The sequence below is a fragment of the Mustelus asterias genome, chromosome 3 (assembly GCF_964213995.1).
Source record: "Mustelus asterias chromosome 3, sMusAst1.hap1.1, whole genome shotgun sequence".
Taxonomy (NCBI): Eukaryota; Metazoa; Chordata; class Chondrichthyes; order Carcharhiniformes; family Triakidae; genus Mustelus; species Mustelus asterias.
The window spans coordinates 57,361,582-57,433,670 of record NC_135803.1 but is presented as its reverse complement, the minus strand read 5'-3'; the positions used below and the strand labels follow the sequence as shown (position 1 = coordinate 57,433,670).

Genomic DNA, 72,089 nt, shown 5'->3' with positions numbered 1-72,089 from the left:
CATTTAAATAGCACCAGAACATAAGACATCTTGCTGCCTCACGCTTGTGGTTTGAGGGGTGAATTCTGAACACATTGCCTGCACATTTGTTGGCCAATTTTGCTATCCTGGATTTGCCTCAGCCCATGACATTACCAATGCCATGATCACAGGGATTCAGTGACTTGAGGCATACGTGAGGGATACACCTGCCTGTGCCACTCTCAGTTGAGTGACCAAAGAACATAGAACAAAGAAAATTACAGCACAGGTACAGGCCCTTTGGCCCTCCAAGCCTGCACCAACCATGCTGCCCGACTGAACTAAAACCCCCTACCCTTCTGGGGACCATATTGCCTGCTATCCCATCCTATTCATGTATTTGTCCAGATGCTCCTTAAAAGTCACTATCGTATCTGCTTCCACTACCTCCCCCGGCAGCGAGTTCCAGGCACCCACCACCCACAGTGTAAAAAGCCTGCCTCGTACATCTCCTTTAAACCTTGAACCTCGCACTTTAAACCTATGCCCCCTAGTAATTGATATTGCCACCCTGGGAAAAAGCTTCTGACTATCCACTCTGGCCATGTCCCTCATAATCTTGTAGACTTCGATCAGGTCGCCCCTCAACCTCTGTTGTTCCAGTGAGAACAAACCACGTTCTCTCCTCAAATCTAATGCCCTCCATACCAGGCAACAATCCTGGTAAATCTTTTCTGTGCCCTCTCCAAAGCCTCCATATCCTCTGGTAGTGTGGCGACCAGAATTAAACACTGTATTCCAAGTGCAGCCTAACTAAGGTTCTATAAAGCTGCAACATGACTTGCCAATTTTTAAACTCAGTGCCACAGCCGATGAAGGCAAGCATGCTGTATGCCTTCTTGACTACCTTCTCCACCTGCGCTGCCACGTTCAGTGACCTGTGTACCTGTACATGAGACATGACCTCCCCTTCACAAAACCATGTTGTCTCTCGCTAATGTGTCCACTTATTTCCAAGTGGAAATAAGTAAATCCTGTCTCGAAGAATCCTCTCCAATAATTTCCCTACCACTGACATAAGTCTCACCGGCCTGTAATTATCTGGATTATTCTTAAACAAAGGAACAACATTGGCTATTTTCCAATCCTCTGGGACCTCCCCTGTGTGTTGTGGTGTTGTGAGACTTCTTACTGTGTATACCCCAGTCCAACGCCGGCATCTCCACATCATGACCTCCCCTGTAACCAGTGAGGATACAAAGATTTCTCTCAAGGCCCCAGCAATTTCCTCCCTTGCCTCTCTCAGTATTCTGCGGTATATCCCATCAGGCCCTGGGGATTTGTCTATCTTAATGTTTCTCAAGAATCCCAATACTCCCCCTTTTTGATCTCAACATGACTCAAACTATCTACACACCCTTTCCCAGATTCATCATCCACCAAATCCTCTTTGGTGAATACTGACGCAAAGAACTCATTTAATACCTCACCCATTTCCTCTGGCTCCACGCATAAATTCCCTCCCCTATCCTTGAGTGGGCCAATCCTCTCCCTGGCTATCCTCTTGCTTTTTATATATGGATAAAAAGCCTTGGGATTTTCCTTAATCCTGCTAGCCAATGATTTTTCATGACCCCTTTTAACCCTTCTTACTCCTTGCTTAAATTTCTTTCTACTTTCCTTGTATTCCACACTTGCTTCGTATGTTCTTGACAAATACTTCCTTTTTCTCTTTGACTAGGCTCACAATATCTCTCGTTATCCAAGGTTCCCAAAACTTGCCATACTTATCCTTCATCCTTACAGGAATGTGCCGGTCCTGAATCCCTATCAACTTACACTTGAAAGCCTCCCACAAGCCAGATGTTGCAATAGGCGGCTATTCTTGACCACCTAAGTTGAGTGTTGATTAGCCCTCGAACATCTGTTCCCAATTTACATTCTTCAGTTCCTGCCTAATATTGTTATAATTAGCCTTCCCCCAATTTAGCACCTTAACTTGAGGACTACACTTATCTTTATCCATCAGTACCTTAAAGCTTACTGAATTGTAGTCACTTTTCCCGAACTGCTCCCCTACTGAAACATCGACCACCTGGCCGGGCTCATTCCCCAATACCAGGTCCAGTATGGCCCCTTCCCTAGTTGACTAACTACATACTGTTTCAAGAAGCTGTCCTGGATTCTCCTTACAAACTCTGCCCCATTCATGCCCCTAGCACTAAATGAGTCCCAGTCAATGCAGGGGAAGTTAAAAGCTCCCACCACAACAACCCTGTTACTTTTATACCTTGCCAAAATCTGCCTACATATCTGTTCCTCTATCGTCCACTGGCTGTTGGGTGGCCTTTAGTAAACCCCCAACATTGTGACTACACCCTTCCTATTCCTGAACTCTACCCATATTACCTCGCTGTATGATCCCTCTGGAGTGTCCTCCCACAGTACAGCTGTGATATTCTCCTTAACCAGTAGTGTAACTCCCTCACGCCTTTTACATCCCCCTCGATTCCACCTGAAACATCTGTATCCTGGAACATTAAGCCGCCAATCCTGTCCTTCCCTTAACCAAGTCTCTGTAACAGTAACAACATCATGGTGCTCGGAAAGAGGTTGGTGGCTCTTGTTTCCTTCTCTATGAAAGGTATGCTTTGTCTGTATAATGCGCAAGAAACAATACTTTCCACTGTATGCTAATACATGTGACAATAATAAATCAGATCAAATCAAAAACATTCTGTGGCAAGTATCTTCCCAGCAATATAACGGTTACAGCAAATGATACAGCACTGTCCAATCAATCAAATGTGCTATTAACTAAATTTTCAATAACTGAGGAAGCCACTATAAAAATATTGATCTTCTGTGGAGTTTCCAGAGGGTGCTGGTTCTGCTTTAGAAATGTGACAATTCATTGTTGCAACCTTTCAAGATGATTGTTCCCTGTTTGCTCATTGTGTTCGGTTCTGGCGGATGAACTGTGAAGATCGTCAACGTTAATTCTTCCTTGTCAGCTTAGTCAGTAGGAAGATTATTAGCCGATTAATTTTCTGTCAGCCTATTTAAAATTCTTTGGAATATAGAAGAAATTTAAACTAATTTAACCTCAATATTTTGTTGCCACTCATCAATCCTGTGTTTATTGTGAAGGATGCCTCCATAACCTCATAAATTATTGCCTTGCAATTCCTTCAATGGTTTCCATTCCCCTGGACATAACAGCAATTTAAACCGCAGAGAAGCAGTGCAGCTCGTAAAGCACAGAAACATTTCACAGAAGAGTAAAACACTCGCACTGTGGTATATTGGCAGTGCACCAGATAGTGAAATAAATTTATGTGCTCTTATAATCGATATGAATTAACCTGAATCCTAATAGTGAAGTAGAGAAGATACCCGTAGAATTAATGAAAGGGTTGGCTACACATCGTGGCTTTAGTATTGCATCCAACTATTGCTTTAAAGCCAGCCACTAAACGTAGTCAAAGCAAGGGTGGGGCCAATTAGCTGACACAAATATCTTCTTGTGGAATCAGAAGGCATGGCTGAGGTACCAGATGAGAACTTTTCATCTGTCTTCATGAGAGAAGATGAAAAGAGAAAATGCTGGAAAATCTCAGCAGGTCTGCGTGGATTTCCTCCGGGTGCTCCAGTTTCCTCCTACAATCCAAAGATGTGCAGGTTACGTTAATTGGCCATGCTAAATTACCTCTTAGTGTCCCAGGATGCGTAGGTTAGAGGGATTAGTGGGATAAATACGTGGGGTTACGGAGATGGGGCCTAGGTGGGATTGTTGTCGGTGCAGACTCGATGGGCTGAATGACCTCCTTCTGCACTGTCGGGTATCTATGTTTCTAGGTTTCTATGTCTGGCAGCATCTGTAAGGTGAGAAAAGAGCTAACGTTTCAAGTTCAGATGACCCTTTGTCAAAGCCAAAGAGAGAAGACTTTGCTGCCAATGTAGCAGTAGAAAAGGAGACAGTAATGATAAAGAATAGGATGAAAATCTTGGCGGGACTGGAAGTCAATGGACCTTTGTCTGCTCCCCAAATTTTCCATTCCTGCCTGCAATGATTCCTGCCGCTGGCAGAATTGGAAACTCCTGGCCTGAAGAGGTTGGTAGGATTCAAAATAGAGTCACCCGGTCATGTGAGGTCATGAAACATGTTGTGGCACTGAATCCAGTTCCTTCGGGCCAAATGGCTGACTTTGAGCAAACATCAACTTTAACAGCTCCCACTGCTTTCTGTAAGTATCTGTCAGGAGGGACTGAAGGAAAGAGGTTCAGTCTCTTCCTCTGCAACTCCACTAATCCAGCACTGTATCAGAGAAACTCAGGGTCATGTTCTCGGGCATGATGTTGTATTTTTCAAGGCTCCTCCTGCTTTCACACTCTGATTTTACCACTTCCAACTCCCACTGAAGCCAGAATGTCCCTCACCTTTAAAAACAAAAAAATTATATTGTTTAAAATTTGAGTCAACTAAGTACAATTATGATGAAGCGGGAAGAAAACAACATATTGTTAAGTGGCCTCATTCCCAGCTGCAATCCCAAGCACACACAACGGGGGCAATTTTACAATTTTATTCCAAGTGCTGTGCAGACTTGAACCTGGGAGAGTATCACATCCAGCTTATAGGCCCATTTTTAGTCCCCCCCCCCCCCCCCACCCCCCCTCCATACACACACTGCCTGAAAGATTTTGAGCACGTTGGATTCGTGCTGCCGAAGCTGGTGGGTGAGGCTTAACGCGCCCGAAAGCCTGCAGAGGGAGGTAGTGCGCATGTGTAGGCTCTGATGCTGCACATGTGCATTAACAGTAACAGGGGTCTGACAGACAAGAGATAGCTGCCATGCCCCTGCTACTCCAGGCTGGCTGAAGCAGCTCAATCTTTCCACAATCACGGGGGTCCGTAGTCCGAGATGCAGCCCCCGCTGACCCCCCACTCCTGCCACTCAGACCGATCATGGACCACCTCTCCCCCAGCGATTGCGGAGCCGCTGCCCTCCCATCACCAATCGTGGACCCACCATGCTCCCCCCCACTGATCGCAGCAGAGTGGCAGTGGGCCCCCTCTCCCTCCCTCCCCCCCCACCAATCGCTGAAGAGTGGCAGCGGACCCCTTCCCCCCAGTAGCCCCTTCCCTGTTAGCCCCTCCCCATTAGCCCCGTCCCCCATTGGCCCCACCCCACTATCCCTTCCCCCATTAGCCCTGCCCCCGGCACTGTCCGGTGAGCATTGCCCAGGTGCCAGACTGGCATTGCTCAGGTGCAATGGTGGCACTGCCAGTCTGGCACTGCCCAAGGGACATTCCCCCCTTGCCTTTGGCCTCCCCAGAGGGCCTCAATGGCCTCCAGTTTCACTGTTCATGGGGAGCATGTCTATTCCTCGCCGGCTCGAACCTTGCCCGGAGAGGTCATAAAGAGCGGCAGAGCCCAGATGATTGAGTACTGGACTCGGAAGCAGATGCAAATGTTCATTTTCATAGATTTAAATATATTAACCTGCCTTGTGCCCATTTCTAACAAGAAGCTCACTGCGCCGGATATCCGGCGCTCGTAAAATGGCACCGGCCGCGAAAACCAGTGCCAATCATGCTCAGTGCATTATGGCCCACTCTACCACCGCTTCGTGCCTGAAAACGGGTACAACACGATGGTGAAATCGCCCCCAAAGTTAGCAATTTAAAACAGTTTGTAAAACCTATTCACATATGGATGGAAAGATGCTCATTCGAGATTGATGAGGAAGTAAGTTTAAAACAAAAACACAACTGAACAACACCTCAGGGATACCTACACCTTACGGACTGCAGCGATCCAAAAAGGCGGCTCACCATCACCTTCCCAAGGGCAATTAAGGATGGGCAACAAGTGCTGGCCTAGTCAACGAAGGCCACATCCTTTGAATGAATAAAAAAAATTGCTCATTGTACAATGAAGAAACAAACTTGGTGTCAGGCTTTAAAATTTCAGTAACAATGATGCAACAGCATGAATCTGAAACTCTCAATTCCTTCCATTCTTTTTTGAATTTTAGTAGAATATTTTTTAAGTTAATCAGGGATTATTTTCAGCATTCTCAGGCTGCTGGAAACATGGGCCAATAACTCCCCTCCTCCACCTTCCCCAACCTCAGAAGTATCCACGTAAGGATTGTTTTTTTAAAGTTTTAATTATTCGTGTCAAAAGTAGGCTTACATTCACACTGCAATGAAGTTACTGTGAAAATCCCCTAGTCACCACACTCCGGCGCCTGTTCAGGTAAACTCAGAGAGAATTTAGCATGGCCAATGCACCCAACCAGCACTTCTTTCGGACTGTGGGAGAAAATCGAAGCACCCGGAGGAAACCCACACAGACACGAGGAGAGTGTGCAGACCGCACAGAGTGTGACCCAAGCCGGGAATTGAACTCGGGTCCCTGGTGCTGTGAGGCAGCAGTGCAATCCTTTGATGTTTTTAAATATGGAGAAATAATGCAAGGAACACGGAGAATAAAAGACTCTGTCAGGGAGAATCAGTGCAGGCTCGATGGGTCAAATGGCCTCTTTCTGCATCATATGGATATTATGATTCCCTGATCCTATAAACTTCAAACTTACATTCAGAAATTACCATGTACTGGGAACACATCCCATGCTCCAACTTAAATTGCAGTCTTCGGATGATTCCAACTGAGTTACAGGAATAGTTACCGAGGAAAGGTTAGAACAGTTAAAACCAATTATTGGACAACCATATTACTGACACCCCCTTCCGCTACATCATCTATACCTGAGGAGATCTGTGGACAAATTGCAGTGATCTATCTAGTCAGCACATTCATGGTAGTTTAGGTTCCGTCAGGGTCACTCAACTCCTGACCTCATTGCAGGCTTAGTTCAAACATGGACAAAAGAGCTGAATGCCAGAGCTGAGATGAGACTGACTGTCCTTGACATCAAATCAGTATCTGACCGATTGAGGCACTGAGAAGCCCTTGCAAAACTGGAGTCAATGGGAATCAGGGGGAAGTGGCATAAAGGAAGATGGTAGTGGTGATTGGAGGTCAATCATCTCAGCTCCCGGATATCACTGCAGGAGTTCCTCAGGGTAGTGTCCTAGGCCCAACCATCTTCAGCTGCTTCATCAACAACCTTCCTTCCTTCATAAGGTCAGAAGTGGGGATGTTCACAGATGGCTGCATAATGTTCGTCATGATGTGGAGATGCCGGCGTTGGACTGGGGTAAACACAGTAAGAAGTTTAACAACACCAGGTTAAAGTCCAACAGGTTTATTTGGTAGCAAAAGCCACACAAGCTTTCGAAGCTCTAAGCCCCTTCGTAGAGCTTCGAAAGCTTGTGTGGCTTTTGCTACCAAATAAACCTGTTGGACTTTAACCTGGTGTTGTTAAACTTCTTACTGCATAATGTTCAGCATCATTTGCAATCCTCAGATACTGAAGCAATCCATGTCCAAATGCAGCAAGGCCTGGACAATATCCAGGCTTGGGCTGTCAAGTGGCAAGTAATATTCATGCCACACAAATGCCAGATGCACTGCAGGAACTCACCAAGGTTCCTTAGGCTGCAATTTCCAAACCCATGACTACTACTATCTAGCAGGACAAGGCCAGCAGATACCTGGGAACATCACCACTTGGAGGTTTCCCTCCAAGTCACTCACCATCCTGACTTCGAAATATATCAGTATTCCCTCACAGTCACTGGGTCAAATTTTCAGAACTCCCTCCCTAACCTCCGGGACTGTAGCGGTTCAAGAAGGCAGCTCATTGCCAACTTCTCAAGGACAACTAGGGATGGGCAATAAATGCTGGTCTAGCCGGCAGCGCCCACATTCCGTAAAATGAATTTTTAAAAACTCCAGTGAGCAGGGATTATAAAGAGATGCAAATCTATGGAAATTTCATTATCAATATTCAATAGCAGTACTTGCCAGAAACAGAAGGTGCTGATGATCGCAAACTGGTTTTACGATGACATGAAACAGATTTTTGCGATCTTGGAAAGTTGTTCTCTCTCACCCGTTATGATATCCATCACAAACAGGAGTGAAAAACCCCAGAACTTCCTAACAGCACTGTAGATGTACACCACATGGTCTGCTGTGATTCAAGAAGGTGGCTCTCTTTCTCAAGGGCAATAAATGTTGGCTCTGTCAAAAGCAACAACATTCCTTGTATGAATAAACAAAAATTTGGAGCTCAAACTCTTGAAAGCAATAATAACACATTTGTGATAAATGCCAATTTGTTACATGTACTTCATGACTAATGTATTCTCCATGTGGACAGTGAGTATTCAGCAGCAAGGAAATGACAATATTTAACTAGGAAAATGGAGATCAGTCTCGGAAACAATCACATGCCAAATTCCCAGTCATCCCATTCAAATGGCAATAGTAGAGTTGCCAATTGGATATACCTAGGTAGCACCTTCATCAATTGATGTGGCACCCTCGCATTAAGAGGCATCATATGACCGATCAGGAGGAAAAACTGAGCTACCTCATCCCTGGAGGCAAGTGCTGACCCAACATCCATGCAGCACCCTTCCTTCCACTGTGGGGAATATGTTGAATGAGCGTAAAGAACACAAGATATATATTGAGTGAGAAAAAACACCAGTCAAAACATTTGGAATGAAACAACATTATGCACTGTAAGGGTTAATAAAGTTGCACAAGAGAGAATTAAATTTTATTCACGAATGCTAACATGCGACTAGGTCTAATGGAGGGAAAGCTGTATTTGCAGGAGATTGATCGTACCTGAGGAAGAACACTGTTGATGGGGTGAAAGCTAATAATAAAAGGTTTGGGTAATTAGCTCCTGTCTGATGGCTGTATCCATCTGAATATCGTGTTCAGCCTCATCAGTTTCTTGATGCCTTGATTCTCCTGGCTCCTTCATCATTAAGCCCCTTTAAGGCAGGTACATGATCAGAGAACAAAGCAAGGAACAATATAGCATTGTACATGCTACAGTGTAGAACTCCCGTGACAGGTCGAAACAGCAAAATTACTGTTCAGAGTGTCAAAGATTTGTTCCACAGTGACCCTGGTGGATGAGTAATCTGCATTGTACCCCTACTCAGTTTATCCTTGGAGACCACACTGATGTCATGAGGTCATCTTTACTGCATAACCTTTCTCCCTCTGAAGCAAGGATTGGAGTTTTCGTCCTTCGAATAAAGCTGCAAGCACTGACCGTAACACAATGAACAATGTGACAGACAAGGAACAAACAGGAATACGGTGTAAATTATTCTGCTGGATGAAAGTGTGCACAAGCAATGATCCAATTGACACTCAGGTGATTATGTGAGATGCCAGGTGCAAAAAAAGATGGCTTGCACTGCCCCAGGTCAAGGCTGCACCTCTGTGGCTGGCCTCATATTTCATATTTTTTGTTACAGCCATTACAAATTATGAAATATTATGGCAAAGAAAATTTTGACTGTCATCACCGTATAGAAAATTAGTGTTGCTAAATGGAATTTGTAAAATACGAAATTTGCACCAAATGTGTGAATGCTGGAAAATTTGTCTGATGGGAACAATATCCTGATTCACTTTGGCTGCTGCACAAGAAATGAATGAAGAAACATGAGTTTCTATTCTCCGCTATTGGCAATTATTACATTGGCTACGTGCCAATGAGTAATAAACTTAGGATCAAAATTACTGCTTTCAGATGGAAAATGTGTAAATTGAGTGATAACAGTTTCCGCATTGATCTTTCATTGCTTGATTGGAACTATGTAATTTTCCTCCTCATGTTTTAGTGGATGGCATGCCAATATCATGGGATAATGTGCTCACCACCATTTTTGGAAATGAAGGCTGCAGTTTACAATCTGCCCATCCCTGTTGAGGCAGCCAGCAAACAAACTGTGTGCTGCCTCCTCATTTGAATGATTTCAGCACACAGCCCAGCATGACCCATACTGCTGCCTGGTTTCCAATACAATAAATGGGGGGGTTTAACAGTGTACAAGGTTGGCATATGTTCCAGCCAGCCTCCAGCTCTTAAAGGCAGTCTGTCTCTCTTAAAGGGAAGCTGCACTGAATGAAAGGAGGCTGCTGCTGACTGTCACCAATACAACTAGAGATGAGGCTAATGGAGCACTGGGATACAGAAATGGCTCTATGGTTCACAAATTTCAGTAACGCAGTTTCTAGCAATGGGTAGGAATCGGAAAGCTTTCAGATCAAATCTGGTGTCAGGCAGGCTGTCCTCTCTCCCCTGTCCTGTTTGTGCGTTGTATAGAACCTTTTGCCATGTCCATTAGGAAGGATTCGGGCATAAGAGGAGTGATGATCCCAAGCACAGACACACTCATGTCAAAGCCTCACTGTACATGGATGACACCGCTGCCTTCTGCACAGATCCGATGTCGGTGCGACGGCTAATGAGCGTCTGCGACCTGTTTGAACTGGCCTCGGGAGCCAAGGTAATCCGTGACAAAAGCAAGGCCATGTTCTTTGGGAATTGGGCTGATTGATTCTTTGTCCCTTCACCATCTGATCAGATTACCTGAAGGTGCTGGGGATATGGTTCGGAGCAGCTGGGACATGTGCCAAAAACTGGGAGGAGCATATTGCAAAGATAAAGCAGAAACAGGGCATGTGGGACCAACGCTCCCTCTCCATTGCGGACAAAAACTTGGTCATCAGGTGTGAGTTGCTCTCAGTGTTGCTGTACATGGTGCAGGCCTGGCCCATTCTCCTGCGCCATAGCAATTACCCGAACCATCTTCTGCTTAATGTGGAGATCAAAGATGGGTCATGTCTGAAAGGACACCATGCACAAATCTCCAGATAAGGGAGGGAGAAACGTGCCCAACGCTGCCCTCATCCTAATGGCCACCTCTGTGTGCGGCTGCATCAATCTGTGCGTAGATCCTTAGCACATAATCATCAAATGTCACCACGTGCTGAGGTTCCACTTGTCCTGAGTGTTGTGAAGGATAGGTCTGGACACATTACTGCAGAATGCTCCAAGTAGCTGATCCATGCTGTACCGCCTGTCTCTCATGGAAAAGTTTGTTGGAATAAACATCTTTGACCACAAGGTGATCAAGCAGTGGTCTGCATGTAACGTCCTCGAGGCCCTGAAGGAAAAAGAGATGGCGGACCCTGTCGGATGGTTCCCTGAGCAGACTGTCAGAGTTATTTGGCAGAATGCATTGTCGCCAGAATTTTCAAATGCCAAGACCTAGCTTGGCTGGTAGTGGGGGGGGGGGGGGGGGGGGGGGAGGGGTTTGGTGGGTGGGGGTTGGGGGGGGGGAGTGGGGGTGCGGGGGGGGGCGGCGCACAAGGAGTGATGGTCGCATATCTTCTTGCAGAATGTGCCTTTGCAAAGAAGGTCTGGACAGAGATAAAGAACAAAGAACAAAGAACAGTACAGCACAGGAAACAGGCCCTTCGGCCCTCCAAGCCTGTGCCGCTCCTTGGTCCAACTAGACCAATCGTTTGTATCCCTCCATTCCCAGGCTGCTCATGTGACTATCCAGGTAAGTCTTAAACTATGTCAGCGTGCCTGCCTCCACCACCCTCTGTGTAAAAAACGTCCCTCTGATGTCTGAGTTATACTTCGCCCCTCTCAGCTTGAGCCCGTGACCCCTCGTGATCGTCACCTCCGACCTGGGAAAAAGCTTGCGGTGGTATTTGGCAAGGTTAATCCCGAGCACCTCTGTGACTCATGACTCTGTACTCTACGGGCTGTTCGTAGGGACACACACCGAGACAAACATCAACTGCTGCTGGAGGGTCATCAGCTTGGTGAAATATGCTCTTTGGTCTGCCCGAAACTTATTGATCTTCCAGTGCAAAGAATTGCCATGCTATAGACGTGCTGGTTAGATGCATTGACCCAAACAGGCGCCAGAGTGTGGCGACTAGGGAAATTTCACATTAACTTAATTGTAGTGTTAATGTAGGCCTTACTTGTGACTAATAAATAATAAATTAACTTTTGTCTTCGACCGAGTGTTGCAGGCTGGCACATTCCAAGGTCCAGCACTATGTTCTGAAGGATGCACTCAAGCTTGGTGGAGCAGCCACTGAGGTGCAATGTGGAAAGACCACTTTGTAAGGCAAGGCCTCTGAGCCAACGTATACCGAGGGGCCGGTAACCGGGTAAAACCCCTCAGACTGTATGTTTAATTTTAACTGTATGTAACTTTAATAATACACCACAGAGTGTGACATGGCTGATGTATATAGTTTGAACAGAACTGTACTCTCTGTAACAAAAATGTTGAAATATTTGTAGCACTCTCATTACTGAATTGATGCACCTCAGAGCACATCTTGATCTCTGGACGGTATGCTTTGTCTATATAGTGCACAAGAAACAATACTTTTCACTGTATGCCAATACATGCAACAATAATAAATCAAATCAAAAAACATTCTGAGAAAATCCACCCCCTCCCCCACCCCCCATCACCAACATTTCTTTTGAAGAATAGCAGGTATTTTTGAGTAACTTACCACTCCAGATAATGAGTGTAAAAACATATGCGTCATTCAGAATATGATCAGTTTCCATGTTAAGAAAGTTATGACTAGAGAGATAAGCTTCACTTAACCAAATTATCTTTCTCATTCCTGGATGCTACTGATCTCCTTCAGCCTACCAAAACATTTTCTAAAAGGCACCAGAAGCGAAACTTACTATTAACCACAAAACATAAATGTATTCATTCTCCAAGAAATAAGACAACTTAGGGGAAGTTCATTATTACCTTTTCTTAAAGTGGCTCAGCATGATACACCAAAACAGGTGTCAATGGGTGCAAGCAAGTTAATTCTATCTTCATCAATCAGATTTCTTGTCCACATTTTATTCCTTAAATAGTCATTAAAAGAATTTTTCCCCTGAATGTATAATGTGCTCAAAACAACAGAATACATCATATTATGAGTGGCACGGTGGCCCAGTGGTTAGATTGTAAGACCATAAGATATAGGAGCAGAATTAGGCCATTTGACCCATTGAGTCTGGCCCGCCATTCAATCATGGCTCATATGACTCTCATCCCCATTCTCCTGTCTTCTCCCTGTAACCCTTGATCGCCTTATTGATCAAGGACCTATCTATCTCTGTCTTAAAGACACTCAATGACCTGGCATCCACAGCCCTCTGTGGCAATGAGTTCCACAGATTCACCACCCTCTGGCTCAAGAAATTCCTCCTCATCTCTGTTTTAAAGTAGTTTCCTTTCACTCTGTGGTTGGGCCCTTGGGTTCTAGTCTCTCCCACGAGTGGAAACATCCTCTCCACCTCCACTCTATCTAGGCCTCTCAGTATTCTGTAAGTTTCAATTAGATGCTCCCTCATCCTTCCAAACTCTTTTGAGTACGACCCAGACTCCTCAACCGCTCCTCGTGTGACAAACCCTTCATTTCCGGGATCATTCTTGTGAACCTCCTCTGGATCCCCTCCAAGGCCAGTACATCCTTCCTTAGCAATGGGGCCCAAAACTGCTCACAATATTCCAAATGAGGTCTGACCAGAGCCTTATACAGCCTCAGCAGTACATCCATGCCCTTGTATTCTATCCCTCTAGAAATGAATGCGAACATTGCATTCGCCTTCCTAACTGCCAATTGAACCTGCATGTTAACCTTAAAAGAGTCCTGAACCAGGACTCCAAAGTCCCTTTGTGTTTCAGATTTCCGAAGCCTTTCCCCATTTAGAAAATAGTCTACGCCTCTATTCTTCCTATCAAAGTGGATAACCTTACACTTTCCCACATTGTATTCCATCTGCCACCTCTTTGCTCACTCTCCTAACCTGTCCAAGTCATTCTGCAGCCTCCCCACTTCCTCATCACTACCTGTCCCTCTACATATCTTTGTATCTGTGGTGAACCATCGTTGGTTCCCACCAGGTAGTACTGAGCCAGGGTCTGGCCAGTACTATGAGTCTGTATATATGTTACTGTTGGGGTTAGGGTTGGGCTGTTCTACATGTTACTGTTGAGGTTAGGGTTGGGCTGTTCTACCTGTAATATAGTTCTTATGGTACATCCCAGTCGGGCTCCGCCTCCTGGGAGAGGTATAAAGGTCACTGCTCTGTCTGGGACCCTTCAGTCTGGGATCGTGTATTATATATGGTAGCTCTATTGTAGTAGTCAATAAAAGCCTTTATTTCTTCGAGCATCTCTGGCCTCGTGAGTTATATCGCGCATCAATTTTATTGACTACTAATTGAACTCTCGTCGTTGAAAAAAAAAGAAAACGATACAGAGAGCATGGAGCAAATGCTTAAACCCGAACGGCTTACGCTGGACCCACGTGCGGCGGGCGCCTCCAACACCTTCGACCACTGGTTGAAATGTTTTCAGGATTACCTCGAAGCCTCCGCAGCGGTCACCACAGACGACAACAGACTCCGGGTCCTCCACGCGAGGGTAAGCAACGCTGTATATTTAGCGATCCGTGCGGCCACCGACTACAAAGGGGCCCTCGAGCTTCTTAAGAAGCGCTACATTAAACCGTCAAACGAGATGCATGCTCGATATCTCTTAGCCACTCGACGACGGCAGCCCGGCGAAACGACGGAACAGTATGCGTGCGAGCTCCTACAGCTAGCCAGGGGCTGTAACTGCAAAGCAGTGTCGGCAGACCAGAACATGAACGACCTCGCTCGAGATGCGTTTGTGGCGGGAATCGGATCGTCTTATATACGACTTCGGCTGTTGGAGCAAGGTAATCTCGATCTCACTAAGTCTATAGAGCTAGCGGATACATTAGAAACGGCCTCCAAAAGCCTGGCGATGTATCCCGACGACCACGTGGAGACAGCGTGGCAGGAGCAGTCACAGACCTCACTTTGTCCAGCGAGTCCGAAAATCGGCGTGATTGCGTTTCCACCCTCGGGCCTGACGACGGCAGCAGCTCCAGGCGGCCCGCGGTGTTACTTCTGTGGGGGAGTGAAACACACTCAGCAGCAATGTCCCGCTAAAGCGGTGTTGTGCTCCGCCTGCGGCAAGAAGGGGCATTATTCGAAGGTATGTCGATCCAAACTTACATCCAGGAACAGCAGTGCGGCCTGTGATTCCCCGGAGCCGGTTTCCTTGTCGTCGGCATCGTCAAGGGTTTCTTCCACGTGCGAGGCCAGGACGTCGCCATTCCAGACAACGGAGTCGCAAGAGATGCGCGACCACCAGGGGTCGCTGATTTTGGCACCATCGCCCACGTGCGACCTATGGGAGCAGCCATTTTGGTCGGCACCAACCGCGAATGACCAGCAGGGGTCACCATCATCCATCTCAGCTGCCTGCAGTGGCGCTCACGAACCAACGGTGGCGTCGATCATCCTGGACCAGGCAAAGCCTCACAGACTCGACAAGTCCATGATGGACATACAGGTAAACAAACGCACGATTTATTGTCTGTTTGACAGCGGGAGCACGGAGAGATTTATTCACCCAGATGGCGTGAAGCGGTGTGGCCTCCAGATCCAGCCTGTCAAGCAGACAATTTCGATGGCGTCAAGGTTCCGGTCTGTCACCGTGCTAGGGAGCTGCGTGGTCAATCTAACGGTGCAGGGCACGATTTACGAGAGCTTCAAGCTCCTGGTGTTACCGCACCTTTGCGCGCCAATACTCCTCGGACTAAATTTCATGGTCCACTTGAAGAGTGTAACCCTACAGTATGGTGGGCCACTCCCTCCGCTTTCAGTGGGAGAACAGCAGCCTCCAAATTGCCCAACGCGCTCCACCTGTAGCCTCTCGACGCTTAAGATTACCACACCCTCCTTATTCCAGAATCTCATGCCAGGCTGCAAGCCCATCGTGACTAAGAGTAGGCGTTACAGCGCTGAGGATTGGATCTTCATTCGATCTGAGGTTCAGCGGCTCCTCAAGGAAGGGATCATACAACCTAGCGCTAGTCCTTGGAGAGCGCAGGTCGTGGTGGTCAAGAGTGGGAACAAACCCCGGATGGTCATAGACTATAGTCAGACCATTAACAGATACACGCAGCTGGATGCGTATCCCCTCCCGCGCATTTCTGACATGGTCAACCAGATTGCGCAGTACCGGGTGTTCTCCACCATCGACCTCAAGTCTGCCTACCACCAACTCCCCATTCGCCCAGAGGACCGACAATACACGGCTTTTGAGGCGGATGGTCGCTTGTACCATTTTCTAAGGGTTCCTTTTGGTGTCACCAATGGGGTCTCGGTCTTCCAGCGTGCTATGGACCGAATGGTGGACCATAACGGACTGCGGGCTACCTTCCCGTACCTGGATAACGTCACCATCTGCAGCCATGACCAGCAGGACCACGATACCAACCTTCTTAGATTCCTACGCACTGCATCTCGCCTGAATCTGACCTACAACAGGGAGAAGTGTGTATTTCGCACGCGCCGCCTAGCTATCTCTTACTACGCACCGTGGGTTCCCAATTACGCGGACAAAGCCCGTCCGCTCATCAAGTCCACCTCTTTTCCCCTAACACCAGAGGCTCGTTTGGCCTTTGAAAAACTAAAAGCCGACATCACGAAAGCCACGATGCACGCTATCGATGAGTCCATCCCCTTCCAGGTGGAGAGCGATGCATCTGATTTCGCCCTGGCCGCCACACTTAACCAGGCGGCAGGCCTGTCGCCTTTTTGTCTCGCACCCTCCAAGGCCCCGAAATTCGACATTCAGCGGTGGAAAAGGAGGCCCAGGCCATCGTGGAGGCCGTCCGGCATTGGCGCCATTACTTGGCGGGAAAACGGTTCACTCTGCTCACGGACCAGGGGTCCATGGCGTTCATGTTCAATAACACATTACGGGGCAAGATCAAGAACGATAAGATCTTGAGGTGGAGAATTGAACATAATTACGACATCATGTATCGTCCAGGGAAACTCAACGAGCCCTTGGATGCCCTGTCACGTGGAACATGCGCCAGTATGCAGGAGAATCGATTGCAGGCTCTCCACAATGACCTCTGCCATCCAGGGGTCACTCGGCTCTACCACTTCATAAAAGCCCGGAATCTACCCTACTCGGTGGAGGATGTCAGATCCATAACCAGAAGCTGCCGGGTATGCGCGGAATGCAAACCGCACTTTTACCGACCTGACAGGGCACAACTCGTTAAAGCCACTCGTCCCTTCGAAAGACTGAGTGTGGATTTTAAGGGCCCCCTTCCCTCGACAGATCGGAATGTGTACTTCCTCAATGTGGTTGATGAGTGAGTACTCACGATTCCCTTTTGTCATTCCCTGTTCTGATATGACCGCTGCCACGGTTATCAAGGCATTTCGTGATCTTTTCACCCTGTTCGGTTACCCCTGTTACATCCACAGCGATAGAGGCTCGTCATTCATGAGCGATGACTTGAGGCAATACCTGTTCTCATACGGGATTGCCTCTGGTAGAACCACGAGCTACAACCCTAGGGGTAACGGACAGGTGGAACGTGAGAATGCTACAGTCTGGAAGGCTGTCTTACTGGCGTTGAAGTCAAAAGGCCTTCCAGTCTCCCGTTGGCAAGAGGTGCTCCCTGATGCGCTCCACTCCATACGCTCACTCCTGTGTACGGCAACCAACGCTACTCCCCATGAGAGACTGTTTTCATTCCCTCTGAAGTCTTCCTCTGGGACCTCATTACCGTCTTGGTTGACGTACTCAGGACCTGTCCTCCTGCGGCGACATGTTAGGACCCGCAAGTCCGACCCTTTGGTTGAACAGGTCCATCTCCTCCACGCCAACCCTCAGTATGCCTATGTGGCATACCCTGACGGGCGAGAGGACACGGTCTCGACTCGAGACCTGGCACCAGCAGGGGGCTTGGAAACCCCTGTCGCTCCCATACCTCCTGTTAGAGACCCCCCAACTATTGTTTCCCCTCCTGACACGGCGCGGGCAGCATCGGGACCATCACTTAACCCTTTTACTCCCATGTACAGCTTGCCTGAGTCCAGGAGATGGTCGCCACTTCAAGGCGTGTCCGAGTTCAGCGGATTGTCACCACCTCGGGGTCAACCGGCCCGTGAGACATTGGAGGAGCCGTTGGACACCGCCTTGGGGAGAACGCCACCACGAGTGCCTACACCGGTGTCATCGCCGGTGTTAAGGAGGTCACAACGACAGTGCGGTCCCCCTGACCGTCTGAACTTATAGACTGATGACCAATTGTTCTGTGGTTTTTTTGTACCCTACCGGCCTTTGTCTTCAAAGGAGGGATGAATGTGGTGAACCATCGTTGGTTCCCACTAGGTAGTACTGAGCCAGGGTCTGGCCAGTACTATGAGTCTGTATATATCTTACTGTTGGGGTTAGGGTTGGGCTGTTCTACATGTTACTGTTGGGGTTAGGGTTGGGCTGTTCTACCTGTAATATAGTTCTTATGGTACATCCCAGTCGGGCTCCGCCTCCTGGGAGAGGTATAAAGGTCACTGCTCTGTCTGGGACCCTTCAGTCTGGGATCGTGTATTATATATGGTAGCTCTATTGTAGTAGTCAATAAAAGCCTTTATTTCCTCGAGCATCTCTAGCCTCGTGAGTTATATCGCGCATCAGTATCATCCGCAAATTTAGCAACCATGCCCTCAGTTCCATCTTGCAGATCATTAATGTATATGATGAAAAGTTGTGATCCCAACACTGTGGAACACCATTAGTCACCAGTTGCCATCCTGAAAGGATCCCCTCATCCCCACTCTCTGTCTTCTGTCTGTCAGCCAATCTTCTATCCATGCCAGTACCTTGCCTCTAACACCATTAGCTCTTAACTTATTTAGCAGCCTCCTGTAAGGCACCTTGTCAAAAGTTTTCTGGAAATCCAAATAAATCACATCCACTGCTTTTCATTTGTCTAATTTCTTCGTTACCTCCTCAAAGAATTCTAACAGATATGTCAAACATGATCTCCCTTTGACGAAGCCGTGCTGACTAAGCCCTATTTTACCATGCATTTCCAAGTACTGCGCAATTTCATCCTTATTAATGGACTCCAAGATCTTACCCACGACCGAGGTCAGGTTGTGGGTAACTAGCTTATAATTTCCCATCTTCTGCCTCCCTCCCTTCTTAAACAGGGGTGTTACATTAGCCTTTTTCCAGTCCTCTGGGACCTTCCCTTACTCCAATGATTCCTGAAAGATCACCACCAATGCCTCCACAATCTCCTCAGCTATCTCCTTCAGAACCCTAGGATGTAATCCATCAAGTCCAGGTGATTTATCCACCTTCAGACCTTTCAGCTTCCCTAGCACCTTCTCCTTAGTGATGGCCACTACATTTACCTCTGCCCCCTGACTCTCTTGAAGTTCTGATATATTACTGGTGTCTTCCACCATGAAGACTGATACACTGTGCCCATTCAGATCCTCTGCCAATTCTTTCTCCCCCATTACTACTTCTCCAGCTCATTTTTAGCACTGTTGCTTCACAGCACCAGGGACCTGGTTTGATTCCGGCCTTTGATAACTGTGTGGAGTTTGTACATTCTCCCTGTATCTGCATGGGTTTCCTCTGGGTGCTCCAGTTTCTTCCCACAGTCCAAAGATGTGCAGGCTAGGTGAATTGGCCATGTTAAATTACCCCTTAATGTCCAAAGATGTGCAGGTTATCATAGAAACCCGACAGTGCAGAAGGAGGCCATTCGGCCCATCGAGTCTGCACCGACCACAATCCCACCCAGGCCCTACCCCCACATATTTACCCGCTAATCCCTCTAACCTACGCATCTTAGGATTCTAAGGGGCAATTTTTTTTTTTACCTGGCCAATCAACCTAACCTGTACATCTTTGGACTGTGGGAGGAAACCGGAGCACCCGGAGGAAACCCACGCAGACACGAGGAGAATGTGCAAACTCCACACAGACAGTGACCCGAGCCGAGAATCGAACCCAGGACCCTGGAGCTGTGAAGCAACAGTGCTAACCACTGTGCTACCGTGCCGCCCATTAGGTGGATTAGCCATGGTAAATGCTATGGCTAATTCACTATGGGGCAATGGGGAAAAGAATGGGGTGGGCCTGGGTAAGAAGCTCTTTGGAGAGTCAGTGCAAACTCAATGGGCCGAATAGCCTCCTTCTGATTTGTAGGGATTATATGGTAATAGTGCAGTAAAGAACGAGATGGTAATGAATATATAAAAAAGGACCCTGTCTTTTTGGGTATTTCTTATTCTGTCTCTAATGTTGCACTAACATATGAGTCTCTGGGATACATTCTGAAGGATGTGATGCCAGTTTCTCAATGCATGTATCAACCTGGGGTTGTGAATGGTGTGGGAGACCTATAAATTGCTGTCAGAGTTATCTAGCCATTTTGCTGTGACCATGTTAATCTCTACCATAACATCTAGTTGTGATTTGTTATAAACCCATTCAGTGCAATCCTGGGGAATGAGGGAGGTGCCTATTTCTCCAAGGAGACGCAAGAAACGCATTACTGCTGGTTATCAGTAACTCGTGTTTTTATTAGTCAATCACCTCAATTGTTCATAATAGTAAATGGGAGCAGGTGTGGCAAAGACAACTGCTTAGCAGTTACAGGACTTGTTTCAATTGAGATAAGCCAACTTCACACAGTTGTGCCTCTCCCACACAGAAGCAGCGACAGTTTTGTTAAATATACCACATTTTGGAAAGGTGAGACTCTATTTTTGTTGCTTAAATTCTGACTGAAAGCTGTGTTAAAACTAGGTTGTTGGTTATTGCAAGGTATTTCTGACACAAATATGTGGCAGGACCTGTCTTCCTAGTTTTCTGTACCAAATCTAGTATGAAGTTTCCTCTCTTTCAACAAAACCTACTGTGTGTGTGTGTGTAAGGTCAAATTTTTTTTCCAATCACAGTTCAAATTTGCTGTAACTTTAATCAGTACATAAATATAAACCAATCCTGATTTGATCGTTTCAATTTGTCCAAAGGCCGACGAGCCAAGTTGGATGAGACTGTCAGTGCGTTGAAGGTAATTATGTATGATTAGGCAAGGAGCAGTTTGTTTAGGTGCATGCACAACTTGGCAATAATGTGAAGTTGATTTTGAAACTGTAGTGAAAAGGTAACAAGAGGATGAATAATGTCTGAAACTGTGACATAGTCCTTAACGAATGATTAGACACTACAATTATCACTGGTTTTGTTTACAATTTCTTATGATTGGTTTTGCTTATGGGTCACTTTAAAAACAGGTTACTTATCCATCTCAAGTAATCAGAAATAAAAAATCTCGAAGAAGGGAGAAATGTGTGCTTCTGTAATGTGACGAGTTGCAAGCAAGTTATTTATTCACCTCAAGTAATCAGAAGTGGAGAATATACAAGAGATTCTTTTGAGAAGGAAGAAATGTGTGATTCTATGGTGTAACAAGTTGCAAACAAGAATGCTATGATAGACAAACTAGCTGTGAGAATACACCTGCAATAGTGATCCTTCAGTGTGAATGAATTGATGTAAAAATAATGTTTGAATATCGAGTAGGGTTGTTGTCTTTTGTGAAATGGCGCAAAGCCATTTGAAAGAATCCTAGTTTATCAATCCAGCCTGGCACATGCTGGGAACCTTTTGTTACAGCAAAATAGTAGATTTCTAGTGGGGGAGGGCAATTGTCAGCTGCACAAGGCAGACTCCAAGTGGTGTCATACATTTCTGAAAGTGTCAATCTGGCTGCAAAATGCAATCTGTTTCAAACATAATAGTGAGCCATGAATGCTTTGTAAAACATGTATGTGAAGAATAATATGCAGAATATAAAGCTCTTAGGCTGGGTGGATTTTTCTTAATCCTCCTTTGCACTTCTTCTATGGCATTGATATCTTTCACCATGTGCAGACATAATGGCCAGAATTTTCCGGATGCTACAAGCGAAGATGGAGAATTTGGCGCTGAGCCAAATCTCCGTTTACTACAGTGAGACCAGAGAATCCCACTGGCGTGAACGGAAAATTCTGACCAATACTCCCTACTGCAAAACCCTACGGTGCTTCAGAGGGGCATTATCAAACAATATTTTGCATAGAGATATTTGGACAGCTGACCAAAAATTTGTTCAGAGATAGATTTTTAAATGAGGGTTGTATTAAGAAAGAGAAAGGTTTAGGGAGAGAATTCCACAACTTCCAGAGCGGCACGGTGGTTAGCATTGCTGCCTTGCAGCACCAGGGACTCGGGTTAGATTCCCGGATTGAGTCACTGTCTGAGCGTAGTCTGTAAGTTCTTCCCATGTCTGTGTGTGTTTCCTCCAGGTGCTCCAATTTCCTCCCACAGTCCAAAGGATGTGCTGGTTAGGTGCATTGGCCATGCTAAATTCCCACTCAGTGTACCCGAACAGGTGCCAAAGTGTGGTGACTAGGGGATTTTCACAGTAACTTCATTGCAGTGTTAATGTAAGCCTACTTGTGGCACTAATAAATAAACTTGAGACCTAACCAGCTGAAGGCATAACTATCAAAGATGGGCAGTAGAAATCAGGAATATGCAAGGGGCCAGCATTGAAGGAGAACTGAGATCTTGGAGGGTTCGGTAACTTTTCCCCTAGGCCACACAAAAAAATTAAATAATAGCATGCCAAAAATATTGACCACACACAACAAATATAGTTTATATATAGAACTGGGTTAGTTCACAGAGATATGAAGATGAAGACCAAGAGGGATATGAATGGAATGCCCAATACAATGTTTTCTGAAGCCTCAGTATTGATTTTGATTTGATTTATTATTGTCAAATGTATTAGCATACAGTGAAAAGTATTGTTTCTTGCGCACTATACAGACAAAGCATACCATTCATAGAAAAGGAAAGGAGAGGGTGCAGAAAGTAGTGTTACAGTCATAGCTAGGATGTAGAGAAAGATCAACTTAATGCGAGGTAGGTCCATTTGAAAGTCTGATGGCAGCAGGGAAGAAGCTGCTCTTGAGTCGGTTGGTATGTCACCGCAGACTTTTGTATCTTTTTCTCGATGGAAGAAGGTGGAAGAGAGAATGTCCGGGGTGCGTGGGGTCCTTAATTATGCTGGCTGCTTTGCCGAGGCAGCAGGAAGTGTAAACATGTGTGTAATTCAATAGGACTCACAGAGGTTTTGTGTCTGGCATAGTTTAACAATGAGTGTTTATTAACTATAAACAACTATATGTACATATGCATTAACTGCTAGTAACTATATACGCTATATACAGAATACGATTTAAGCTAGGAACTGACTCCATGCTTGCTTCTACACACATCTCTGTCACGTACAAGACTGCCCTCTAGACTTGGGTCATCCAGACTCAGCGTTAGTTCTGCTCTCTCCCCACAGGTGCTGTCAGACCTGCCAAGATTTTCCAGCATTTTCCGTTTTTGTTTCTGAAGCATTATTATGTATGTAAGGAACATCTTTCTCCAATATCCTCCATTTTGTGACTCGGTCTGGGCCTTAGATGAGTCCAAACTGTTCAGGGAAAACTAGATTTGTGATCCATGATCATTTGAAATTAAAAGTGTGTATAGATTTAAATGCTGTAAGGAAATCCAAAATGGCTCTGCCATTCACTTCTTCTCGATGGGGTTTCCTGTTCTTGTCAGTTTTGGTGCACTCCAGGAGTAATGGTGGTCGCAATTTATCTTTTAAATTTTCAGCAGTCTCTCTCTGGATTGACCTTTCTGAGTCTTCCCAGCAGTACCTAAGCATCATATGGTTATGAAACCATCAATTCCCAGCTTTTGCTGGGGCTTAAAATGACAAATTTCAAAAAATATATATACTGTAATTCCTGTTCATTTGGAGTGTGCTTGGTCACCACGTGGCCAGATGCCAATTCGGAACTCAGGCTGTTCACTGTGCTTCTGATTGCTGCTGACTTAAAAACATTTTAAAATTCATTCTGACCAAGAACTTTTAGTTTTGTTTAGTTCAGTGCTGCTAGGTAGCTCTGACTCTGCATTCTCTGGGTATTGAAGCTGGACTGCCATGAGATTCAGTGGGGTTTTTTGTTGCAGTGTGGAGGTTTATTTCTGGTTTCTGCTTCCAATCCTGCTGTGGAGTTTTTCTCTGGTGAGCTCCCTCAGAGCCTTCACTTCTGGTGCTTTCGGTCAGGTCAGAATGCTGCTCTTTACTTATTCATGACATCAGGGTCCTTCCTTCACTGTCACCATGTTGTAAGATGTGTATAGTTCAGTAGGTGTTATGAAGTGGCACAGGGCTGCCTGAAATCACCATGCCAGGGGTGATCTTCAGGTCTGCCAGGATTAAAAGGTGCAGCCCAGCCACTCTAATAGCTTTTGACACAGCTGGGGTGACAATGAATGCTTGGCTGAATTTCAAAAACTCTGTATTATTTACATCGTTGTGCAGGGATACCAAGAAATTTGTGTGACAGTTTTATTAGGTTATAATAGAATATCTATTTTCCATGGAGGTTTGAGGGTGGAATGAAAGGTAAGAGCTAAGTGGCCAGACAGAGAACCAAGGTGGAACTTGTAGCCAGCCCAGCTCAGTACCTGCTCACATCTGTCACTGCCCAGGCATGCTTAGGGATGAAGTAGACCCAAAATTTCCCCACCAACATCACATAGGGATGAAAATTCTGTGGCAGTGGGAGGAAGTGATGGATTTAGCCCAACATTTCAGGTCAATTAACTTTCATCATGTTTTGATGAGTGATCACAGACCTGGAATATTAGCTTGGTTTCTCTCTCCAAAGATCCTACCTGACCTGTTAAGTATTTCCAGCATTTTCTATTTTACTTACAGATTTCCAACATCTGCTGCATTTTACTTTTACATTTCTGGTTCTGTTGCAGATTTAAAAAGAAAATCTTACCTTTTGAAGTACTACTGGTATGGGATTTTTAAACCTATTCCTGTTCTGTAGGATATAAAGTTAAATAATAGATCATGATCTGCACACGCAAATACTAGAAAAATCAATGCTGTTTAGATGACATTCTTCATGAATTCATTTTTGTCCTTTTGTCATCAGAACATAATCTCCACCAAAAATTAAAATGAATCACTCCAGGGACTTCTGACTTCACAAAGGATAGCTATGAAATGATCAACCTCATCCTGAAACTCTTCCTTGTGCAATGCTCTAAAGCTGTTGTCCATATTCTAATACCATTCTTTTATTCGCATTGTTACAGTCATGGGAGAAAGGAGTGTCCGGAGGGTGGCAGAGATTTGTGACTGGCATCATGGCAATTAGGCAAATTAGGAAACTCAGATCTCAGAAGTCAGAAAATTCAGACCTCACCGTTCCAGTCAGGTACATCAATAGTTCATGTGAGGATGTACAACATGGCAGTCCTTCTGCAAACATAACTCCAGAGATGTCCAATAATTCTAACGTTGCTGGATGAAATTGTTTTAGTCATTTTAAACACTAAATTATAACTCTAGTTTTCTGTTGAATTGTGAAAAAACCCACCTACCTCGAGTACTTGGGCAGCACGGTGGCACAGTGTTTAGCACTGCTGCCTCACAGCGCCAGGAACCCGGGTTCGATTCCCGGCTGGGGTCACTGTCTGTGCGGAGTCTGCACGTTCTCCCGTGTCTGCGTGGGTTTCCTCAGGTGCTCCGGTTTTCTCCCACAGTCCAAAAGACATGCTGGTTAGGTGCATTGGTCATGCTAAATTCTCCCTCAGTGTACCCAAACAGGTGCCAGAGTGTGGGATTTTCACAGTAACTGCATTGCAGTGTTAATGTAAGCCTACTTGTGACTAATAAATAAATAAATAAACATTACTGCTTTGATGGTAAGGAATTAACTTCCTTCGGTGGCAGTTTTAGTTTTGTGGTTCCAGAATGTGTGTATTTGCAAAGCCACACTCGAACGTGACTACATGCCAGGATATTCCAGTTCCCCCCCACCTGCCCACACAGTGGGTTTTCCCACGGCAGAAGTGGCAAGCCATTGGCTGATAGCAAGATCTTCCAGTCCCACCAAAGTCTATGCATTTTTGTGCATCTTGCCCATTCCGCTGCCAGGGAACCTGCTGTCAGGGAGGGGGAGTCAACTACAGCGGGACAGGAGAATCTCGCTGGAGACAAAATCCTACCCAATGAGAAAACTAAACTTAACTCAGAATGAAGACAGTGTTCATTTTTCTTGTTCAAACTATTATTTCCTAGGATATGAACATCACTGGCAAGGCCAGCATTTGATGCCCATCCCTAACTGTCCTTGCCAAAATGATGGTGTGGCCAGTTGACCCATGACCTCCAGAATTGTTATAGAAAAATGAATAAAAACTCGAAATGAGGAAGCCAAGTTTAAACCTAGCCAGAGTCTGTCATTTGCAAAGTGCAGAACTGGAACAGAAGGAGGCCATTCAGCCCATCGAGTCTATACCGACCACAATCCCACCCAGGCCTTGTTCCCATAACCCCACACATTTACCCTGCTAATCCCCTGACACTAGGGTCAATTTAGCATGGCTGATCAACCTAACATACCCATCTTTGGAGTGTGGGAGGAAACCGGAGCCCCTGGAGGAAACTCATGCAGACATGAGGAGAACGTGCAAACTCCACATAGATGGTGACCCGAGGTCAGAATTGAACGGGGTCCCTGGCGCTGTGAAGCAGCAGTTCTAACCACTGTGCCACCCTCATGCAACAGGGCTTGGATAAGCAACTTTCCATCGAAACCAGACAGACCTGAAAATGCCTCGCCCAGTGCTGATGGCCACATTGTTTCAGAACAAAGCATTGTTTACATCTCCAGTGAACCTGCTTGTTAGAAGAATGCTACACAGAGTGGGGTGGCACCAAGCTCAATAGAGCGGTGGATAGGGTGTAGTGAATCCTCAAAAGCGCATGTTAGAAGTAGGTAGTTGGTGTTGTTTTGAGACTGTCTAGTTAGTGATTTAAGACTCTTCAGTTCTGTGAAAAGTTTTCTTGAGAAAGTGTTCAATGAAATTATGTTGGACCTTCAGCTACCTCTTGTCCTCTTCGTCTATCTCACCACGTAACGCGCCTGAAAAGGTTACTATAAACTGGTCAAGGTTAGTCAGGGTACATTTACCCATCTTTCACATTACAACAATGGTAAGTCAGCTTCTTGAACTATGACAGCCCATGGGATGTAGGTACACCCACAGTGCTGTTCGGGAAGGAACTCCAGATTTTTGATCCAGTGACAGTGGAGGAACAACAATATAGTTCCAAGTCAGAATGGTGTGCGGCTTGGGAGTGGAACTCTCCCAACATGGTAATGTTCCCATGTATCTGCTGCCTTTTTATTCTAAGTGGTAGAGGTTGCAGTCCTGGAAACTGCTATCAAAAGAGCCTTGAAGTGCTACCTATAGTTGCCACTCTTGCCACTGTACAAGAATGGTGGAATGAGTGAATATTTAAGGCAGTGGATGGCATGCTGATAAATCAGACTGTTTTGCCCTGGATGACGTTGAGTTTCTTCAAACGTGGGGTGGCACTGCTGCCTCACAGCGCCAGGGACCCGGGTTCAATTCCAGCCTCAGGTCAATGTCTTTGTGCAGTTTGCACGTTCTCCGCGTGTCTGTGTGGGTTTCCTCCAGTTTCTGTGGGTGCTCCGGTTTCCTCCCACAGCCCAAAGATGTGTGGATTAGTTTGATTGGCCATACTAAGTTGACTCTAATGTCAGGGGATTAGCAAGGTAAATATGTGGGGTTACAGGAATAGGGCCTGGGATTGTGGTCGGTGCTGACTCGATGGGCCAAATGGCCTCCTTCTGCACTATAGGGATTCTATGATTCAGTCTTCTTACAGCTGCACTCATCCAGGCAGTTGGAGAGTATTCCATCGCATTTCTGACTTGAGCCTTGTAGATGGTGCAGAGGATTGGGGGAATCAGGGGGTGAGTTACTGATCATTGAATTCTCAGCTTCTGGCCTGGTTGGGATGCAGCCACAGTATTAGTGTAGCTGGTCCTTAAGTTTCTGGTAAATATTAATCCCAAGATGTTGATGGCAGGGGAACTTAGTGAATGTAATGCTTTTGCACGTCAAAGGAAGATGCTTAGATGCTCTCTTGTTCGAAATGGTCTTTGCCTGGCACTTCTTTGCTGCAAATGTTACTTTATCACACATTATGGATTCAATCATTTAAAAACTTTTCATAAAGTAAAATGGCAAGAAAAAGCAAGAGTCACTTCTATTTCTAATGATGAACTACACTGCTGTCATAAAACTGTCAGCCAACCTCTCTTTACTAAAGTATCATTGTCAGAAGCCTCTCTACCAAAGGTTACATATCATAGAATCCTACAGTGCAGAAGGAGGCCATTTGGCCCATCGAGTCAGCACCACAATCCCACCCGGGCTGTATTCCCACAACCCCATGCATTTACCCTAGCTAGCCCCCCACCCCCCCCCCCCCCGACACTAAGGGGCAATTTAGCATGGCCAATCCACCTAACCCACATATCTTTGGACTGTGGGAGGAAACCAGAGCACCCTAAGGAAACCCATACAGACATGGGGAGAATGTGCAAACTCTACACAGTGACCCAAGCCAGGATTCGAACTTGGGACTCTGGTGCTGTGAATCAGCAGTGTTAACCGCTGTGTCACCGTGCCGCCTGTGTTTGTGTAGGCAGTCTGCACTTATTGCAACAGTAGTTATTGGGCAAACAATTGTTTTATTGTCATTCCTGTGGTTGTAAGCAGCTAGTAACACACCCCAATCACCACATACTTTATAGAAACATGCAATGGGGACTTTTTGTGTCTTTGCATCTGTGGCTGTGTGGGTGCACAGGTATCTGCATTTTATTGAAAATATTTCATATGCCATTTCTGTTTGGCTACAAATCAGGTTGGGCTACAGAGTCAGAAAATGTACAATATGATTTAGCCTCATGGCAAACAATTGGAATGAGGTGCGATCTCATCTAAAGTAAAGTGTTTTGCATTGCTTCAGCTTTGAACTCACAGCACCATGACTTCAATAGGTAAAGTGTTCCCTTAAAAGTTGAATTGCTTGAACAGTATTTTTGATTTGCTTTATTATTGTCACATTTATTAGTATACAGTGAAAAGTATTGTTTCTTGCATGTTATACAGACAAGGCATTCCATACATAGAGAAGGAAAGGAGAGGGTGCAGAATGCAGTGTTGCAGACATAGCTAGGGTGCAGGGAAAGATCAACTTATTACAAGGTAGGTCAATTCAAAAGTCTGATGGCAGAGGGAAGAAGTTGTTCTTGAGTTGGTTGGTATGTGCCCTCAGACTTTTGTATCATTTTCCCGATGGAAGAGAGAATGTCAAGGATGTGTGGGATTCTTGATTATGCTGGCTGCTTTTCCGAGGCAGCGGGAAATGTAGACAGAGTCAATGGATGGGAGGCTGGTTTGCATGATGTACTGAGCTTTGTTCATGACCCTTAGTAGTTTCTTGCAGTTGTGGACAGAACAGAAGCCATACCAAGCTGTGATAGAATCATAGAATCCTTACAGTGCAGAAAGAGGCCCTTCAGCCCATCGAGTCTGCACCAACAACAATCCCAACCAGGCACTCTCCCTGTAACCCCGAAGTATTTACCCTGCTGGTCCCCCTGACACTAAGGGGCAATTTAGCATGACCAATCAACCTAACCCACACATTTTTGAACAGTGGGAGGAAACCAGAGCACCCGTAGGAAACCCACGCAGACACAGGAAGAACGTGCAAACTCCACACAGACAATCACCTGAGGCCAGAATTGAACCTGGGTCCCTGGAACTGTGAGGCAGCAGTGCTAACCACTGTGCCACCCTACAACCAGATACAACTAGAAAGAATGCTTTCTATGATGCATCTGTAAAGGTTGGTGAGAGTCATAGCAGACATGCCAAATTTCCTTAACCTCCTGAGATGGTTAGCACTGCTACTTCACAGCGCCAGGGACCCGAGTTCGATTCCCGGCTTGGGTCACTGTTTGTGTGGAGTTTGCACGTTCTCTTGTGGGTGCTCTGGTTCCCTCCCACAGGCTGAAAGATGTGCTGGTTAGGTGCATTGACCCGAACAAGTGCCGGATTGTAGCGACTAGGAAAATTTCACAGTAACTTATTGCAATGTTCATGTAAGCCCTACTTGTAACTAATAAATAAACTTTAAAAAAAACTTTAGGTGGTCCTTCTTAACTTCAGCGTCATCTTGGAGGGACCAGGACAGGTTGTTGGTGATTTGGACCCATAGAAACTTGAAGCTCTCGAGTATGTGCTGACCTACATTCTAAAGAGCCTCCCGGTCATCTGGTGCATATTGATGAAGGCTAAATTGTTGTATCACTCATAGATTATTCTGAATGCCCCGTATTTATTGGAACTTTATCTAACTTGGGACGGGTGGTGCAGCTACTCACAAAATCAATGTGTCTTCCTGTTGGGGGTTTAATTAGAAACATAGAAACTAGAAGCAGGAGTAGGCCATTTAGTCCTTTGAGCCTACTCCACCGTTCACTTTGATCATGGCTGATCATCAAATTCAATATCCTGATTTCCCCCCCTTCCTCCCATATCCCTTGATCCCTTTGGCCCCAAGAGTTATATTTAATTTCTTCTTGAAATCACACAATGTTTTGGCCTCAACTACATTCTGTGGTAGTGGATTTCACAGATTCACCACTCTCTGGGTGAAGAAATTCCTCCTCACCTCAGTCCTAAAAGGTTTACCCCTTATCCTCAAACTAAGACCCCCTAGTTCTGGACTCCCTCGCCATTATGAACATTCTTTCTGTATCTAGCCTGTCTAATCCTGTGAGAATTTTATAAGGTTTTATGAGATTCCCTCTCACTCTTCTAAACTCCAATGAATACAATTCTAACCGACTTAGTCGAGGATTGGTGCTGTGGGGTGCATTGGGTAACTTGTAACCTAGTTACCATCGTGAAAGATGCATTCTCTTTCGATCTCTTTCTCTCATTGCTTCATTATCCTGTAAGGATGCAGAAACTTGGTACACATTTTATCTAATTATCGGGGTATTCTATGGCCAGCAACACTTCCTGAAAATAAAATTATTACATGTTGAATAATCCAATCAAAATTTTATTTACATGGAGCATTTAGTTTAATACAGCATTTCCCAAACTTTCCCAGCCATGGAACCCTTTGGACCTCCCAGGAGTACTGAAGGGACCCCTGAGAAAAATTATTATTGTGTTAAAGAGCAAAGCCACAAGAAAATGCTTGTTTTCATGCAATAGGTACAAACATAGAAAAACTAATTTATGGAAGTCATTTCTCTTTCTTATACATATATTCTTACCCCTCACATGCACTCATCCCTCACACACACGCGCACACGCACACACTCATCCCTCAGTCACACACACACACACACACTCATCTCTCTCACAAACACATTTATTGCTCTCACACATGCCCACACTCATAGCTTCCATACAATGAACACTCTCCAAGGATGGAGCCACCATACTATCACCACTGGCAGCCCCCAACCCTGGCATGCCCTGCACTCCCAATCCTCCCAGGCCCTGCTCTCCCACTTCTGATAGGCCATGGTGGCACAGCGGTTAACACTGCTGCCTCACAACGCCAGGGACCCGGGTTCAATTCCCGGCTTGGGTGATTGTGTGGAGTCTGCATGTTTTCCCCGTCTCTGCATGGGTTTCCTCCGGGTGTTCCGGTTTCCTCCCACAGAATGAAAGATGTGCTGGTTAGGCGTATTGGCAAAATGTTCTCTCTGTGTATCCGAACAGGTGCCGGTGTGTGGCGACAAGGGGATTTTCATAGTAACTTCATTGCATTGTTAATATAAGCATACTTGTGACACTGATGAATAAACTTTAAAGGAATATAGTTTGGGAACCCTTATCTCTCAACTATCTCTCATTTTGCATTCTTGTAAGGTATGATGGAAGGGAAAGCATGAATCATCTGGTTATACAGAATCATCAAACCCTACAGTGCAGAAGGAGACCATTTGGCCCATTGAGCCTGCATCGGCAACAACCCCATCCACGCCCTGTCCCCGTAACCCCACATATTTACCCTGCACATCCCCCTGACGCTAAGGGACAATTTACCATGGCCGTCAACCTTACCTACACATCTTTGGATACAAAAATGGTTCATTTATTTTGATGGGATAAGACTTGAATGTAATGTGTTAACATCCCTTCCCCAGGATTGCAGGAACTAATTGACAAGTTCATCACTGCATGAAGCTCATTCCAAAAAAACTTCATCAAATTTAATGAACGAAATGTTGCACCTGCTGAGCCCAGTACAAGGGTTAAGAGGTACCAACCTGGTAGACAGACAACAGGTTCCAAGAACTCTTCATAAACAATACAGTTCACTATAAATGTAAGGGCATTGGTGCCATCCTCCAGACCACACAGCACTATATGCCAGTAAACTGGTCATTTTTGAAAGAGTAGCAGCAACTATATCCAGTCCTGCACATATGTTTTTTCAAGTCTGGCATCCCAGACAGCTGTCTATGTTCTGCTATGAACATTCACTTGGAAGCACCTACGCAAACAGCTCATGGTATCCTAGACCTTATCCAATGCTGTTTACGAGGCTTATTCATCACCAGCTGCTTGTAGTGTCAGCTGTGACTCAGTTGATAGTGCTCTCACCTATGAGTAAGAAGGTTGTAGGTTCAAGTCTCGCTCAAGTGACATGAGTGCTCAAATTTAAGGTGACTGAGGGTGTGCTACACTGTCAGAGGTGTTATCTATTGAGTGAAATTTTAAACTGAGCCCCTAACTTCCCTCTGGGATGAACATCAAAGATCCTATGGCATAATTTCCAAGAAGATCAGGGACGCCCTCAGGATATCCCAGCCAATATTAATCACTCAAACAACATTGAAACAGATGATCTGGCCAATATTATAGCTGTGTGCAAAATTGGCCACAGCAGTTCCCTCAAGAAGACAATATTAAGAGTTCAAAAGCACTTCATTGATCTAGAAAGGCACAATATAGAGGCAGGTCTTTCTTTTTTCATCATACCTCCTGTCACTGCATAGGAACAGGAAGTCAGGGCCACGGATGTTATCATTCCTGGAATAGGAAGTCAACAACCACTCCACCCCATGTTCATGTGCGGTACCGCTGGTGCCATCGGTGTAGCCAAATGAATTTTTTCACTCACATGCGCACCTCATTTGAGGACCAACTCAGCGCTTTGCTTGCCCTCAATGGTTATCATCTACACTGCTCGCTGCATGTAGACAGCGTGGGTACAGAATAGAATAGAATAGAAACCCTACAGTGCAGAAGGAGGCCATTCAGCCCATCGAGTCTGCACCGACCACAATTCCACCCAGGCCCTATTCCCCACATATTTACCCGCTAATCCCTCTAACCTACGCATCCCAGGACTCTAAGGGGCAATTTTTAACCTGGCCAATCAACCTAACCCGCACATCTTTGGACTGTGGGAGGAAACCGGAGCACCCGGAGGAAACCCACGCAGACACGAGGAGAATGTGCAAACTCCACACAGTGACCCGAGCCGGGAATCGAACCCGGGACCCTGGAGCTGTGAAGCAGCAGTGCTAACCACTGTGCTACCGTGCCGCCAGGGTGGCAAGAGAGAGGCAGGCAGTGAGGGGTTGGGACTGGGGCCAGTGAGGCAGGGAGCAGGGCATTACAATCACAATCCCAGGATTTTTAACGAGTGTTTTGGGCTTCAATCTTCTGTGAAAACTGCAATCCTTAACCACGGTGAAAAAAAAGACATCTTATTGATGCTGCACTTGTTTAAATATCTTTACCTCGCTCAATATTATGGATAGTCCTATACTTTGATGTAGACAGCTACGTGTGGTTGAGAGTGATTGTCACAAGCACTGCGACTGCATGTTCAGTCAATATGCCCCCTACAGTTGCAGTGGCAGCAAATGCAGCCATTTTGTACTGAGCCAGGGACTTACTGCCATGGGATGACAACCCAACAAAAAAAAATGTTGATCGGCAGAGTCTCCCTGTAACTGTATCCCCATTGAACCAAAAATCTACTCCACACTTTGGTTTAGGATCTTGTAAAAAAAAAACATTTTAGTTGGACACCAAGAAGTTTGTATCCATGAAGGAGCATTTTTAGGACAGTTGTTTGAAGTATTGCCTGCATTAGTACTTTGGTCATGCGCTGCTTTCAAAGATATCAATGGGTGGGATTTTCCAGTCACGTTTGCCCCAAGATTGGAAAATTCCCGTGGTAGGTGAGATTGGAAAATTCTGCCCAATGTTTTTTTTGCCTTTGGTCAACAATGTTGTTAAATACTTTGTCAAGGCTGCAATTGGCATCAAGGACTCCCAGGTACTGATATGATTCAATTAATGGGATAATCAGTGTGCTTGCGATCTCTCTTGAGTTGTGTAAAATAATGCTGCAGTTTGGAATATCAATCACTACACTTAATTTGATTAGCCTATTGGTAAAAATATTCAGCAGTAGCCATTGGTGTAGATTTTTATTCCCAATGGAGGGCTAGGGGATTTTCACAGTAACTTCATTGCAGTGTGAATGTAAGCCTTCTTGTGACTAATAAATAAACTTTAAGGGCATATCAGAAATTCAAACATGGTGTCAGGGCTGGTGCCCTGCATGATTCTCCTTTTATCAATCTTAATTGAGAGATAATTGTGCACGTTTCATTGGTCTGTGCTCAAATGTCTAATGTGTGCCCATCTCTGAATAATTTTTTTATTCGCTCAGGGGATGTGGGAATCACTGATTGGGCCAGTAGTGATTGTCCATACCTGCCCTCCATTTCAGGGGGCACTAGAGAATTAACCACATTGCTAGGGATCTGCAATCACATAGGCTAGACCAGGTTAAGATTTTCTTCCCAAAAGGATATTTGTTTTTACGTCAATCAATAATGGTTTCATGGCCATTGTTAGGCTTTTAATTCCAGTTTTTTTTATTGAAATCAAATTTCACCATCTGCTTTGATAGGATTTGAACCTGTGTCCCCAGATCTTGTCCTGGGTCTTTGGATTACTAGTCCAGTGACAACACCACCATGCCATTGCCTCCCCTAAAATGCACTCCTGGTATGTGTAATTCTGTGCTCAGAATAGTATTTTGTAATAGCTATTCTAAATCCCAAGAACATAACACTACTGAAAAAGGAATGTCGCATTTCATTTATAAATGGCTATAACCGGTGCTCTGAAATTTCTTCCTAAAATGTCATCTAGTCATCATTATTGAAAACATTGAATACCATAAATGGCAATGAGCAATCTTGCCTTACTCCTCTTCATATTGGGGGATTTCAGTAAGTCACCTTCTATTCTTCATGGAACCCGAGGGCAAGTTTGCATCCTGGATCAAACCAAGATTCAGTAATGTACTGTAATAACATCCAGTTTCATCAAGAAGTCTATGTGAGGTACTCATTCCAAAATGATACAAAATTCAATGTGGGCAATCCCCCACATTGTTTCTGCTGAGTTTTCTGACATTTTGAAATCTTACATAAAACACAACATGTACTATATGATCCTTTATGAGAACTTAATCCAACTTGGTTCTTTCTGATTACTCTTTGGGCCTCCAAAGCATCTGATATTCATAACATGATAACCTGGAAAGAAGAGTCACCAATATCCATCCTATCTGAGGTATCTCCAGGATCTTCTAGGCTGAAGGGATGAAAAAGACTTAACATTGAGACATAGAAAATAGGAATATGAGAAGGCCATTCAACCCTTTGAGCCTGCTCCATCTTTCATTATGATCATCCAATTCAATAGCCTGATTACACTTTCTTCACGCATCATTTGACCCCCTTCATTCAAGAGCTATATCTAACTCCTTGAAAATATACATGTTTTGGCCTCAACTGCTTTCTGTGGTACTGAATTCCACAGACTTACCAATCTCTGCGTGAAGAAATTTCTCTTCATCTCTGTCCTAAAAGGTATACCCTATATCCTTAGACTATTACCCCTGGTCCTGGACACTGCCATCCTCCAGAAGATCTTTCCTGCATCTACCATGTCTAGCCTGTTGGAACCTCATAGGTTTCTATCCGATCCCCCCTCATTCTTCTAAACTCCAGTGAATATAATCCTAACCAACTCAATCTATCCTCATACGTCCGTCCTGTCATCAAAGGAATCAATCTGGTAAACCTTCGCTGCACTCCCTCTATAGCAAGAACATCCTTCCTCAGACAACAAACCAACACAGTGTACAATATTCCAAGTGCGGCCTCATCAAGGCCTTATGATTGTAGCAATACGTCCTTCCTCCTGGACTTGAATTGTCTCGCTAAGAAGGCTAACATACCATTTGCCTTCTTCACTGCCTGCTACACCTGCACACTTGCCTTCAGCGACTGGTGTACAAGGGCACTCGGTTCTTGTTGCACATTCTCCTCTCTTAATTTATAGCCATTCAGATAATCTACCTTCCTGTTTTTGCTACCAACATGGATAATCTCACATTTATCCACATTATACTGCATCTGCCATGCATTTGCCCACTCACTCAATTTGTCCAAATCACACTGAAGCATGGCATGAATCTATTCAGCCTCTCAGATTGCCTGGATCCACTACAGTTTGCCCACCGCCACAACAGGTCCACAGCAGACGCCATCTCCCTGGCCCTGCACTTAACTCTGGAACACCTAGATAACAAAGACACCTATTTCAGACTCCTATTTATCAACTACAGCTCGGCCTTCAAAAATATTATTCTTACGAAACTCATCTCTAAACTCTTGGAGCCTGGGACTCGGCTCCTCCCTCTGCAGCTGGATCCTGAACTTCCTAACCCACAGACCGCAATCAGTAAGGATAGGTAACATCTCCTCCACGATCATCCTCAACACCAGTGCCCCACAGGGCTGTGTTCTCAGCCCCCTACTATACTCCTTATACACCTATGACTGTGTGGCCAAATTCCCCTCAACTCGATTTTCAAGTTCGCTGATGACACTACCATAGCAGGACAGATCTCAAACAATGACGAGACAGAGTACAGGAATGAGATAGAGAATCTGGTGAACTGGTGTGGCAACAATAATCTCTCCCTCAATGTCAACAAAACGAAGGAGATAGTCATTGACTTCAGGAAGCATAGTGGAGAACATGCCTCTGTCTACATCAACGGAGAAGAAGTAGAAATGGTCGAGAGTTTCAAATTTTTCGATGTCCAGGTCACTAACAACTTGTCCTGGCCCCTCCATGCTGACACTATAGTTAAGAAAGCCCAGCAATGATTCTACTTTCTCAGAAGACTAAGGAAATTTGGCATGTCCACTACAACTCTCACAACTTTAACAGATGCACCATCGAAAGCATTTTTTCTGGTTGTATCACAGCTTGGTATGGCTCCTGCTCTGCCCAAGACCGCAAGGAAGTACAAAAGGTCGTGAATGAAGCCCAGTACATCACTCAAACCAGCCTCCCATCCATTGACATTGTCTGCACTTCCCGTTGCCTTGAAAAAGCAGCCAGCGTAATTAAGGACCCCACACACCCCGGACATTCTCTCTTCTACCTTCTTCATAGAATCATAGAATCCTACAATGCAGAAGGAGGCCATTTGGCCCATCAAGTCTACACCGACCACAATCCCACCTAGACCGTATCCCCACAACCCCATGCATTTACCCTAGCTAGTCGCCCTGACACTAAGGAGCAATTTAGCATGGCCAGTACATCTAACCCACACATCTTTGGACTGTGGGAGGAAACCGGAGCACCCGGAGGAAACCCACGCAGACACAGGGAGAACGTGCAAACTCCACACAGACAATGATGCAAGCCAGGAATCGATGCAGCAGTGCTAAGCTATGTGCCACCGTGCTGCCCCACAAGCTAGCCCCCCTGACACTAAGGAGCAATTTAGCATGGCCAGTACACCTAACCCGTACATCTTTGAACTGTGAGAGGAAACTGGAGCACTGTGAGGAAACCCACGCAGACACAGGGAGAACGTGCAAACTCTACAAAGACAGTCACCCAAGCCAGGAATCGAACCCGGGTCCCTGGCACTGTGAGGCAGCAGTGCTAACCACTAATCCATGGCCCCTTCTTCCACCGGGAAAAAGATACAAAAGTCTCAGGACACGTACCAACCGACTCAAGAACAGCTTCTTCCCTGCTACCATCAGACTTTTGAATGGACCTTCCTTGCATTAAGTTGATCTTTTTTCTATCCCCTAGCTATGACTATAACAATACATTCAGCACTCTCGCCTTCCCTTCCCTATGTATGGTATGCTTTGTCTGTTTAGCACGCAAGAAACAATACTTTTCCCTGTATGCTAATACATGTGACAATAAATCAAATCTTTGAATCCTCCTCACAGCTCACCGTCCCACCCAGCTTTGTGTCACCTGCAAATTTGGAGATATTAGATTTAGTTTCGACATCTAAATTATTAATATACATTGTGAATCACTGGGGTTCTAGCATTGATCCTTGCGATACCTCACTAACTACTGCCTGCCATTTGGCAAATTGCTTGTTTATTCCTACTCTTTGTTTCCCGTTTGCCAACCAACTTTCTATCCATCTCAATACACTACCCCTAATTCCATACACCTTAATTTTACTCTTATGTGGGACTTTGTTGAAAGCCTTCAAATAAACCACATCCACTGGCTGTCCATTGTCATCTCTACTAGTAACATCCTTGAACAATTCCAGTAGATTTGTCGAGAATGATTTTCCCTCTTATAAATCCATGCTGACTCCGTCCAATCCTACCACTGTTTACCAAGTGCCCTGCTATAAAATCTTTGATTATGTACTCTAAAATTTTCCCACTACCGGCATAATGGCTGATTGGTCTATAATTCCCTGTGTTCTCTCTACCTCCCTTTTTAAATAGTGGGGTTACAATAGGTGCCCTCCAATCTGGATGAACTGTTCCAGAGTCTATAGAATCTCCTTGTGGAGCCTTTTGGCCTTTCAAGGATGAATTTTCTAGAGAACTTTAGGATAATTTTAAGGCCTTTATGGGACTTAGGCAAGTTCTGAGCAAATTACCACAGGCATACTCAATTCTTGGCATAGCTTAACAAATTTCTAGCCTTTTCTAACCCTCAAGTAGGGTTGACTGGAGTTTTCAAATCCTGCCTAGCGCCTTTTATGATAAATTAGTCAAATGAACAGTCCTTGGGGTCTTGAATTTATAAGTAAAGGTTCTAATGCACTTTTTTTCTATATCCGCTGGGACACAAAATAACTGTCATGCAATTTTAACAGTAGGACAGCACAGTGGGCATTGGCCATCCACTGTTAAAAATGCTATATACCTGTTTTCATTGCTCCCAAAAAGCAGGGCAATGCATTTCAATTTCTATCCCTCTATACTACAAAATATGGATATTGAATCTCTGGGGAAATTGCAAAAATATTTCATAGGGGTTTAACTAGAATTATGAGGATGCAACTATCAGGAAAAATTGTGCAAGCTGAGCTTATTTCTCTGGAATATTGAAGACTAAGAGGAGACCTAATAAAGATCTTTAAAATTATGAGAGAATTCAAGAGGTTGAATGTGGGAGAAATTGTTTCCACATTGATGAATCCACAAGGCAAGGCAAATGAAAGATTGCGACAGAAAGATCAAATAATTTAGAAGGATTTTCTTTATGCTGCAATTGGTGAGAACATAATTCTGCAAACACAAGAAGCAGATAGCATTGGAACATTTTTAAAGCGATATCTATTTATGATGTGAAAAAGTTTTTTTTAATGTAGTCTTTCATGGGATGTAGGCAACACTGGCAAGAGCAGCATTTGTTGTTCATTCCTAATTGCTCATGAACTGAGTGGCTTGCTAGGCCATTTCAGAGAGCACTCGAGAGTCAACCATATCGCTGTGAATCTGGAGTTACATGTAGGCCAGACCAGGTAAGATATCTTTCCCCAAAGGACATTATTGAATCAGATGGGTTTTTGCTACAATTGGAGGTAGTTTAATGGTCTGCATTATGGAGACTATCTTTCAATTCCAGATTTTGTGATAAATTCTATCATTGGTGGGATTTCAACCCATGATCCCAGAGCATTCCTGGGCCTCTGGAATACAGGTGGCAGGAGACTCCTGTGGAGTACAAACATTGGCAATTACCATGTGTCAAATAGCTTGTCTTAATTTCTAATGCAAGAATTCCTTGCATTATTTCTCCATATTTAAAAACATCAAAGGATACCGGGATAGTGTAGGAAAATGATATTGAGGTAGAAGATTAATCATGATCATACTGAATCGCAGAGCAGGCTTTAAGGGCTGAATGACCTACTCCTGCTTCTATTTCTTATTTTCTTATGTTCTAAGTTCCATATCGACATTAAGAGCAAAATATTGCGGATGCTGGAATCTGAAACAAAAACAGAAAATGCTGGAAAATCACAACAGGTCTGACAGCATCTGTGGAGAGGGAATAGAGCCTCGAGTCAGGATGACCCTTTGTCAGAGCTCTGATGAAGGGTCATCCTGACTCAAAACGTTGGCTCTATTCTCTCTCCACAGATGCTGTCAGAGCTGCTGAGATTTTCCAGCATTTTCTGTCTATATTGACATTGTCGCATGTCCAACCTTATGTGGCTAGTACACTTAACATACATAGTCAGCAGAAATGGGTGACAATGTGACAATTGTTCTGGCTAGCTCCAGAACTGTGGGCACTCCTGCGTCTATATAAACACACACCTTGCACATGAGCAGTGGCAATCCAAATTTCTGACAGAGCTAAATATCTGCACGTAGACAGTCTAATCATAAACACTGCTAGCAATGTACTTAAAAACCGGTTAAACCAGAATGGTTTCTTTTCCATTAGCTTTTGAATGCTCAAGTGGTTTAACTTGTATTCAAGTGAAATTCTCATTGTTGAGTGGCCATGTCAACAGTAACTCATAGTTTTACTTCCACGAACTTAACAAATTATTCCAGTTTTCTGGATTTGATTGACCATGAGATATTCTTGGTCCATAATAAATGTTTTGTCACAGAATCTTAAGACCTTGACAAACCGCAGAATTCTCTAATAAGGGAGTGTATACATCAAATCAGTCTTCTGATATATACTACAAATAAAATCATCTGCTACTGTATCAAATTATTCAACCAATTTATCACCTGGTAAATATCCCTCCCATATGTTTGTACTCCCATTTAAACTGATTAGGCAATAGGTTATACAAGAGTAGAGGATATATTACGAAGACTGATTATGGTAACTCATGATGGCTTGACAAGGGGGTTATGATTTTAAAGAAGTTCTATCCAACAGATATTGATTTTGTTCTATTTATATTTTAACATTGCTATTCTGTGCTGGGAGGGAAATTCAGTTCTCAAGTCATATTTTGCACTGCAATGCTGAAACAACTTCAGATATTACAGGAATAAAGCTATTCAAATGTCACCCATTTTTACCATTACTCCTTTCTTTTCTTTTCAGGTGATCACCCTGAAACGTTAACTCTGTGGCCGGATCTTTCTGGCCGTTTACGCTGGCAGGATCTTCCAGTCCCGCCGACGACGCACACCTGCCGCAGGTTTCCTGGTGGCGAGGGGTGCATTCAGCGGAAACCCCATTGACAACGGCGGGGCCAGAAGATCCCACCACCGACCAATGGCGGCCACTCTGCCACCATGAAACACGCGGTGGGTTGCGCAGAAAATCCCACCCTGTTTCTTTCTCCACAGACACTGCCTGACTTGTTGAGTGTTTCCAGTATTTTCTGCTTCTCTTTCAGATTTCTAGCATCCGCAGTAACTTATTTTTGTCTGAATAAAGTGACCTCTGTCTGTTAGAAATGTCAAGTAAATGTTTAATGCTGGAAGGGTTAAAATTAATCTGGTAAAAGTAACAAGTCAAAAACAGGTTTAATATCATCATATTTTCCTTTGTGGTTTGATTACAATGAGATGGTTAATTCGCCTAACATAAAATAAAGTTTATTTATTAATCATAAGTAAGCTTATATTAACACTGCAATGAAGTTACTGTGAAAATCCCCTAGTCGCCACACTCCAGCGCCTGTTGGGTGCACTGAAGGAGAATTTAAAATGATCAATGCACCTAACCAGTACACCTCTCGGACTGTGAGAGGAAACCAGAGCACCCAGAGGAAACCCACGCAGTCATGGGGAGAACGTGCAGATTTCACACAGACAGTGACCCAAGCTGGGAATTGAACCCTGGTCCCTGGAGATGTGAGGCAGCAGTGCTAACCACTGTGCCACCATGCCGCCCATGTGCCACCATGCTGCCCATCTTCGAAGTATTTGTACTTCAACCTTCAAAAAGAAATGTTAAAATAGTCACATCATTGTATTTTAAAGTTACCATTTCTGAGTACTGGTGAACTTTCCATTGAATATAGCTTACAGAGAGCTGAGCTGCCAGTGAATGTGGGCTGAGAGCTATGATTGCTGACATTTTATGTCCAACTATTTTATGAAGTTGCATGGAATATGGAATGGAAATCAGCCTGAAAATAGTTCAAATTGCGTAGCCAGTGATAGAAAGGACCTTTTTAATTTGGAGTGCCAAATTGTAAAGCAAACGACCTTTTTTAAATTAAAACACAGGTATTGTGAGCAATCCCAGTCCCAGTCACAGAATCATCCTGCTCAGCAGCAGGCCATCTAATGCATCACGCCTGGGCCAGTCTTCTTGAGTTGCCAATTAGCCTCACTCTCTTACTCTTTTTCCAGAGCCCTGCAAATATTTCCTTAAGTGGAGACCCAGTTCCCTTTCAAAAGCTTGAATGGAATTTGCTTCCACCAATCTGTCACTTGATGCATTTCAGATCGTAATTCGCTCAGTGAAAACACTTTTCCTGATCCCCCAACCCCCAAGCTTATCTGAATCCAACCTGCTTGCCAGAGCAAACCATTTCTCCCCAACGACCCTGTCAAAACCCCTCATAACTTTGAACATGTCAGTTAAATCTCCCCGACCCTTCCCTCCCCCAAGAACAATCTCAGCTTCTCGCGTCTCCTAGTTTCTCCACAAAAATGCAAACCCTCATCTGTGATATTATTGTAGTAAATCTCCTCTACACCCTCTCCCAGCTCTGACACCCTTTCTAAAGAATTGGACACAGTGAACGGAATTTTACCGGCATGCCTGCCCCGATTCCGGGGTGGGCGAGGCTTAGAGTACGGCATTCTCCGTTGACCTCGGGCGGGATCGTACGAAACACGGGCGGACGTGCCACTAAAATTCCACCCAGTATTCAAGCTGAGGTATAGCCAGTGATTTTAGAAAGCGTTACTGTCATTTTCTCACTTCTCTTCAGTATCAATCTACATATGAAGTAAAGGATCTTTTAAGCTTTTAGAAAAGGAGCTTTACCAACTTGCCCTGTTGGAGATTTGTGTGTGTGAATCTTCAAGTCTCCCTGTTCCTGTATTCCTTTAAAACTATACACAGCATGGTGACACAGTGATTAAAGTACATTTATTAGTCAAAAGTCCAGCTTATATTAACACTGCAGTGAAGCTACTGTGAAATTCCCCTAGTTGCCACAGTCTGGTGCCTGTTCAGGTCAATGCACCTAACCAACATGTCTTTCAGAACGTGGGAGGAAACCAGAGTATCCAGAGAAAACCCACGCCGACACGGGGAGAATGTGCAAACTCCACACAAACAGTGACCCAAGCTGGGAATCGAACTCGGATCCCTGGTGCTATGAAGCAGCAGTGCTAACCACTGTGCTACCGTGCCGCCCCCCAAAATGTGAATTCCCATACCGGGAGTCGAACCCAGGCTGTCTGGGTCAAAACACGGAATCCTAACCACTAGACCATATGGGATGCTTATTAGCACTGCTACTTCACAGCTTGAGGGACCTGGGTTCAATTCCAGCCTTGGGTCACTGTCTGTGTGGAGTTTACATGTTCTCGCCGTGTCTGCGTGGGTCCCCTCCAGGTGTTCCGGTTTCCTCCCACACACCAAAGATGTGCGGGTTAGGTTGATTGGCCATGCTAAATTGCCCCTTAGTGTCAAGGGGAACTAGCAGGGCAAATACATGGGGTTTTGGGGATATGGCAAAGGCGGGATTGTTGTCAGTGCAGACTCAATGGACCAAATTGCCTCTTTCCGCACTGTAGCAATTCTATGATCTTCATTTAGGTAACACTGCCCCTCCAAAGTGGAACACTGCACGTTTCTTCTCTGCATTATATTTGATCTATCAATCCTTTGCCCATTGTACCAGTTGGTGTCCCCCTGAACTCTACCACTGTCTTCCTGACTGTATGTCATATAGCTCATCGTCTCGTCTGCGAACTTCCAGGTCTATTCCAACTCTCTGGTATATATCAAAAAGAAGAGGTGCTAATATCGACCTCAGCAAACACCTCTTGCCCCTCTAGTTTGAAAACAATCGTTCATTACTATTCTCTCCTTTCCGTCTCTCAGCCAGTTTTGTATCCGAGGCCGCCACTGCCCCTTTAATTCCAGAGCTTTTAATAAAATCTGATAAAATAAGTCAGTATTCCCTGTGGATCATCATAAGCATTAGAATCGTGCGATTAAATTATTGGCCTGCAATCAATTCCAGGCACATTGTTAATTATGCACTGAGGTGAGATGGGGTTGTGTTTTTATTTTTCTGACTAGATGAACATTCCATGCGGTTGAAGGGATGGTAGTGATCTGCAGAGTCCTTAAATAAAAACGTATTTTAATAACTTTTGAGTCAATGAAACCTTACTCTGGAGCAAGGGTGTCAGAGATATAAATACAGTTGAATGCAGATTCAGCCTGTAAATGCTCAAGATTGTCGAATGTGATTGAATGAGCCTTTTAAAGTTCAGGCTACAGTAGCAAATAGCGGTCCACATGTGGAGGGGCTGGAGTCTGGGTGATAGAGAGAGAGTGGGGACTGTCACTGCGGGAGACTGCGGCACTCTGGAGACTGGGACTGCGGGAGCCGGGAGACTGCGGTATTGGATCGCGGGGTGGAGAGTAGACCTGGGGCGAAGTGGAGAATGGGATGGGGTGGGGTGAGTGTGTGTGGCTCAGTATTTTTTTCCAGCAGCGACCTGGTGAGTGGGAGCGGCGCCGAGAGCAGCGAAAGGGTGGGTGAAAGCAGGATAATTTACCGTGCGTAAACCGCTGAAGATTGTTTCCACTGCCGAGCTAATCGGGGAGCTGGAGGCGAGAATTCTCAGTAACCATCACTAAAAGGTGGAGGGGTGAGATACAGGCTGGTATAGTGCACACTCCCTCACACTTCACAAAAAGATTAAACTTGTCCCACCATTTCTTTCAAGAGGGCGTCTTGTGGTGCAGTGGGTAGTTAGTGTTCCTGCCTCTGAGCCGGTTCCAGTCCTCCCCCAGGACAAGATGACCAAGGAAGGTGTGATCATAGCAGATTGAGAATCCTTCCACCCCCGCTCAATGGCAGGCGATAGGAACTGGAGAGATTCTTGGTCAGCCATGTGATGGAAAGAGAATTGGAGTCTCTTGTCATAGCTCCAGCATGACCCCATGTATGTAACACATGGACTTTGCCACAGCAACTCTGACTCACCAAGTAAACCCCCCATTCTTTCCTTTTGAGGATTCTCTAGAATTTGAAAAAAGTCTTGAGTTTACGCCATGATTGTTCACGGGTTTCCCAGAAGGATCCTGAAACAGATGCAAGATCTTTTCCATAGTTAAGTTGATTCCAAGGTAATTCAAGGTAATCATCAGATCCAACCAAAACAACCAGCACCAATGTGGCAACAGCCATGCCACTGGCATAGATCAAGTTGTCGAACCATGTATTTGGAAATTGGTATATATAATCGCACCCATATTATCTAAAACAGAAACACGCAAAATGTATACCAATTTCTACAAATAACTTTTGCTGAATGTGGTCCAAGATGTTGGATTGGACTCATCACGTATGTTAAAGTTGACATGCTATCCAAGAGTATTACCCTTACAATGTGAATTTGTTTTGAACATGATCTCTCAAAGGCATTGTGGTTTGTCTATGTATACAGCTGTGCTTGTTGGTATGTGGAACTAAGAAATGTAACCACATCAGTTGAGGAGTGATCAGAGAAAGAAGTTTTTCAGACTGGACAGACGTGATGACGTTACAGATGTCTGCTTGGGGGTCACTTTTATTTCCTATATTTGCAAACGACTGGAACTTGGGAATTGAAATGAAAAATAACAATTTGCCGGTAACAAATTGAGAGATGTGATAAATTGTGAAAGACTACAAGAGGACATAGGGAAGCTTGTAGGATAGGCAATTAGGTAGTGTGTACATTTCAATGTATAAAGATATCAAATAATGTATTTAGTAAGTTGGAATATAGATATGAAAAAATTTAAATGGCATAAAGTTGTTTTAACATGCAGATGTACATGTCATTAAAGATAACTGCATAAGCAAAAGTTCTCAATGTTATCTCAAGCCACAAGCTCCAAAAACAATGAACAAGAGCATCCTTAGGTTGTATTTGGACTTTTGTGTATCATTTAGGCACCCCAATTATGAGAAAGATATGGGAAAGTATTGGGAAAATTGCAGCATAGATTTCCTAGAAAGTTACGAAGATAAAGGATTAAAGTTGTGAAGAAAAACTTCAGAGATGGCCTGCTCCCTTGAGTCCAAGAAGTGCAACTTGGCTGTATCTGGTACAAGATATGACGGGGAAATAACAAGACCTGTCAAGCTCTAATCTCTGCTGAAATTACTCACCACTGCAGGATCATGCTGGAATGCAAAATAGCATCAGAGTTGTGTTTTGCACCATCCATCATCTCCTTATGTCCAACCTCCTTCATCCACCCCCACCTCAAACAAGTGTGGTGAGCTCATGAACCTCTTAGTCTCAATGTTGGTGACAATCAGCTGGTTCATCTGTCTCTACTGCAGCCCTCCTCCCCAGCTCCCTCCTGTTTCTCATTTACACCCTGTCCCTCATGGCATCATCTGAAAACACAGCATCAGTGTTCACACCCCCACTATCTCCAGTACTGGATGAGCAAAAAGATCCTGCTACTAAATATTTGGAAGATCAAAGATTGTTTTCTGAAAACAACAAATTCTGTTCCCTTGACTCCATCCTTTTCCCTGGCAACTGTCTGAGGCTGAACCAATCGTGTCATATTTGATCCCAAAGTGAGTTTCTGACCACATATCTGCTCAATCAACAAGACTACCTAGTTTCACCCTGTAACATTGTGCAACTTTGTTCCATCTCATCAGCTGCTAAAACCTTCTTCCACGCCTTTGTTACTTTTTGTTTATTTGTGCACTCTGTTGATAAGCAGTCATTTTCTTTAGCCTCAAATTATTTGCAATTCTTCTGAGTATCAAATAATGCATAAAAATTAGAAGTTCAAATTTAGTATTATGCGTAAAACATTGGTGTGCGTATTAGTACAGTTGCCCATTTTAGTTAAATAACACATTATGCACCATGTGTTGATGCAATAAGTCTAGTTTCAGTTGTCAATACATTCTACAGGTATATAAAGTCAATATTAACATTAAACTAATTGATCTATAACTTGGACCAATATTTTACTTCAAAGATGGGAGAACACTAACCGGAATAGAATTTAAAGCAGAGGTTTCCTGTCTTTCTAATCCTCCAACCTTTATTCTTTTTAGCAGGATGATTCTAGCTATTAATGAGAATTAGATATTTGAAATATTGAGGAATGCAGCAACAGGAAATGGATGTGCCATGGTTGAGACATTTATTAAAATAAGTAAAATACTTTAACCTACTTGAATTGCCCTTTGTGTAAATAACCTACATTTTTTGTAGTTAATTTTTAGCAAGTTTGATTTGACAGTGGAAAGTTTTTCGAATCACGCAAAAGTCAAACAACAATGACAAGTGATGCATTTATCTGTGACTTTTATCCTAATTGAATTCTCTGTTTATTTAGATTGACTTTGCTCTGCAGACAGAGTGAGAGCGATGGACGTGAAAGGTGTGAAGGATACCCTATCCTGGCTATATTACCAATACCTGCTTGTTACATGCAGTTACGTGCTGGAGCCCTGGGAACAAACCATCTTCAATTCTTTTTTGTTCATCATCGTGGCTATGGTTCTATATACAGCCTATGTCTTCATTCCAATTCATGTTCGCCTGGCACTGAAGTTCTTTTCTGGCCTCGGAGCAGGCCAGCCTGAAAGCACAGTTGCCATTATGACTTAGCCTGTATTAATTGCAAATATCAAGACATTTTAAAGAAGGAAATTCCTGTGAATCTAAGGACCTTTGAGAACTCTGGCATGGGTTTTGAACTTACTTTCTGCCTGCAGTCTTATTTCTTATGCACCTCAATCATCTTGTGCTCCAAATAAATGCAGTGAATGACATTCTATATAGAAATGGGAGCATGCAGCCGTTGAAGTTGTGCATCCACAGATAAAAGGTTAAAAAAATGTCACTTCAATGTTAAGCTAGCTATAATATATCCTAACAACTGGGAGCAATAGCCATGGGGGTCAAATATTTACTCATCCCATTTTGTATTTGTCTAAATTCAATTCTGACATTGTGCACATCCACAACCTTCTCTATTTGTGTTTTAGGTAGACCTTTTATTGTAATGCCATCGTTTCATTTTAGATATTTCTTTGTTAAGAAATGATTCAATTTTCTAACATATATTTCAGTAAATGGATCGTGGCTTTTACTTTGTCCCAAAATCAACAAATTGTAAAGGACAAACAAATGCCAATTTATGTGACAGCTCCCACATCTCAGGCCATAACATGACCTAAAAGATGACATTTAGGTGCTGTAGCAATGTCGCTGCTTGATGTTAAAATTCAAGGGCTGCTCTTTAATGATTCCAGCCACATTTAAAAAAGAATTATTGAAATGCATAATCTATGAAGGAGCCATATTCTTGCAATTGAATTGGTTCAATTCTAGGCTGATCACTTTAAACATTTTAAAATGTCCTTAAATTCTATTTTACAGCAATGTGTGAAATGTGCTTCCACTATTCTACTCAATGACACCATATTTATGTAAGAGTAAATACTTATAATGCAATCGGGCAAGGGCATGGTAAATGAATACTTTGCTAATAAACTATGAGGCTGCTTGACATCTGAAACCTTCTATGCATCTAAAGTCTGTTTAAAATATTGTACTATTTTTGTGCTGGTAATTAACTAAATCAGATCCAGTGGAATATTTGATGCAAAGGCTATGTGCCTATTGTCCAGCTAAATGCAGTGTAAGTTAATATTAACTTTTTTGTCTTATGTTTCTCAGGAAAATTGATGATTTTACATTATGATTTTTCAATAAAGTCTGTTTAATTTATCATCTGTCTTATTTCACCATAGTTTGACAGGTTTAGATTCAGTTCTTTATTCGTAGTTGCAAAACTAAAAGTAAGCAGAAGTTAAAATGGCCTTAAATTGTGTATTTTTTATATGGATGTCAGTGGCTGGGCTAGAATCTATTGCCCATTGCTAACCATCCTCCATTTCAAAAGGCATTGGAGTCATTTGTAGGCCAGACCATATAAGGACAGCAGATTTCCTTCCCTAAAGGACATTCATGAGCCAGATTTTTGTTTTTAACAATTCACAATGGTTTCCTGGTCATCATTAGAATTTTAATTCCAGATTTTTATTGAATACAAAATTTACCATCTGCCGTGATGGGATTTGAACTCTAGTCCCCAGACCTTACCCTGGGTCTCTGGTTTATTTGTCCAGTGACAATACCACTGTGACAACGTGCTGCATAAAAGCATTTATCCTCATTTCCTCCCTGGATTTTTTCCCCAATCAATTTAAAGATTCTCCTCCAGTTACAGGGTTTCTGCCAGTGAAAACATTTTCTCCCTGTCTACTCCATCAAAACCACACATAATTTTGAACTCCTGTTAAATCTTTTCTGCTTTAAGGTGAACAATCTCAGTTTCTCTAGTCTCTCCACATAACTGAAATCCCAAATCCTTAAATGTATGAATCCATAAGACTACAGATAATTTTCGCATTAGAGGAATGAATATTCGATAAAACCAGGAAATATTGCTATTTACTATTTCAGAATTTTGCTTATTTTGAACTTTCAGAATCATAGAATCCCTACAGTGCAGAAAGAGACCATTCAGCCCACTGAGTCTGCACTGACCACAATCCCACCCAGGCCTTATTCCCATAACTCCACATACTTACCCTTCTAATCCCTCTGACACCAGGGTCAATTTAGCATAGCCAATCAACCTAACCCGCACATCTTTAGACTGTGGGAGGAAGCCGGAGCACCTGGAGAAAACCCACGCAGACATGGGGAGAATGTGCAAATTCCACACAGTCACCTGATTGTCCGCAGCAAACTACCCAGCCTTCAGGAGAACAGTGACCATGACACCACACAACCCTGCCACAGCAACCTCTGCAAGACGTGCCGGATCATCGACACGGATGCCATCATCTCACGTGAGAACACCATCTACCAGGTACACGGTACATACTCTTGCAACTCGGCCAAAGTTGTCTACCTGATACGCTGCAGGAAAGGATGTCTCGAGGCATGGTACATCGGGGAAACCATGCAGACGCTACGACAACGGATGAATGAACACCGCTCGACAATCACCAGGCAAGACTGTTCTCTTCCTGTGGGGGAGCACTTCAGCGGTCACGGGCATTCGGCCTCTGATCTTCGGGTAAGCGTTCTCCAAGGTGGCCTTCACGACACACGACAGCGCAGAGTCGCTGAGCAGAAACTGATAGCCAAGTTCCGCACACATGAGGACGGCCTCAACCGGGATCTTGGGTTCATGTCACACTATCGGTAACCCCCACAACTTGCCTGGACCTGCAGAATCTCACTGGCTGTCTTGTCTGGAGACTATACACATTTCTTTAACCTGTGCCTAATGCTCTCTCCACAAACATTGTCTGTATCTTTAAGACTTGATTAGTTGTAAAGATTTGCATTCTAATCAGTATTCTGTAACTTGAGTTTGTGTCTCGGTATGCCTTGTTTATGAGCAGATATCCACTCCATCTGACGAAGCAGCAGCACTCCGAAAGCTAATGGCATTTGCTACCAAATAAACCTGTTGTACTTTAACCTGGTGTTGTTAAAACTCTTACTGATCTTCTAGCCACAGGATATAAATTACTAAGTAACAGTTATATTTCTGGTCAATGGTAATCCCTCGGATATTAATGAAGAGGGATTCAAAAATGGAAATGCTTTCGAATGTCATGGGAAGACAGTCAGATTCGCATTCATGGGAGATGGACATTGCTTGCTTGTGAATGCTACATGCTTCTTATAAGCCAAGGCCTGTAGATTATCCAAGTCCTGTTGCATTCAGGCATGGATTGCTTCATTATCTGAGGAGTTATGAATGGGACTGACCACTATGTAATCATCAACAAGCATCCTCGCATTTTAACCTTATGATGGAAGAAAGGTCATTCATGAAGCAGCTGATAATTGCTTAGATATGCCCTATGCCAGAAAGCAGAATGAATCGAATCCAACCATTTACTGCTCCATCCTCCAGCAAAGTGATAGATGGTGATGACTGACTGGACTACCTGATAGCAATTGAGCCTTGGATTAACTCCTTCAAGAGTTCCCTGATTAATTCCTGTAGTAATGTACTAGGGCTGAGATGACCGGCCTCCAACAAGCACATCCCCTTTTCTTTGGATTTGCTATGTGGGTAGCCATTGGAGAGTTTTCCCCTTGATTGCCATTGACTTCAATTTTGCTTGGGCTCTTTGATGGCTACTGCCTTAATGACAAGGACAGTCATTCTCACCTCACCTCTTGAGTTCAGTATTTGTGTCCATGTTTGGTCAAGTCTGTATTGAGGTCTGGAGTTGAGTGGTCCTGTCAGAACCCAGGCAACACATCAGCAAGCAGGTTATTTCTGTGTAAGTACCACTTGATGGCACCATCAATGCCACCATCCATCACTTTGTTGGAGAATGTAAATGGTTGGATTTGATTAGTTCTGCTTTCTGGTATAGGACATATCTAGGAATTATCCACATTGGGCGGGATTTTACAGCCTTGCTCGGGCAAGAGCGGAAATTCCCGTCCGAGATCAAAGGAGATTTTCATTGTCAAACCCTCGCCCGCGCCGATTCCGTGGCTGACGAGGTGGTAGAGTTCTGGCCGTTGTCAGGTAGATGCTAGTGGTGTAGCTGCACTGAAACAGTTTGACTTGGGGCACAGCTAGCTCTGGTATGTAACTTTTTCACTACAACAGGGACATTGTCAGAGCCCATAGCCTCTGCTATGTACTTAGCCATTTCTTGATATCACATGGAGAGAGTACAACTAGTTGGAGACTGACATCTATGGGGACCCTAGGAGGAAGCTAAGGTGGATTATCCACTTGGCACTTGTGGCTCAGCATGATTGCAAATGCTTCAGTCTTGTCAGTGCTGATATGACCCCACTTCCAGCAAGATCACTTGAAAGCAGGATCACATCCAGTGGCCATCCTGATTCCGCACTCTGCAGGTTTTCTCCAAGTCCCTTCTCCAAACCTGCCTTGGCATGCTCTCCTAAGCTCCTCATTGAACTAGCCCTGGTCACCTGTCTTGATGTTAATGGTAAAGTGGAGAATATACCAATCTATGAGGTTACGGGTTATGGTTGAACACAATTCGCTGCTGCTGATGGCCTACAATGCCTCGTGGGTGCAGTTTTGAGCTGCTAGATCTGATCTGAAACTATCCCATTTGGGACCCAAGTACACACAAGAACGAAGTGTATCCGCAAGTGAAGACAGGACTTTGATTCCACAAGGAGGTGCAGCATTAACTCCTGCCAATGCCGTCATGGACAGTTGCATCTTCAACAGGTAGATTGGTGAGGATGAGTTCAAGTTCATGGGATAAAGGGGGAGGTGGCTAGATGGGTGGAGAACTGGCTTGGTCATAGAAGACAGAGGGTGGTAGTGGAAGGGTCTTTTTCCGGCTGGAGGCCTGTGACTAGTGGTGTACCGCAGGGCTCTGTATTGGGACCTCTGCTTTTTGTGATTTATATAAATGATCTAGAAGAAGGAGTAACTGGGGTGATCAGTAAGTTTGCGGACGACACAAAACTGGCAGGACTTGCAGATAGTGAGGAACATTGTCAGAGGCTACAGAAGGATATAGATAGGCTGGAAATTTGGGCAAAGAAATGGCAGATGGAGTTCAATCCTGATAAATGCGAAGTGATGCATTTTGGTGGGAATAATGTAGGGAGGAGCTACACGATAAATGGAAGAACCATAAAGGGTGTAGAGACGCAGAGGGACCTGGGTGTGCAAGTCCACAGATCTTTGAAGGTGACGTCACAGGTGGAGAAGGTGGTGAAGAAGGCATATGGCATGCTTGCCTTTATAGGACGGGGCATAGAGTATAAAAGTTGGGGTCTGATGTTGCAGATGTATAGAACGTTGGTTCGGCCGCATTTGGAATACTGCGTCCAGTTCTGGTCGCCACACGACCAGAAGGACGTGGAGGCTTTGGAGAGAGTACAGAGGAGGTTTACCAGGATGTTGCCTGGTATGGAGGGGCTTGGTTATGAGGAGAGATTGGGGAAACTGGGGTTGTTCTCCTTGGAAAGACGGAGGATGAGGGGAGACTTAATAGAGGTGTATAAAATTATGAAAGGCATAGATAGGGTGAACGGTGGGAAGCTTTTCCCCGGGTCGGTGGTGACGTTCACGAGGGGTCATAGGTTCAAGGTGAAGGGGGGGAGGTTTAACACAGATATCAGAAGGACATATTTTACACAGAGGGTGGTGGGGGCCTGGAATGGGTTGCCGGGCAAGGTGGTGGAGGCGGACACACTGGGAACGTTTAAGACTTGTCTAGACAGCTATATGAACGGAGTGGGAATGGAGGGATACAAAAGAGTGGTCTAGTTTGGACCAGGGAGCGGCGCGGGCTAATTGTTCTTTGTTTCTCGTTTCAAGGCTTCATTCTATGATCATCTTGCTGGTGCCAGTACAGAGCGAGACTGCGGATAGTTGGGAACCTGTCTCGGGGGCAGGGAATTCATATGGTGTTCGTGGAAGTGGAAATGACTAGGGTTGGGAAGCATTTTCCGATCAGGGCCAGTGTGATCTCCTGGACTCGTTTCGATCGCCTCAGGGGGTCGGAGAGGAATTTCCCAGATTTTCTTTTCCCCATATTGGCCCTGGGGTTTTCACTCTGGGTTTTCGCCTCTCCCTGGAGATCACATGGTCTGGAATGGGGGGGTAGCGGTGAGTTAATAGGTTGTGATGAACAAAGCATCATAGCTGTGAGGGACAGCTCGGGGATAGGATATTAGTATGTAGATAGGCTGGAAAATTGGGCGGGGATCCTGGATTCAGGATTCAATCCTGGACCGGGGAGCGGCGCGGGCTTGGAGGGCCGAAGGGCCTGTTCCTGTGCTGTATTGTTCTTTGTTCTTTGTAGGTTTTCTCTCATGTTGGTTCTCTTACCACCTGCCTTAGGCCTAATCTGAAGATATGTCCTTCAGGATTCCGTCAGCTTAATCAGTAGTGCTGCTTCCAAGCCCGTCTTATTATTTTCAGATATTAAAGAACTACCCCCCCCCCCCCCCGCCACCACCCGCCCCTCACACACACCCCCCCCCCCCCCCCCCCCGCCACCCAGAGTACATTCTGTGTCCTTGCTACCAATACCTCTTACATGTGGTGATCAATGTGGATGAGCACTGATTCATCAGTTGAGGAGCAGATAAGAGATAGAGTCATAGGGCCTTATTTTATTATTTTGATTCTGGACGGACTTGAAACTGGGAGTGTTTCAGATCCGACTTTTAGGCCCGTTCTCAGGCGCCCTCATACACACTCTGCCTGCAAAAAATATCAGCGATTCCGAATCGTGCGGCACAAGTTTGTGGGCGGAGCTTAATGACCCGAAATCCTGCAGCTCCAGTCGGCGCCTCGAACTGCGCATGCAAAGAAAAACATGATAGAATGCTGCTCCCCTGCCACATCCCTCTCGGGCTGGATAATGCCTCCCCCAGGCTCCCAGAGATATTGCCCCACTCCTGCAACATTACTGACCCCCTTATCCCCCCCACACCCACTCTGCCGCCCAGACCGATCATGGGCCCCTCTCCCCTTCCCCCCCACCGATCTCAGGCAGAGTGGCAGCGTATCACCTTTCACATCCACTGATCTCAGGCAGAGTGGCAGTGGACCCCCTTTCACCCCCACTGATCTCAGGCAGAGTGGCAGCGGACCCACCTTCCTTCCCTCCACCCTGATCTCAAGCAGAGAGCCGTCAGACACTCGGCACTTACCTCCTCACTAACTCTCACCGATGAAGTGCCCAAATCGGACTTATATGGAGTATGTCTGTTTCGCGCCGATTCCGGATGGGCGAACGCGGTGGTAAAGTGGGAAGTGCCGGTAAAGTTGGAGTTCAGCCCATTAATTCAATTTAAATGCATGCAAATGGCCGTCGGGCCTGTTTTGGGCACAGTCCCAATCGTGGCCATTTTTGGGCCTTGGTAAAGGGGGAACTGGCGTGGAGGCGGGCATGGATCGCGCTGCTCATCTCACACCCGACTTTACCAAGTTTTCACGCCCGAAAACAGGTGCAACACGATGGTAAAATCAGGTCCATAGAGTCATACAGTGCAGCAAAGGCCCTTTGGCCCATTGAGTCTGCACCGACAATATCTCCCACTAAAGGCACACTAATCCCATTTTCCTGCACTTGTCCCATACCCTTGAATATTATATTTCAACTGCTGAACCAAATATTTTTTGAAGGTTGTAAACTTTCCGGCATCGACCACCTTCCTAGGCAATGCATTCCAGATTCCTACAATCCTCTGAGTGATAAAGTGTATTCTCAAATCCCTGCTGATTCTCCTGCAGCTGATCATGCAAAGATCCATTCACTGACATTTCGATGACTGTTTGTCAGAGCTGAAGAGAATAGAAAATAGGATGAGATTGATATTGTAAGGGTGGCGGGGTGGGGGGAATTCCCCAAGATATCGAAGACAAAAAGACAAAGGAAATGTAAATGGTGGTGCTCACAGCTATGAAAGGTGCTGATAGCAGCGATGAAGAGATCAGAATGTGTGAATGGCAGAAGAAAGGTAAGCAGAGTGTCAAAGGACAACCTGAGACATGTAATGGATGGCCCTAAATGGGGGGCGGGGTGAGGGGTAGGGAGATGGAAAGCAAGATTTTTAAAAAGTGGAAAAATGAAACGATGGAAGAAATGAAAATTCAACAAAAAAGATAAAATGAAATAAAATAAGCTAAATGGAACTGGGCTGAAGATGGAGGGGAGAGTTCATGCTCTGAAGAAGTTGAACTCAGTGTTAAGTCCAGAAGGTTGTAAAGTGCCTAATCGGAAGATGAGGTGATGTTCCTCTAGTTTATGTTGGGCTTCAGTGGAACATTGCAACAGGCCAAGGACAGACATGTGGACGTGAGAGCAGGATGGTGTGTTGAAATGGCCAGCAACAGGTCCTGCTTGCAGATGGCTGGGAGGTCGCCCAGTCTGCGTTTGGTCTCTCCGATGTAGAGTAGACCGCATTGGGAGCAGCGAAAGCAATAGACCAGATTAGAGGAGGTGCAGATGAAGCACTGCTTCATCTGAGAAGTGTGTTTAGGTCCTTGGAATGCGAACAAGGAGGCGGTAAAGAGGCAGGTGTTGCACCTTTTGTGATTGCATGAGAAGGTGCCATGTGCAGGGGGTGAGGTGTTGGGTGTGATGGAGGATTAGACCAGGGTATCCTAGAGGGAATAATCCCTGCAGAATGCTAACAGGGAGAGTGAGGAGAAGATGTGTTTGGTGGTGGTATCATGCTGGAGTTGGTGGAAATGGGGGAGAATGATCCTTTGAATGCGGAGACTGGTGGCGTGGAGAGTGAGGACAAGGATGACCCTAACCTGGTTCTGACAAAGGAGCAGCACTCTGAAAGCTAATGGCATTTGCTACCAGATAAACCTGTTGGACTTTAACCTAGTGTTGTTAAAACTCTTACTGTGTTTACCCCAGTCCAACGCTGGCATCTCCACATCTGGGAGGGAGCACACGGGAGATGGGTCGGACACTGTCAACCACAGTGGGTAGAAAACCACGATTAAGAAAGAGAAAAACATATCAGCAGTACTATTTTGGAAAGTGGCATCATTGGAGCAGATGTAACAAAGGTGAAGGAACTGAAAGGATGGGAAGGAGTCCTTACAGGATGCAGGTTGTAAAGAGCTGTAGTCAAGGTAGCTGTGGGAGTTGGTGGGCTTGTAATGGATGCTAGTGGACAGTCTATCCTCAAGAAATGGCGACAGTGAGGTCAAGCAAAGGAAGGGAATTGTCAGTGATGGAACGTGTGAAGGTGATGGAGGGGTGGAAATTTGAAACAAAATTGATTAACTTTTCCAAGTCCAGATGAGAGCATGAAGTGACACCAAAATAGTTGTTGATATTACAAAAAAGAGTTGTGGGAGGGGCTGGAGTAGGACTGGAACATGGAATCTTCCATATACCCATTAAAGAGACAGGCAGAACAAGGACCCATAGCTACACCTTTTATTTGGAGAAAACGAGCCAAAATAAAGGAATAATTGTTGAGTGAGTGAACCAGTTAAGGCAGACAGAGGAGAGTGGTTGGGGATTGGGGATTGTTCAGGACTCTGTTGGAGGAAGAAGTGGAGAGCCCTCAGACCATCCTGGTGGGAATAAAGTTCTTTAGTTTTGTTTCTTCTATCAAGCCTTGCAGTCAGGGAGGCAGGGAGGGTACCAGAGGACTGGAAAGTAGCTAATGTAACACCACTGTTTAAGAAGGGAGGGAGGCAGCAGATGGGAAATTATAGGCCGGTTAGCCTGACTTCAGTCATTGGCAAGATTTTCGAGTCCATTATTAAAGATGAGATCACAGAGTACTTGGAAGTTCATGATAAAGTAGGACTGAGTCAGCACGGCTTTGTCAAGGGGAAGTCATGTCTAACAAATCTGTTAGAGTTCTTTGAGGAGGTAACAAGGAAGTTAGATAAAGGTGAGCCAGTGGAAGTGATTAATTTAGATTTCCAGAAGGCCTTTGACGAGGTGCCACATAGGATACTGTTAAATAAATTAAGTGCCCATGGTGTTAAAGGTAAGATCCTGGCATGGATAGAGGATTGGCTGACTGGCAGAAGGCAGAGAGTGGGAATAAAGGAGTCTTTTTCAGGATGGCAGCCGGTGACTAGTGGTGTTCCTCAGGGGTCGGTGCTCGGACCACAACTTTTCACAATATACATTAACGATTTGGAGGAAGGAACTGAAGGCACTGTTGCTAAGTTTGCGGATGATACAAAGATATGTAGAGGAACAGGTAGTATTGAGGAAGCAAGGACTTGGACAGGTCAGGAGAGTGGGCAAAGAAGTGGCAGGTGGAGTACAATGTGGAAAAATGTGAGGTTATGCACTTTGGAAGGAGGAATGGAGGCATAGACTATTTTCTAAATGGGGAAATGCTTAGGAAATCAGAAACACAAAGGGACTTGGGAGTCATTCTTCAAGATTCACTTAAGGTTAACATGCAGGTTCAGTTGGCAGTTAGTAAGGCAAATGCAATGTTAGCATTCATGTCGAGAGGGCTAGAATATAAGAGTAGGGATGTACTTCTGAGGCTATATAAGCTCTGGGCAGACCCCATTTGGAGTATTGTGAACAGTTTTGGGCTCCATATCTAAGGAAGGATGTGCTGGCCTTGGAAAGGGTTTAGGTTCACCAAAATGATCCCTAGAATGAAGAGCTTGTTGTATGAGGAATAGTTGAGGATTCTGGGTATGTACTCATTGGAGTTTAGAAGGATGAAGGGGGATCTTATTGAAACTTAAAGGATACTGCGACGCCTGGATAGAGTGGACGTGGAGAAAATGTTTCCACTAGTAGGAAAAACTAGAACCAGAGGGCACAACCTCAGACTAAAGGGACAATCCTTTAAAACAGAGATGAGGAGGAATTTCTTCAGCTAGAGAGTGGTGATTCTGTGGTACTCTTTACCGCAGAAGGCTGTGGAGGCCAGGTCATTGAGTGTCTTTAAGACAGAGATAGATATGTTCTTGATTAATAAGGGGATCAGGGGTTATGGTGAAAAGGCAAGAGAATGGGGATGAGAAAAAGATCAGCCATGATTGAATGGCAGAGCAGACTCGATGGGCCGAGTGGCCTAATTCTGCTCCTATGTCTTATGGTCTTATGGTCAGTCAGCAGCTGCTTCCTTCCAAAGAGTCCAGCTCCCTTTCAATAGGGGCAAACTACCTTTAATAGATATTGACTAGCTGGAATACATGGAATACATGTAAACTTTACATGCTTAGCAGGTCCCCTGCTGAGGATTCAGCCAGCAGTATGAGTCTGGCTGAACGACACAATCATGGAAATGAGGAAAGCACGCAAAGTGTTCCTGCTGCCTACCTCAAAAGAATGAATGTTGGTGAATACAAATTGAGTCCAAAGATGTGCGGGTTAGGTTGATTGGCCAGGTTAAAAATTGCCCCTTAGAGTCCTGGGATGCGTAGATTAGAGGGATTAGCGGGTAAATATATGGGGGTAGGGCCTGGGTGGGATTGTGGTCGGTGCAGTCTCGATGGGCCGAATGGCCTCCTTCTGCACTGTAGGGTTTCTATGAACACACACTCCAGAAAATGAATTCAGACCAATTTTTAGCACCATCATTCTGCTTTATCTCTCTTTTTTAATGGTTTAGTTGTGTCTATGAGCTGTCATTCTATATCTTCTATTTTATATTTTTTGTTTCATATTTGAACTATCCTAGGTTATACTAGGGCACAAAAGAGAAAAATGTGAATCTTGGAGTGTTGGAAGCGGGTAAGATGCTGTAAAATCCTTATACTTTGACAGGTCATTGGGCCATCAAGACAACTAACTCGAGGTATAAGCATGCAAAAGGCTCTCCATCTTGCACTTGTATTGGGATTGAAAGATCTCAATTTCCGTCAGCAGTCCCCTACTTAGGAAAGCTTAAACCTTCCTGCAAAGGAGAAGTTGAAAGTAAAAGAAAATAAAATAAAGATCGAGGTGCATAAGTTAATGTACTGACCATGATAATTTCCCACCACTCCAGAGCTGGACTTTCACAACACAGCCCATAGTATTTCGTAGCTGGTCTGGCATTCTTTAACCCATCTGGGTGAGTCATCAGCACTGGGACTTCAATCTGACACGCTATCTGACATGACTGTTGAAAACCAGCAATGCTTCAGGATTTGAGGAAAGATGTTCTTGACCAAGGCATTAGTAAGCCTCATATATTCTGACTATTGTCAAATACATTTTCCGTAGAAAATTGAAAGTTCCAGTAGCTGAGGGCAGGTATCAGTTTCACTGCTGTAAGAAGAGCTTTGACAATGGCCTCAAACTCTCTTGTGAGTCGGTATGTAAATCAGTTAGTGTATAAATCTACATTTAGATGATTATTTTGAGCCAAGAAACTGCAGTGGATCCAATAGGGCAAAGGATATTTGTTCCTCCTCAGTCTTCTGCTTCTGGCAGCAGCTGTCATACACAGATCAAAATAAAATTCTTAATTGTTGGAAGGTGACAATTTCCTTGTGCCTTCTGGGCTGTTTCATGCGGCTATAATATTAATACCAGCTGCTGGATGAGCTAATTGATGCTGAAGATTAGCGTTGAATGACTGAAACAAAACAAGAGCTATTGAAAAATACATCTCCGCAACTTATGCAGCCATTAAATATTTTCATTTTCCTCAAAGGAGATTTCAGGAACATGCCAGGCTGCTGTTTTATGTAAAATGTTATTTTCTTCAACATTAACTGAAGATGTTTTTTGTAATAATAATGACTGATGCCATGAGTTACCAGTCTGTAAGAGATAAAATCTGGAGAAAGGTACCCCATGATGTTAAAGCAATCGATGTCAGGTACAAATTAAAATATATTCCTCCTGTTCCAAGCAATACAGGACTAAATTGAATCTAATCTCAAAAAATTTGAAGTGTTTTTAGATTTTATTTATCAGTGTCACAAGTAAGCTTACATTAACACTGCAATGAAGTTACTGTGATATTCCCCTCGCCACCACACTCCACACTGTTTGGGTACACTGAGGGAGAATTTAACATGGTCAATGCACCTAGCCAACATGTCTTTCGGGCTGGGGGAGGAAACCCACGCATACAGGGGGAGAACGTGCAGATTCCGCACAGACAGTAACCCAAGCCAGGAATCGAACCCAGAGTCCCTGGCGCAGTGAAGCAGCAGTGCTAACCACTGTGCCACTATGCCGCCCAAAATATATTGTACCCTGTATTCTAATTATTTTATTTAAAGCTTTTAACCTTCAGCCTCATTTTTATACAGAGATAAAATAGTGGATGTTGCTGTTAGGGACCAAAATGGAGATCTATTGGTAAAGGTGAAGGCATGGCTGAGGTACTGAATGAATAGTTTACCTCAGTTTTTATCAAGGTGAAAAAAACAGTCAAAGCTACAATAAACCAGCAGGTTGTTGTGATACTGGATGGGATAAAAATAGAGAAAGTGGAGGTCCTCGAAAAATTGGCAATACTTAAAGTGGAGAAGTCACCCATGGGATACAACCTAAGTTGCAGTAAGAGGTGAGAGTAGAAATTGAGGAGAGATTGACCAAAGTCTTCCAATCTTCTTTAGATATAGAATGGTGTCAAAGGACTAGAGAATTGCAAATGTTGCAGCATCATTCAAATAAAAGGAGAATAGACCTGGCAATTAGGGAACAGCTAGTTCAACATCAGCGGTGGGGAAGTTTTTAGAAAAAAATGTGAATAATTTTAACCCCTGCACTCCACCCCATCCCCAAACCGAGGATGTTTGGTTTACAATGTTAAAAAATTTGAAAAAGGATCCCAATCCCCCTCAAATCTGCTCACTTCTGGCATTAACTGAGGTGGGGTGCAGGTTTGCAGGCTGATCAGTCAAACATTTTAAGGAAGCTATGTGGCGGCACAGTGGCACAGTGGTTAGCACTGCTGCCTCACAGTGTAGTGACCTGAGTTCAATACCTGGCTTGGGTCACTGTCTATGTGGAGTCTGCATGTTCTCCTTGTGTCTGCATGGGTTTCCTCTGGGTGCTCTGGTTTCTCCCACAGTCTGTAAGATGTGCTAATTAGGTAGATTGGCTATGCTAAATTCTCCCTCAGTATACCCACACAGGTGCTGGAGTGTGGCGTCCAGGGAATTTTCACAGTAACTTCATTGCAGTGTTAATGTAAGCCTATTTGTGACACTAATAAACTTTTAAGTTTTTTTTCATTTTAACAATGGCGTGAATTTTACACACGTTGCGCGAAAAACAACTCAAAAGCGGTTGCAATTTCAGCTTCTGGCTGTGGTCATGGCTCTCACATGATTTCATGCTTGCTGGCCAAATAAGGACCAGTGAAACATGGCCAGGCTTCAGCTCAGCGCCTGCAGCAAGAGTGGGAGTTTGCCGGGCACAACGGGAGCTTGAACCAGAGCAGAGGCTCTCAGGCCTGAAGGCTGACAGGAGTTGGTGAGGAGCCTGAGGAAGATGTCCGGGAGAGAATCTAAAATTTGGCAGCAGTTATAGGCTGGTCACACCAGGCAGGAGGACAATGCAGGTGAACACTTTGCCCTCCTGCTTCTCAGACAACTAACTGGGCACTCTAATGGAAGCAGTGGTGCCTGGCATGACATCCTGATGCCACGGGATGGCAAGAGGAGGCCACCCCACCAAACAAAGAAGGCCTGGGTAGAGGTGGCAGCCAAGGTCAACAGGCATCGCACCTGGATACAGTACCAAAACAGAATGATCTTCCGCACTCGGCATGGGTGAGTGCCAAGTTGACATGGTTCAGTGTGGAGACATCTGGAAGACTGGACATTCTTAGTGGCACTCATGGGCGTTGGAATCAGAGTAACCAAAGGCACGTATACCTGTCCGCATTAAGCTGGGAAATGAGATCAGAAGCCCTGGGGACATCTAAGGGTCAGGTGTGCAAAGATGATGGGATCTTCAACATAGTTCACAGGTCTGTTGGGGAGATGGAGGGGGGATAGTGAGCATGCTAAAGTGTGGAAGGTGGAGTCATGAGAAGAGAAGCCTTAAAGAAGAAGTCCAAAGGTCATAGAATCCCTACAGTGCAGAAGAAGGCCATTCAGCCCATCGAGCCTGCACTGACAACAGTCTCACCTAGGCTCTATCCCCGTAACTCCATGTATTTACCCTGCTAATCCCCCTGACACTAAGGGGCAATTTGACAAGGCCAAACAACTTAAGCTGCACATCTTTGGAGTGTGGGAGGAAACCAGAGCACCCAGAGGAAACCCACGCAGACACGGGGAGAATATGCAAACTCCACACAGACAGTAACCCGAGGCCGGAATTAAACCTCGGTCCCTGGTGCTTTGAGGAAGCAGTGCTCATCAATGTGCAGATTAGGTGGATTGGCCAGGCTAAATTGCCACTTTGTGTCCAAAAGATGTGTAGGCTGTGGGGATTAGTGGGGTGGATACATGGGGTTACAGGGATGGGGCCTGGATGGGATGCTCTGTCGGAAGGTTGGTGCAGACTTGATGGGCTGGGTGGCCTCCTTCTGCACTGTAGGGATTCAGTAATTCTATGAAAGCACAAGAACTGGCAGCAGGGTGGCCAACCTACACGTCCTGAGCAAGTGTGAAACAAATGCCCTTGAGCTCGAGTGTAGGCGCACACCAAGGTCATCAGATCCGAGGGAGTTAGGCATCTTGTTGAAAGGTAAGATTCCAGTGGACAGAATGTAGGGTCATCTCACCTCACATGAGGACTTCTAAAGAGGAGTCACCAGTTATTCAACAATCACAAAGCCAACATGATGCTGTTGATATCTGTCTCACTTGACCGCCTAGCATGGACATTGACTATGTGATAAATGATGATACTAACTGATTGCCTTCCTCCTCATCCTTAGCCTGGGACATCCAGGACCCTCCATTGACAACTGGGGAGCTGCCACTAACAGGTCCATCCACATCACACCCTCTTGCAAAGATACAAGCATGTCGATGAGCTTTAGGTTGTTGGCTCATGGGTAGTGCATTGTGGGGTGGGCACAACACACTAACATGTGGATAGGCAGAGGGTGTTCAGAGTGATAGCTGTCAGAGGTGCTCAAGATGAGGCAGAGTCCAAGGCAGATGATGAACCTCTGGAGTTGTGCATCAGGCGGCAGATGCTGGATGTCCAGTGGAAAGCACGGGAAGAGCTGGTGGAGATCCAAGAGGGTCTGTGTGCCATGGTATCTGTCATGGAGGTGTCCGTGAGGAGCTCGTGCACCAAGCACACAGCCTCGTCCATTGAAAGAGTGGTGATTGTCATGGTGAGATAGCTCGAGAAACAGAATCCAGGGATTTCTGGAGCTGTGCTCGGACCTGCAAGCCCACACCCCAGCAGTGATCACCAGAGGACACTGCCAGTGTGAGAGATGGATAAGGCACCTAATCTCTCTGCTAGATGCCCATCCATCAATGGTGAGCAGGCAGGTCCAGGCATACCTCACACTGGCAGCTATACTGCCTGCTGTTTCTGTGTGTTCCTCTCAAGGTGCTCTGGACAAGGATGGCAGTTTCTCTGCCACTTTGCCAGTGCGCAACATCTTCTGAAGTCCCGACAATTGAGAAGTGCCCAGCCATATTTCTGGGTGCACTTCCCAGGAGGAGTCTGCTCTGGCACTGCCACCTAGAGGACAACTGTCAAGATCATCAGGGCCAACACAGCAGAGTCAGCAACCAGCCTCCAGTGCTGCTGCCAATGAGGCAGGGGAGGTGGGGGTGCACCAAAACATAGCACTCATAAGCATTAGGTCCATGACCACAGAATAGGGCCTTCACGGGTGATGTTTGTTCATTTCATAGAATCCCTACAGTGCAGAAGGAGGCCATTTGGCCCATCGAGTCTGCACCAACCACAATCCCCCCCAGGCCCTATTCCCATAACCCCACATATTTACCCTGCTAATCTCCCTGACACTAGGGTCTATTTAGCATGGCCAATCAACCTAACCTGCACATCTTTGGACTGTGGGAGGAAACCGGAGCACCCGGAGGAAACCCACACAGACACGGGGAGAATGTGCAGACTCCACACAGATATTGACCCGAGGCCGTAATTGAACCCGGGTCCCTGGCTCTGTGAGGCAGCAGTGCTAACCACTGTGCCACAGTACCACCTCTGATAATACATTTCATCAGAGTAATGTAAATTTGCAACATGGAAGAAAAGAATTGCGCCTGTGAAGAAGAGAATATCTCGAGATATGATGAAGAGCTCCAACTGAACATCTTATCTATACAGGGTGAATCATAGACTTTGGGTGATTCCAAAGTTAAGTGGGCAATCTATTAGGATGGAGGTTGATACTGGTGCTGCTGTATTTTTAATTCCTGAGACTACATATCAACAAAAGCTGAAGCATCTTCCTTTAAAGCCAGCTGATATGGTTTTAAGGATATACTCAGAAGAGATCATGCTGTTAAAATGTTACATCATGATCAATGTCGAGTTGGATGGATAAACATTGCTTCTCAATGTTGTCTGTGGTAATTTTCCAGCCTTATTGGGAAATCCTGGTTGGAGAAGATAAAGCTTAACTTGAGTGCTATCAATGCCAAAAATGACCTACAGCACCTCCTGGATAAATTCAAGAGCGTTTTCAAAGAGACACTGGGTTCAATGAAGGGAATTCAAGTGAAAATCAAGATAAAACCTAATAGTCAACCAAAAAGTCTTGAAGTAGGAGCAGTGCCATATGCTATTCGTCCGAAAGTCAAAGAAGAATTAGTACGATTTTTTAACACTAGTGTGTTAGAGCCAGTTACAATGAAGTGACTGGGCTACCACATCATACGTATCATGAAACCAGATTGTTCAGTTCAGGTTTGTGGCAATTTTAAAATAACCATAAATCCAGTGTTGTGTTCTGATCAATGTCTGTTTCCTTTAATTGAAGATTTGTTTGCTGGGTTATCAAGTGGGCAGAAATTCAGCAAGATTGATCTTTCACAAGCATATTTACAGATGAATATAGCTGCTGAATCTCAACCATTGCTTACCATCATTACTCATGAAAGCCCTTTCCATTATAAAACATTGTCTTTTGGAATAACATCCACACCAGCCCTATTCCAAAGATCAATGGATTAGATTTTAAGTTGTCTCACTGGATGATATTCTAATTACAGGATCCCGTGAACAAAAGAACTTGAATAATTTAGAAGCAACATTGAAACGTCTTCAAACACATGGTCTGGATATCAAGAAAGAAAAGTATGGCTTTTCCCAGACGTCGGTCCAGTATTTGGACTACATTATGGATAGTAAAGGCCTACATAAAGCAACTAAAATGGTGAAAGCTATTTTGGAAGCATCATGTCTGACAAATGTGATGTAATTCAGATCCTTTCTATGGTTAGTAAATTATTATGGCAAATTTGTTCCTAACTTAGCTACATTGTTGAAGCCATTGCATAATTTATTGTGCGTAAAGCAGTCATGAGACTGGATAACAGAATGCAAGAAAGCATACAAGGATGTCAAAGATGCTTTGCAGAAGTCTGAAGTATTGGTTCATTTGAGTCTAAAGCTACCATTACTTCTTGCTTGCAGAACTTCACCTTATGGAGTCGGGACAGTTGTTTCACATATTACACCTCAGGGAGAAGAATAACCAATATCTTTTGCTTCATGTACTCTGACTAGTGCTAAATTTAGTCGCTCAGCTAGAAAAAGAAGCATTGAGTATAATTTTTGGTGAACGAAGGTTATTTGGATGATCATGATTTCACTTTAGTGACTGATCATTGTACTTAGCTCCTATTTTTGGGACATGTAAAGGTATACCATTGTTAGCTGCTAGCCAATCACAAAGATGGTCCCTGATCTTATCTGCACAATGTCATCAACCAGAGTGCCATGCTGATGCATTGAGCCAATGCCATCAAATACCTTTGCTAATATTCTTTATTTTTCGTGAGTAGATCGTTTGCTTCTAACAGCTTCTCAAGTTCAGAGACATACCAGAAATGATGGGGGAGGTAATGCATATAATATTGAGTTCACCAATAGCTGGAATGCATTACATGTATCCTGATTTGAAACTCTGGGCAGGATTTTATGGCCTTGCTTGAGTGAGACTGGAAATTCCCACCCGAGGTCAACAGACATTTCCATTGTCCACCTTTCACCCGTTCCAATTCTGTGGCGGGTGGGGTGGTAGAGTCCCATGCATATGTGTCAAGAAAGCCTGAGTTAATCAACCAAGGTGGGTGTCTATTGTGGGGAATCCAAGTGATCATTCCTCCTAGTCTATATGGAAGAGTTCTTGAACAACTACAAGAAGGACATCCTTGTATAGTCCGGATGAAGGAATTAGCACTTAGTTATTTTTGGTGGCTGGATCTGGGTGCTCAGATTGAAGAAAAAGGTGAAACAGTGTCAATCCTGCATATAAATCAGAAATATACCACCCATTTTCTCCTTTATACCCTTTGGAGTAGCCTAAAATGCCATGACAACAATTGCATGTAGATTTTGCCGGTGCATTGGAGGGTTATATGTTCTTATCATAATTGATGCATACTCAAAATGGCCAGATGTTGTTATCATGAGATCTACTACAACTGAACATTCATTGAAAAACTTGACAAAGGTTTTGCAAGATTTGGTAAACCAGAACAGATTGTTCGCAATAATGTTCACAGTTTACTTCACAAGTTAGCGTTGATAGCTTTGCATGCATGTGGGTAGCTTTGAGTGCACATGGAATGGAATTAGCATTGAATGTACATGGATAGCATTGATTGTGCATGTGGATAGCTTTGAGTGTGTGTGGATATCTCTCAGTGTGTGTGGGTAGCTTTGAGTGCACGTACATAGCTTTGTGTGTGTGTAGATAGACTTGAGTGTGAGTGGATAGCTCTGAGTGTGAGTGGATAGCTTTGAGTGTGAATGGATAGCTTTGAGTGTGAATGGGTAGCTTTGAGTGTGTGCGGATAGATTTGAATGTGCCAGGGTAGCTTTGAGCATGAGTTGATAGCTTTGAGTGTGAGTGGATAGCTTTGAGTGTGAGTGGAGAGCTTTGAGTGTGCCAGGGTAGCTTTGAGTGTGAGTGGATAGCTTTGAGTGTGAGTGGATAGCTTTGAGTTTGAGTGGAGAGCTTTGAGTGTGCCAGGGTAGCTTTGAGTGTGAGTGGAGAGCTTTGAGCGTGAGTGGATAGCTTTGAGTGTGAGTGGAGAGTTTTGAGTGTGAATGGATAGCTTTGAGTGTGAATGGATAGCCTTGAGTGTGAGTGGATAGCCTTGAGTGTGAGTGGATAGATTTGAGTGTGTGTGAATAGCTTTGAGTGTGTGTAGATAGATTTGTGTTTGTGGATAGGTTTGTATGTGTGTGGGTTGCTTTGAGTGTGAGTGGAGAGTTTTGAGCGTGAGTGGATAGCTTTGAGTGTGAGCGGATAGGTTTGAGTGTGAGTGGAGAGCTTTGAGTGTGAGTGGATTGCTTTGAGTGTGAGTGGATTGCTTTGAGTGTGAGTGGAGAGCTTTGAGTGTGAGTGGATTGCTTTGAGTGTGAGTGGATTGCTTTGAGTGTGAGTGAATTGCTTTGAGTGTGAGTGGATTGCTTTGAGTGTGAGTGGATTGCTTTGAGTGTGAGCGGAGAGCTTTGAGTGTGAGTGGATTGCTTTGAGCGTGAGTGGATTGCTTTGAGTGTGAGTGGATTGCTTTGAGTGTGAGTGGATTGCTTTGAGTGTGAGTGGAGAGCTTTGAGTGTGAGTGGATTGCTTTGAGCGTGAGTGGATTGCTTTGAGTGTGAGTGGATTGCTTTGAGCATGAGTGGATAGCTTTGAGTGTGAGTGGATTGCTTTGAGAGTGAGCGGATAGCTTTGAGTGTGAGTGGAGAGCTTTGAGCGTGAGTGGATAGCTTTGAGTGTGAGTGGATAGCCTTGAGTGTGAGTGGATAGATTTGAGTGTGTGTGAATAGCTTTGAGTGTGTGTAGATAGATTTGTGTTTGTGGATAGGTTTGTATGTGTGTGGGTTGCTTTGAGTGTGAGTGGAGAGTTTTGAGCGTGAGTGGATAGCTTTGAGTGTGAGCGGATAGGTTTGAGTGTGAGTGGAGAGCTTTGAGTGTGAGTGGATTGCTTTGAGTGTGAGTGGATTGCTTTGAGTGTGAGTGGAGAGCTTTGAGTGTGAGTGGATTGCTTTGAGTGTGAGTGGATTGCTTTGAGTGTGAGTGAATTGCTTTGAGTGTGAGTGGATTGCTTTGAGTGTGAGTGGATTGCTTTGAGTGTGAGTGGAGAGCTTTGAGTGTGAGTGGATTGCTTTGAGCGTGAGTGGATTGCTTTGAGTGTGAGTGGATTGCTTTGAGTGTGAGTGGATTGCTTTGAGTGTGAGTGGAGAGCTTTGAGTGTGAGTGGATTGCTTTGAGCGTGAGTGGATTGCTTTGAGTGTGAGTGGATTGCTTTGAGCATGAGTGGATAGCTTTGAGTGTGAGTGGATTGCTTTGAGAGTGAGCGGATAGCTTTGAGTGTGAGTGGAGAGCTTTGAGCGTGAGTGGATAGCTTTGAGTGTGAGTGGATAGCTTTGAGTGTGAGTGGATAACCTTGAGTGCACGTGGATAGCACTACACTAATTTTGATATCAAATTAATTCCAAATGAGAACAATTGATGTCAGATTGTAAGTGGGAGCATTAAATTCTCATGAGAGCAAAAATGATGTAAATATTTTAGGGTACGGCTGGAATAAAATTTTTTTTGGTTTTATTTATAATTGTAAAACAAGAACATTGCTGAATTATGCTCAAAAACATTTGTAGGTAAATCTCCAGATTCATCAAAATATGCCCCAAGTATCTGCGATTATTCCATTGGTACGGTCTGCTGATAGTATTGTTTCATTTGCTGTAGCATTAATTTTGTGTATAGTAAGGTAAAAATGAAAATCTTCTGTAAATTCAGTTGCAACTTCCTCACAAAAGTAGTTTCGTTTTAAGCCACATTTCTCGATCTGTTAAGGTCCTTTGCAAATCCCTCACTCAAAAGCTTCTATGTTCAGATCCCTTAGGCTAACTCTTTCATTGATCTTCAGTTCTGTATCTGTCATTCTTCTCATGTTCTAAGATTAGTTTTTACTCCAGTAGCAATCTAGCAAGTCTTTTGATATTGCTTTGTCCCCAAAAGCTAAACGATCCAATATAAATATTTGGATTTTGCAATTGTCTTAAAAAACAGAAAACCCTGTTAATTTGTTTTCTCTTTATTATGGGTCTTTGTTGGGTCAAAGAATCCCTACAGTGCAGAAGGAGGCCATTTAGCCCATCGAGTCTGCACCGACCACAATCCTACCCAAACCCTATTCCCGTAACCACATATATTTATCCTGCTAATTCCCCTGACAGTGGAGTCAATGTAGCATGGCCAATCAACCTAATACACACATCTTTGGACTGTGGGAGGAAACTGGAGCACTTGGAGGAAACCCAAGTAGACACAGGGAGAATATGCAAACTCCACATAGATAGTGACCCGAGGACCGGAATTGAGCCCAGGTCCCTGGTGCTGTGAGGCAGCAGCACTAATCACTGTGCCACTGTGCCACCCAGTTTCTGTTTACCTTCTATGCACACTGCATTGAAGAGGCATCTTCAGTTCCACTGACACATTATCACAAATAGTATTGTTTCCAATTTTATAAACCTATATACTTTTATCAAAATTAATTCTTTATTTTAACTTCTTGTAACAGTGCATGAATGAATGTATATTTTTGTCATTTTCTTAATGCATAAAAGTTTAAGATAACTCAATATCCTTCTCTCATTTTAGAATCTTGCACAACTATGAAACAATCTTCAGATTCAGCAATAAAGTATCACTTTCTACTATTTGAAGTCCAACAACACAAAGACCTTATTCAAGTGGAATGCTGTATTGACTGTCTAAGGTTTGTGATACTTCCTTTGAAAACAGGCGTATTCAGGTCAATACCTCAAGTACCTGGTTACAAGTTTGTGCATTTTTAACTTGTTCTTTATAGCTTTGCTATAAAGTGCCAACAAATTAATAATTTATAACAAAATTAAGTAAGTGGTAAATAGTGAAAATGATGTTGTAACTTGACATATCTTTCTAGGTTATTGGTCTTCTGGGCTGCTCCCTCACCCTAAAACCAAAAAAAATAGAACTGTGTATGTTTATTGTCCATAGCAACTAATCAGAATAAATAAAGCGCAATGAGACTGCAATCATCCTGAATAATTATTATAAAGAGATCTGATTCTTCTCAGGAATGAAGAAATACTTACTTTTAAATACAATGTCTGTTTATTGATTTTAAAGTCACATTTTGAAGATTTACGCTGAGTTTGTTGAGAAGGAAATATAACTATGAGAAAAAAAACATTGTTAAATCAAGTTTGGATTCTAAATGTTGTATTACTCCAATACTGTCAGAAGAAACTAATAAAATAAAGCAAAAAGAAACAGGCTCCTATCTCCAGCCAGTGCGGTTACATTGAGTCCTGGTTTTTTTCCTCTCTCGATTAAGCTCACCTTCCCTGTAAACAGTCAGAACATGCACTGGTTTCCAGCTTACAGTCTTTTATTTTGAATGTTTCTTGTTTAGTTTCACCATATTCAGTGTTTTCATCAATTTCAATTAAAGAAAGTCAGAATCAGAATAAATTAAGAAAAGTAAGGCACAGGAAATAACACCTCTCATCACATTCGAACTTGTAAGAAAACAACGTTAGTGGCAGAAACACTTTTCTTGTCTAAAAGAAAAGCTGTGCCATTGCTCCACAGAAAGTAAATTCACTTCCTTAGGTTCTAGAAATCCAAAGTGCGATTTGTACATCACTCTCTGTTCAGAACATTCAGTTACTAAACTTTCCAAAATTACAAATCTGAGAAATTCAGAGTTCGGAATTGTCTGTCTGAGTGGAACATTGCATTTTGAGGTTACATCCTTCCTCCACCCATCCAACTACTGAGCAATCTAAGAACAGGGGAGAAAATTGGCTGGCCAGCCTTGGAAGGGGATTCCCACTAGGTTTATGGGAGGAACACAGTGCATTTTTATCATGTAAGAATTTACATTGATTTATCGACTTTCTACTATTTGAAGTCCAACAACACAAAGACCTTATTCAAGTGGAATGCTGTATTGACTGTCTAAGGTTTGTGATACTTCCTTTGAAAACAGGCGTATTCAGGTCAATACCTCAAGTACC

At 44.3% G+C, this 72,089-nt stretch overlaps 1 protein-coding gene across 8 annotated transcripts; it reads left to right on the top strand.

The window, feature by feature from the left end:
- Positions 1–20,441: 20,441 nt before the first annotated feature.
- sptssb (serine palmitoyltransferase, small subunit B) lies at positions 20,442–49,159 on the top strand. Of its 8 annotated transcripts, XM_078202573.1 has the most exons (4): positions 20,442–20,581; positions 20,863–20,903; positions 41,303–41,508; positions 47,768–49,159. In XM_078202573.1, exon 4 carries the CDS (start codon positions 47,800–47,802, stop codon positions 48,040–48,042), a length of 243 nt encoding a protein of 80 aa, XP_078058699.1. In that variant the 5' UTR covers positions 20,442–20,581; positions 20,863–20,903; positions 41,303–41,508; positions 47,768–47,799; the 3' UTR covers positions 48,043–49,159. The 8 variants fall into 8 exon arrangements, with proteins under 8 accessions (XP_078058699.1, XP_078058701.1, XP_078058717.1 ...); XM_078202575.1 differs by lacking the exon at positions 20,863–20,903; XM_078202591.1 differs by lacking the exon at positions 41,303–41,508.
- The last annotated feature ends 22,930 nt before the right edge of the window (positions 49,160–72,089 follow it).

Bases quoted from the DNA above. Each gene is read 5' to 3' on its own strand.
- sptssb (XM_078202581.1), top strand. From the start codon at position 47,800: ATGGACGTGAAAGGTGTGAAGGATACCCTATCCTGGCTATATTACCAA.